Source organism: Malus domestica, chromosome 02, assembly GCF_042453785.1.
Source record: "Malus domestica chromosome 02, GDT2T_hap1".
Taxonomy (NCBI): domain Eukaryota; kingdom Viridiplantae; phylum Streptophyta; class Magnoliopsida; order Rosales; family Rosaceae; genus Malus; species Malus domestica.
The window spans coordinates 9,926,654-9,979,299 of NC_091662.1; the positions used below are offsets into that span (position 1 = coordinate 9,926,654).

Consider the following 52,646-nt stretch of genomic DNA (forward strand, 5'->3'; position numbering starts at 1 on the left):
ATGTCACACATTCGTATATGCTTTATCTAAAAATATTTCCAACTTTTGTGTGTTTGATGCTGCATGCTATTGACTAGACAAGATCAAGTGCAATTAGTAGCTTTTCTCTCTTTTTCATCTTTTCTTTGGTGGAATTGCTTTTCGTTTCCACTAATCAGCCTGAGTGGATGCAAGATAACACCTTTCTCTATAGCTCAGATTGCAAAGTCGTCTTCATGAAAGTTTTTCCTTATCTTGTGAACTACAACATATCCAAATTTGAGATCCATCGGAGTAGTACAACTTCAGAAATTCAAGTATGATGAGTAACTGTTCATCAATGTTCTGTTAATCCGTCAGACTTGTTGTGAGCTTCGAAACTCCATTTTCTCTTGTTCAGATCAACATACTTTCTTCATCGAAGTTGTTCCTTAACTTGTGAATTACAACATATCCAAATTTGAGGTCCCTCGGAGCAGTATAACTCCAGAAATCCAGGTATGATGAGTGACTGTTTATCATTTGTCTGTCAACCCGTCAGATTTGTTGTGAGCTTTGAAACTCTATTTTCTCTTGCTCAGATCAGCATGCTTTCTTCATTGAAGTTGTTCCTCAGCTTGTGAACTACAACATATCCAAATTTGAGATCCCTCGGAGCAGTATAACTCCAGAAATCCAGGTATGATGAATGACTGGTTATTATTTTTCTGTCAACCCGTCAGATTTGTTGTGAGCTTCGAAACTCCATTTTCTCTTGTTCAGATCGGTATGCTTTCTTCATTGAAGTTGTTCCTCATCGACTCTTTCATAACATATCAAAAATTCAGGATGAACTAACGGTTAAATATTTCCAGAGCTTCGAAACATCACAACAGCTTCGAAATCTGCAAGAAGCCGACTATCATGTTTGGAGCTTCAACACTGTAATTTCCGTCGCTCAAACAGAAATGGTTCCTTCTTGAAAGTTGTTCATATGCTCAAGAACTATAGGGTGTCTAAAATTCAGCTCCATTGGAGAAGAGCAGAGGTTGCAGAAATTTGATAGATGAAAGGAGGCGGAAGAGGGAGAGAGAGAAAAAGTCTCTTGGGTTGGATTTCTATTTTGGGGCAGATTCCAATTTTTGTAGCACCTTCATTATTGATGAATTGCTTGTACTTTTGTCCATTATGAAACTTGGGACTTTGGCTTGTTGTTGGATCTATTATAATATGTTTGGGAACATATATAAGTGAATAAATAAGAAGGAAAATTTTGGGCCCTTGTGGGTGTAAAACAAAAAATGTTTATGTTTACCCAAGTGTTTTTGTACAAGTTCAAGGGCATCTTGGGTTTTGTGAACAAAATTTGTTTATTTGGAGCAAGGTTTTGTGTTGAAGCTTTGTAGGTGAAGCTTTGGTGTTGAAGCTTTCTAGGTGAAGCTTTGATGGTGAAGCTTTGTAGATGAAGCTTTGTAGATGAAGCTTTCTAGGTGAAGCTTTGATGGTGAAGCTTTGATGGTGAAAGTATGTAGAGGGAGCTTTCTAGGTGAAGCTTTTTTAGGTGAAGCTTTGTAGGTGAAGCTTTTTTAAGTGAAGCTTTTCGGGTGAAGTTTTTTTTTGGGTGAAGCTTTGTGGGTGAAGCTTTTTAGGTGAAGCTTTGTGGGTGAAGCTTTGGAGGTGAAGCTTTTCGGGTGAAGCTTTTTGGGTGAAGCTTTTTAGGTGAAGCTTTGTGGGTGAAGCTTTGGAGGTGAAGCTTTTCGGGTGAAGCTTTTTGGATGAAGCTGTTTTTTTTTTTTTTTTTTTTTTTTTTTTTTTTTTTTGGCGCTTGACACGGTCTTCATTTGCTTGTTTTGTAGTGACTGTGGAAGACGGATTGCTTTCTGATTGAGAAGGGTTCCGGCATCGCTTGCTATGAATGTAAAAGAGTGAGGGCTGAGTTGGCTAAATTACCTCTTTATTGAATTCATTGCCAAATGGCCTTCATTACATAGGATGCCGAACGGCTATAGCTCAACACTTGTACATCGTGAGTCTATTTGTAGTAATACTTCAAGTGATCAGCGTTCCATGGATGGCCAAGGGTCTTGCCATCGGAGCTTCTAAGTGTGTAAGAGCCAGGGCGACTGATGCCAATGACTTCATACGGTCCATCCCAGTTTGGACTAAGTGTGCCTTCACTCGGGACTCTGTCGCAGAGTAATCTTTTCTTTAAGACCCAGTATCCTATTTTGAAAGAACGAGGCTTGACCCTAGAGTCATAATAGTTGGAGATGCGCTGCTTGTAGGCGACATTCCTCAAGTGAGCTTGGTTTCTGTGTTCCTCGACTAAATCCAAGTTGAGGGTGAGTTGTTTGTCATTTTCACTTTGAATGTAGTTCTGGACTCGGAATGTTGCTTGCTCGAGCTCAACAGGGACAACCGCCTCTGTGCCAAAGGCAAGTGAGAATGGAGTTTCTCCTGTTGAAGTCCGATATAAAGTGCGATATGACCAAAGAACTTGGGGTACAAATTCTGGCCAACAGCCTTTAGCTTTGTCCAAGCTGGTTTTCAAAGTGCGCTTGATTATTTTGTTGATGGCCTCAACTTGTCCATTAGACTGGGGATGAGCTGGAGAGGCAAAGCATAAGTTGATGTTGAACTTAGAACAGAACAACCTGAACTTCTTGTTGTCGAACTGTCGCCCATTGTCAGTGACTATCACATTGGGAATGCCGAATCTACAAAGGATGTTCTTCCACACGAAGTCTTCTATCTTTGCCTCAGTAATGGTTGCCAAGGGTTCTACTTCGGCCCACTTTGTGAAGTAGTCCACTGCAACGACTGCGTAACAGACTTTGCCCTTCCCTGCCGGCATTGGGCCGATCAAATCAAGTCCCCACTGGGCGAAGGGCCAAGGGCTGATCATAGGAGTAAGAGGCTCTGGAGGGGAATGAGGAATAGCCGCATATCGTTGACATTTGTCACATGAGCGGGATACTTTGATGGCATCCTGGTGGAGTGTTGGCCAGTAATATCCTTGGCGAAAAGTCTTGTGTGCTAGGGACCGAGATCCAGCATGATCTCCACAGACTCCCTCATGTATTTCCCGAAGGACGATTTCCGCCTCGGCAGGCGTAAGACACCTTAAGTATGGCAGGCTAAAACCTCGCTTATAGAGTTGATCATTGATGATCAGGTAGCGGGTAGACTTGTATCGAATTTGCTTAGCCTGGACTTTATCATTTGGGAGGGTGCCATGAGCAAGGAAATTATAGATCGGGGTGATCCAACTATCCCCCTGTTGTAAGTTGCATACTTCTGCGGCCATGGTGCTTGGTGTTGCCAACAGTTCGACATGAATTTTTCTTCCAATCTTGTCTTCCACAGCCGAGGCGAGGCGAGCCAGGGCGTCTGCATGACTGTTTGCCGCTCGAGGAACTTGGGTGATCTGGTAGTGGAAGTGCTTGAGCAAAAGTTGTGTTTGCGCAAGATATGCTGCCATGGAGCTGTCCTTAGCATCAAAGTTGTTGGTAACCTGGTTGACCACCAATTGGGAGTCACTGAAAATATCAATTTGTTTAACCCCGAGGTGTTTGGCCAAACGTAATCCTGCTAGAAGGGCTTCATACTCGGCCTCATTATTTGATGCCTTAAATTTGAAACGAAGAGCATACTCCATTGCTACTTTGTCGGGTGTAGTCAAGACTAGTCCCGCTCCACAGCCCCGTTGGTTGGATGAGCCATCAACATACAGACTCCATGCTGGGGTTGTTGGTTCTATCTTCTGAGCTTCCGGGGGTAATGAAGCCACTGCTTCAGGTGTAGAAGCAATGTCAACCGGATATGTGAAGTCGGCAATGAAGTCTGCCACTGCTTGGCCCTTCTCAGCTGGCTTTGGTTGGTAGGAGATGTCAAACTCACCCAACGCTATTGCCCATTTGATCATTCGCCCTGAAGTGTCAGGACTTTGGAGTATCTGTCGAAGAGGATAATTGGTAAGCACGATGATGGAGTGCGCTTGGAAGTAAGGGCGGAGTTTTCGAGCAGACATGACCAATGCCAGAGCCAATTTCTCAATGTTAGAGTACCGTGTCTCCGCATCTTGTAAGGCTTTGCTAGCGTAGTAGACAGGTCGCTCAATATTCCCATCCTTTCGAATGAGAACGGAACTTACGGCTGAAGCTGATACTGATAGGTAGATAATGAGAATGTCTCCTACCTCGGGCTTTGAGAGTAGAGGGGCTTTACTCATATACTCCTTGAGGTTTTTGAATGCCTCGGCACATTCATCAGTCCATGTAATGTACTTCCTACTTCCCTTAAGTGCTTTAAAAAAGGGAGCACATTTGTCTGTGGCCTTAGAAATGAACCTGGTTAAGGCTGCCACCTTGCCAGTAAGGCTCTGGATGTCCTTTGAAGTTACCGGTTCCTTCATGTCGAGGATTGCTTTGATATTCTCGGGATTAGCTTCAATGCCTCGTTGGCTAATCATGAAACCTAAGAATTTGCCATAGCCTACGCCGAAGGCACATTTGTTGGGGTTTAACCTCATTCGATACCTCTTCAAAATAGTGAAAGTTTCAGATAGGTTGGTGATGTGTTGGTCAGCATGTTTGCTCTTGACTAACATATCATCAACGTAAACTTCCATGCTCTTCCCAATCTGCTCGGCGAACATTGAGTTGACTAGTCTCTGATAAGTCGCTCCTGCATTCTTTAGGCCGAAAGGCATGACTTTATAGCAGTATAGTCCTATGTCGGTAGTGAAGGCTGTGTGTTCTTGATCCGAAGGGTTCATGAGGATTTGGTTGTATCCTGAGTAAGCATCCATGAAGCTCAGGAGTTCACACCCGGCCGTAGAGTCTATAAGTCTGTCAATAAGAGGAAGAGGGAAGCTATCTTTCGGACACCCTTTGTTTAGGTCGGTGTAGTCAACACACATTCTCCACAAGACCTTTTGAAGCAAAAGACTTTCTTTGGTCGGATTTTTCTTAACAAGGACCACATTTGCTACCCATGTCGGGTAATTGACTTCGCGGACAAAGCCTATGCCTTTGAGTTTTTCAACTTCTGCTTTCATTGCCTCGTATCGTTCAGCGTCATAAGATCTTCGCTTCTGTCTCACCGGCTTGATCTTGGGGTCAATACTCAAACGATGACAGATGACATCGGGAGAGATGCCTGGCATGTCCTCGTATGACCAGGCGAAGACTTCAGTGTTCTCTTTCAAAAAAGATATCAATGCTAACCGAAGGGGTGGTGACAATGTGGTGCCAATCTTCACCATGCGATCTGGATAATCTCTTGAGATAGGTACCTTCTCCAACTCTTCAGCAGGTTGGGCTTGCTGGGTGAAAGAGTCATCTCGAGGATCATCGGGTTGATTGTTGCTATCAGGAAGATCCAAGTTCGCTTCATCTAGGCTGGTCTTTGTGACTTGGTCATGTACATACAGGGTTTCCTTGGGTCCGGGCAAGTGTTGTTGCTTAACTGAAGTGTTGTAACATGATCGTGCACTAAGCTGATCTCCTCTGATGTAGCCGTTGCCATGGGGGGTTGGAAATTTCATCAACAGCATATGTGTGGATACCATAGCCTTGAGATCATTGATGCCTGTGCGCCCAAAGATGACATTGTATGCCGTTGGGCAGTCAACCACTAGGAAGTTAGTGGTAATGGTAGCCGTGTAAGGGCCTGTACCAATAGTAAAGGGTAAATGTATGCTCCCTAAGGGTTGCACGATATCACCGGAGAAGCTTATCAGAGGAGAAATCGAGCGATCGAGCAAGTGTTCAGCTACACTGAGTGCCCTGAAAGCTTCGGCAAACATGATATTGACCGAAGCCCCTGTGTCTACGAGGATTTGTCGAACATCAAAGTTGGCTATGTGAGCCTCCACGATCAATGGGTCATTATGAGGGTAGATGATGCCTCTTTCTTCCTCAGGGTAGAAACATATCGGATCCCAGTTAGGTTTTTGATACTTCCCTCCCCTGATGTCTTCCACGTGAAACACTTGGTGACCAGGCCTCAGACTTCGTTCACTGTTTTTCATGGCCCTATTGGAAGATTCAGATATGGGTGTGCCGCCGCTTATGGAATATATGACATTCACCTGGCGTTGGTTACGGTTATCCCTTTGAGGGTGAAGAAGGAATTGATCAATTTTTCCTTCTCGTGCCAAAGCTTCAATACGATCACGGAGGATGATACATTTCTCGCTATCATGGCCGTTATGCTCATGGTAGCAACAAAACATGCCCGCGTTATTCGGGGGCGTGTAATCTGGGTGCCTCGGCTTTGGCTTTGGTATCAGGTGAGCTATGCTGGGGTAAATGGCCGCGCATGTGGCATTCAAGGGCGTGTATGTCTCATACCTTGGGGTAGGGGGTATCTTGACGCGGGTTTGACCCACTGCATTGACTGCCTGGGGGCGAGCGTTATTGTGGCGATACCCTTGGTTATCGGGATAGTGTCCCTTACTCTTTTTACTGAAAGGAGAGTGGTGAGGATGGAAATCCTTCCTCTTGCCTTGAAATTGATATGTCTGTTGATTCGGTGAAGCATTATGCAAGGCATGGGGAGGTGCCACTGCTGTTTTGAAAGTCGAGGTCTTCTCATTTAGGTGAGTCTGGCTTCCACCTCCCACTTGTTGATAAATGATGGTTGTAGGGGGTTTCTCCTGATATGTCTTTGCCTCGGCGGAGGCATGGTTATAAGCCTGCGCCATCACCTCAGAGTAAGTCTTCCAAGTATTGGCATTGATCATGTATTTAAAGAAACAATCACGTAGGCCTGCCGTGAAGGCTTTGAGGGCAGTCTTGTCGTCTGCCTCGGCACACCGGGAGTATTCATGGCTGAAGCGGCCAGCATACATACGTAATGACTCGTCTGGCTTCTGGCGGATAGTGTGCAAGTCATCTGCAGAGTGCAAGCGATCGGTTTGGAAAATGTGTTGGGAAACAAATAGTTTCCGCAATTCCTCAAATGAGTCTACCGTCTCAGGTGTAAGACGACAATACCAATTTAGAGCTCCACCAGAGAGGGTGGAGGGGAAGAGAAGACATCGCTCTTCGTCGGTGTGCATCCGGTATGCCATGGTGGACTCAAAGAGGTTAAGGTGCTCAATCGGGTCATCTTTTCCAGTATAAAGTTGCAAGCCAAGCTTTTGCTTTGTCTTTGCTTGAAGGGGGGTGTTGAGGATCCTCCTTGTAAGAGGGCCAGGCCTGGGTTGGTTCCAGTCAGGTATTTCAGCCTGACGTTCAGCCTTCAACTTGTTTACTTCCTCAAGAAGTTGTAGGACAAGGGGGTCCTGAGCGGAGTTATGTGCCACTGGAGCTTTCTTTCGTAAATCTCCATCTCCTCTTGGAATTAGGAAGGTTTGATCAAGGGCATGTGATTTTTCCCTGGACTCGTTGTACTGGCTTCCAGGGTATGTCTGTCGGAACACCTCTGAGTCCCCTGTACCCTCATGTCTCTCTAGGACTTGTTGCCCCTTCCCCAAATTGGTGGCCGGCTCGGGCCGTGGCAGGGGACCGAGTCTTTCAGAAATCCTTGGGTCATTGATCTTTGAGCTTATATGGATGGAATTCTCTCGACGTTGCTTCAGGAAATCCCGACAATCGTGAAAGACGGCTTTCGATCCTTCTGCCCCTTCAGCAAAGAGGTGTCTCCCTCCACTTCTTATGGTTCGGGTCGAAGCAACTGGGTTAAGAGAAGCCTCATGTTGATTATCAAGTCGAGGGGTAATCTGTTCCCTATCAGGGATATCTATGTCGAATGCATGTGACCCTCCATGTTGGAGGGCACCCAGTTGATGGTTTACTTCCACGGGGGCAACAAGCTCGCGTGTCTGAGCTTGCCTAGCTTCGTGGAGTGTCTCGAAGAGCTTCTCATATTGCTCCTGGAGGACCTCATTCCTCATTGCTATCTTGTTGTTCTGAGCTTCCAACTCATCGACTTTAGCTTGAAGAAGAACTCGTTTTCCTTCCTTCTTTCGTTGCTTCGCACTATGTGCAAGGGGGGTGTCATTCTGTGTGCTGTGGCTTCCTTCGCTTCCCATGTTGGAGAGGGATGCCTGGTCAAAAGAAAGTGTACGAATGATAAAAACCAGCTTGACACAGCTGAAGAGAGTAGGAATAAGTGTCGTTCCCACAGACGGCGCCAAATGTTGATGCACAAAATCAGCGAAGACTTTGGTACAACAGAAAGTGTCAGGTTTTGTGACCTTCGCTTGGTTGCTTCGGTCACTAGTGAGGATAAGTACGTAAATGAATAGAGACAGAGAAGCAAACACAGGATGTACGTGGTTCACCCAGATTGGCTACGTCCACGGAGTAGAGGAGTTCTTATTAGTAGTGAAGGGCTTACACAAGTACAAAGGATCAAGCTCTCAATTTAGTGAGTTCTTGTGAATGATTTAACACAAATGGCATTAGCCAATATTGTGGGGGAATGACCCCTATTTATAGAAAAACTTGTAGCTTTGTCACATTGACATGTGTCATGTTATGATTGGTTCTTGATGTCGACACGTGCTGCGCTCTGATTAGCTTCTAATCTTGACACGTGTCGAGTAGTGATTGGCCTCCTGGTCGGAGGGGAACTCTTCTGGGTCCTTGACAGTATAGCGTTGGCCGGTGCTCGGTAGTTTCGGGATTGGTCAAGTATGGTACAAACAATACCTGCCACAAAGTTCACAAGTGGACGGAAAGGGTGCCTAAAGCTTCCCAACATTGATTCGCCGCCTACAGCGGTCAAATGGGGTTAAGTCTGGTCGGGATTTGCTCATGGGATGACGGGCTACAAGATCCAAGTGGTGGCATTGGCTATTGCTTTGCCAATTCATCAGAAAAATGAAAATGGTGGCTGAAGCATTGTTGGTTTACGTCGAATTTTGTGACCTTGCACCGCCATATATTGTGGTTAATGGGGTTGGTTCTTGGGTGGGTGAGAGCTTTAATTTGGTGGTGGTGGCGTTGAAAAATTCCACCGGAGTTGGCTGGAATCGGCATCGGAAAGTCATAGGTTGCAGTGGGTCACTTAGGTTGGGTTTCTGGGCTTTTGGGCACAATTTTCGAAAATGGAAACCTCCAAGAATCTGGGTATTCATTTGCGGAAGCCTACTACTTATGTAATAACCCGTCCCGAATAATTTTACGGATTTTTATCAGAAGGGTATTTTGGTAATTTCATTGGGATTGGGCTAGATATTTTGAATGTGTTGCTTTTGGTATTAATTGGTGAGCCACGCGGGCCCACCATTTGGCTTTTGTCCCCCGGCCTAAGCACTTCATCCTCTCTCTTCCCTCCTCCCCATGATAACTCTTGGACCATTATCTTTCCTCCTCTCACCTCTCTTCCTCAACTTACTCTCACTTCTATCCCTTCTTCCTTGGCAAGCACCGAGATGGTGCCATAGGAAGACCACCACAACCTCGGCGAAACCCTTAACTCACGGCCACTTCCAACATGGGTGAGCTTCAAAAACACTCTAAACCTTTCCCACTTGTCCTCATATTTCATTTCTGATCATATTTGTGTGTTTTGGACGTCCAAACTATGAAGAACCACCTCGGAAAGCTTTTCCCAAATTTCGGAGAGAACCCGTAGGTTTCAGACCATTTTTTGGCCAACTTTGGCCACCACACGTCTTGAAATTGGTACGAATTTCTTCCTTGATCCTTGGGCTTCATTTTGGTATATCGCATGACCTAGTTTGGTTATGTTTTGGGGTTGAATGAAGCTTTGAAAGCTCTGGCCTTCTTCTTCTTCGAAATAGCCAACCTGACCAGAAAACGGGTCAAACCAAATCCAACAACACTAGACTGGCCCACCGAAATCCAAAAAGAGTTACATATGCCTTCGGGCGATACTGATACCACTACTAAGCAAACTATTACATATTATGCTATTGAGTTTTCATAAACTTTTGGGGTTAGTACGTTGATGAATAACTGTTAGTACTACTTATATATCAACTTGGTCCACTCATGTTTTGTTTTGCGCCCTCTCATGACTTAAGAATCGAGGCGTACAATCCCGGCGTCAAGGCACTTCCGCATTGGCACCTTCGAGTCATCTCGATGTTGGAGCCATCCCTTTGTTCATTCAATTTAATATTATTCCTTTTTTAGTGCCTCAAATTAGTTGTATACTCTGAACACGTTCCATACTTGCATATTCATTATAATTAAATTTACAAGTTTTATTTATGTCGGTTAATTATTTTTAGTTCTCATGCATCCTAATATGGCTTCGTCATCTTCGGGTGTCGGCCATCACGTGCCTACCCTGGTGTTTGGAGAATATCAGGGTTGAGTGTGTCAATTTATGATAAGGTCTAAATAACCAACATATCCTTCACTTTAAACGTTTCTAACTTCTTCGCTTTAACTCGGAATTAAGATCCATTTACTCCTACGAGCTTGTGGGTTCAAGCTCTATCTAAACAACTCACGAGTTGACCTAAAATGTCGAATAAAATTGAAAATAACTAAAGTACCCCACTTCACTTTTCTCAAAACTGGAAAATTAACGAATTAACTTTAATTAAATCTTCAAAATACGTTTAAAAAGAAATAAAATACTAATTTTGGGGACGAGATATCACATGAAATCTCAACCTTTGATTTGCACAGATCGTGCTTAGCTTTGACAAGTGTCCCTTGTCCTTGACTGGCCATAAACATGCAACTTCCTTTTTAAAACCCTAATTGTCTTTCATTTGCTCCTTGGCTAGAATATTTACATTTCATAAAAGAGTGTCTTTAGCTTAGAGTTACCTCTTGTGTTCTTGTTAGAAGCCCTAGCTGCAAAACTAGTTTCATACATTAATTCCCAAATCATTGTATAAGAGGGTTGCATCCTACCTCCTGCATCACAAATGTTCGCAAAAAACGAAAATCTTTAGAAGAAGACCAATTGTTTCCTCAATTAGTCAATCCATGATAATCATTGAAGAGCTATGTGCCCCAAACAAAACCCAATCAACCAAATTGATACATTTCTACGAACCACAAAAATCGAATCCAAAAGAATGAACATTGCCCACAAAAATTCAAATCAAACCTGACAAACACACATTGAATCAAAATCAAATCTATTTTTCAATGTATCTGAAGCACAGAGCAGAACACTGCATGTTATTATATAATTAGAAACACTTGAAAAGAAAAAAATACTTTTAATTGCATAACAACATGTAATATTCCGCTCCATATTCCAAACACACTAAAAAATCTTTCCTTAATTTCGTATATAAAGCAACGTTGCATTCAAAATTTTGAATCTGTAACATGATGACCCTCATCATTCTGTCAATTACTTTTCAACCCAACAAATTACCAAAATTTTAATTATACACAAACTTTAGTGAAGTTTACAGTTTACTCCTCATTTACCCTCATATACAAATCGATCAAAATGGATTATAATCGGAAAAGAAACAAAATTAACCCAAGTCAGAGAAGTATTTATCTATGGATCCGATTATAAATTTGTAATAATAAAAACTAAACCCTAAGAACATTTTTTTAAGAACAAATGATGTTATCTATACTAAAAGAGAAGCCTCACAATGGCTAGCAATGATGTGGTTCAAACTTATCTTTGGCGAGAATCGAATTTAAAACCTTTCACTTATAAGTGAAAAGAAATATCACTAGATCGTAGTACTAAATGGCAAACCCTAAAAATATTAAGACCTCAATAACTAATGATCAGATGATATTTTACAACACATATTTTATTTAGCGTTGTAAGTATGATTAAAAGTTTATAACCGTTCTTTTTCATATTTATTTCAACTACTGCCGACTTAGTAAAATGACTCTTCTGTACTGAACATACGACCACAAAGCTTTTAGATTTTTTTTTGGACTGAGAGAGAGAGAGAGAGTGCCTTGTTTGGGAGCGCGAAATTCTTCCGCCGGAAAAACGCGGAATCATATATATAGCAGCAGTCTTTTCCTCAACGTAGAGTTAATGGTATCTCTCTCTCTCTCTTTCTCTCTCTCTCTCTCTGTATATATATATATATTTTTAATCTTACTTCCTCTTGTTTTAACAGTTGCAATTTGTTTTTTTGGGTGGAATTATGATTTTTTTTTCTTCATTTTTAATGGAAATTGTGTCGGAGAAACTAATTAAATTAGTGCACAAACCAATTATTATTTGTGTATAATTAAAACTGGTGATTATTCACCTTGTTTGTGACTGATAGAATTTGAATTCGGATTGTTATCCCATTTGGGTGTGCATTTTGATGTATGAAATTGTAGTGAAAGTTATGAGTTCAATTCAAGTGAACTTGTAAGAAGAAATGGTTGGTAGCCTTATACCAGTACTCTACTACACTGTATAGTACTTTGATGGTTGTATCGCGACGTAGGAATACCGGAATCTCTGCAACTGAGTGTTGTTAATCAGTTCCTGAAAAGCTCCGTTTTTCGTCATCAAGATGTTGGCTCATTAAATTAAGTAGCATCTTGGGGCTCCAATGTCAGTCAGCTTTCATGTAAGGAGTTATTTCATGAAGATGAAAACATTTCTTGCATTCTTGTCTGTGCAAAGTTGACACAAATTTAGGGTAATATTCTTTGAGATGGGTCCGAACGAATGTTGATGTGATTTATTTCAATTCGGTTGGACTTGATATGTGATTTCTTTGAATTCGTTGCTGCTCTCTAGTCTGTAAGTGACTGTTGGACATCGTATTTTGAGGCGTTTTGGACATTCAGAACATATATTGCTCGTTGTAGATGGCGAGCGAGGGTACTTTGGCTTGTAATGTTCTACGCGTATAAGTTTGTTTCTTTGTAACCGGTCTCTTTTGTGGGTTTAGATGGCGAACTGCTCTGCTCGGTCAAGGGGGAAAACGCCGCAGCATCAGGAACACCAGATGAGGGCTAAATGGACAATGCATCTTACTAAGATACTGGTGAACTTAATGGTGGATCAGGTACACAAAGGGAATAGACAAAATGGTCCTTTGGGAAGGAAAGCATGGAAGTATGTATGCGATGAATTTCATAAGAGAACGGGTCTGAAATGGGACAAGGAGCAACTGAAGAACCGATGCGCTGTTCTGAGGAGGATGTATGTTACAGTCAAGTCGCTTCTTGATCGAAATGACTTCAGTTGGGATGAATCCACCGGGGATATTGCAGCCAGCAATGCAGTGTGGGCTGAATACGTCAGGGTATGTTCGTTTAATATCTGTTGCTTGTAAACTACATTTCGAAACCTACCTGATGCGGACGAATCTTCTTTGAGCAGGAACATCCTGATGCTGAGACTCTAAAAACCGGTGGCTGCCCAATTTACAAAGAGCTATGCACTATGTTTTCAGAACCGCCAACGAACGGGAAACATGGCCATCCAGCTGAACACGAGGGTGGGGATCCAAATTCACGTCCATCGGAGCCCTTGTCCTTGAACCAAGAAGAGTCCTCATCAGATTCTGAGGAAGGAGATGATGCTGTCAATGGTCAGGAAACAATTCAACCTACCACGCCTAGCACTACCGCCATCCGCAAAAGAGGACGCAAGAGCATTGATGATGCTATTGCGGGTGCTTTATTGGAGATGGCGGCTGCATCAAGGCTGAGGACGGCTGCTGCACAGCAACGTGATGCTAGATATACCATAGCCACTTGTATCGAGGAATTGGATAAAATGCAAGGTGTCGATGAACACGTCTATTTCGCTGCTCTCGATCTGTTCAACAAACCAGTTGCAAGGGAGATGTTCTTGTCTCTCAAGGGCGAAAAACGCTTGATTTGGTTGCGTAACAAGTGTTCAGCAGCTCCTGCTCCCTAGATTGATAACTTCATGTAATTTTGACGTTATCTAATCTGTATTATGTGACTCTTGGCTTGTGTACATCCAATTCCGGCATCCTGGTTTTACCCTATTTTGTCGAAGTTCCGTTTTGTCCGAACTCCGAACCTGAAATCTTCGTGGTTCATAACAGTTGACATAAAAATTCAAACTACAAACAGGTAAACAGACCAAAAACACACCTTCATTAAGAATAATTAAGTTAAACTATAAACAGTCACCCTGAAAGAAGGAAAAGGAAACTATCAAGCCAAACAAGCGAAAAGTTAAAACATTCCGAACGCCTTACCCGCAACAAAACAGAACAAAGATGTGAAAAGTTGAAAACTAACTAGAATCCTCGCTCTATTGCATTCCGAGTACTCAATCTCTTCCGTATCCATTCTTTTCCTAAACTGCGTAAACTGTCAAGTTTATCTTCGAAACGGGGATCCTGTCACTGCTAGGATGTGCATCTATCTATACATGAAAACTGATCTTAATGAAAGCATGCGCAATATACAGAAAAAACTGATTACCGTGTTTCCAATCTTCCTGAATTTGAACTTTTTCCCTCAAGGTAGTAACATCTTAACATCAAGCTCCTGATTAGCACTTTTCGCTTGGTTGTATAGTTGCTCGAAAGCCTGCATACACACACTTGAAAACCCAACCATCGCCTCAAAAACATGTGGAAACCCCATCTGCAAGTTACTTATTGTCACGGTCCTTGTCACATTCACTAACTTTTCATGCTTGCTTTTCTCCTCCTCCGCTTTTGCTCTCAGGACCTCTATTTTTACTCGCTTCTCAGCAACTGGGTTCTTTTTAGTATTGCCGGAGGAATCAGGCATCGAGTATGGCCCATACTTGGACTCGAGCGATCTAAGCACAGTTGCTTTCTTCTCAAGCTCTTTAAATGTAGATTCTGACTTCCGTTTTTGCTTGTATTCTTCTGCTTGTTGGACTACAATAGCATGAACTACAGTTAAAAAGCTTTTGATTCCTTCAGATGCTACTTTGTCTGGAATCCGGTCAATCGCATGATGCCATTCTTCGCAAAGCGTGTAAATTCTTGATTCTTGACTTGTCTTTGCTATTGGATGTCTCCGAAACTGAAAAAGGCTAAGACGGAGCCATCCTGTGAGAGACTGGATATAGTCACGCTGAGCCTTGACCAGGCTGCAAAATGATAAATGCCATTGCTGGACTTGAAGCTCGAGCTCGAGTGCTGCTTGCCGGTGAATCTCAGATGTGGGTTCGGTAGATGGTATGGTGTTGAGGTATTTGAGCTGCTGAACAATATGCTTTTGGACCTGGTGGCACTCATACATGCTTCTCCACATGCACATCAATCTGTAAAGCAAATATATTCCATCAACAGTAAAAATTGCTTCTTTTGGGAAGTGTTGTATGATCGTATGAGGACAAGAACCGTAATGTCTGCAACAATAGCTACTCAACAAAAGTTTACACGGATCTTTAAAAATCAGTAAATCTTTTGAAAGAAAAGCAAACAAGGGACACAAAAACAACAAATAAAAAGCAGTCAAAAGAAAATAGCCATATATTCAATATCTTTTCGCTATTCATTCAAAAAAGATATTTAATGAAAAAAGAAGTAACAGAAAAGAAAATATTCGACAAAAACAGAAAGAAAAGAAAATAAGATACAGTATTTTTTTTATATTTTGGTTCTAACTTCTAAGTAAGATAGGAATGAAAAGAAATTGCACGGTACCAATTCGAAGAGTGAAAGACTAACCCTTTGACAAGCTCAAAGAGTTGAGGGTAGAGCTCAGTCTCACGAAGGTTGATGATTTCAGCAGACGTTGTCTCAATGGTCTGTGAAGAAACCATCATTTGCGACTCCAACTTTTCCACCTCTTTCTTCATCTTCTCCGTCTTCACATAGTCTCCCCTCTTCATCTCTAGCTTCTTCAGTGCTGCCACCCTCTTCTCATGCTCTACCTTTAGTGTCTCTGCATCCTAAAACCACACCAGAAAAACATATGCAAACCGTATTATAAAACTCATGGATGTGCACAAATTCATCGAATAACTTCAAATTCCAAAACATTCGTACGTTATGCTTGGGCCCAAAGAAAGACTTCCATTCAACGGTGATGACTTTGTGGCGGTATCACATGTCAGTGCATAATCTCATTGAAAAACATTAAAACCCCCAAAGTTCAAAAGTTATTTTTGGGATATGATGCTAGAGATACCAATTTTTGGATACCAACTGATGTGACAATTTCTTAATTTTGTGAATAGATAAGGTCCACCGACAGCGTACACATAAAACTAATGAAACACCGCTACATACATTGGTATCCAAAGTTGTTTTAATAAGTTGGCGTTACTCTGGGACACTAAAGTAAGAAGGTTAAAATGTTTTGATGGACAAAAGCTCAACCAGGAGCCCACAAAATACATGGTAACCAAAAGTTTACCTTGACCTCCTGGTATAATTTTTTTTCCCAAGCGTAAAGCCTCTCCACAGTAGAACAATGGCTACTATTCGCCACACCTTCATCTCCAACCCCACTACCTACTTGATTAAGCACCATCTCATCACAACCCATTTTTCCAAATCCTCCAAACTTTTGACTTGAACTTCCCCATGTCCACAGTGACGGACTCAGATTACACCCATGATCATAAACTTTACCTGCCAAAAAAATCCATCTATCACATCAAAACACACAACGAGTAAAGGGAACTGTTCCTGACGCTCCAAAAAGTCGCCCTTCACTTGTTGTTAATGAACACAATTTGGAGAAATTGCACTTCGAGCGGTGCATGATGACTATTTTGTAGTGATGGTTTCAAATTACACTCGTAATTATAAACACAACGAAAAAATTAAGAAATTGTTATTAACACTCCAAAAGGTCGTCGTCCGGTCATTATTTATACAAACATGATGGAGCAAAATGCATTTCGAGTAGTGCACGATGACTATTTTCGAGTGCAAAAACAGTTCTCAAAAGTAAATGTTCTCTTTCCTCTCATTTTTTCCCCTCAATTCCTCATCAATTAAGCAAACAAACATGGTTAAAAAAAGTAAAAATATCAAAACTTTATTCGCTGAACAACAGTAAAAATCAAAACTTTTACCTCCTTTGGTCTGAGAAGAAGAGAATCTGGGAACTTCCAAGAGCAAAGAGAGCATTCCGCCGGCATCAGCAGCCTTGAGAAAATACTCATCCAGCTCTTTTATAATCTCAACCAGATCCTTAGCATTTCTCGACACCACCATCGCCAGCTCACTTGTCGTCGTCCCGCTCTCTTTCGAAAATCCGCTCACCACCGACGGCGGTTCCGCCGTGCTCGCCGCAGTGACGGTGACCACCGCCTCCGAAGCGGTAGTCGTAGCTTCCCACTCTTCTTCCGTCACTGGCCTTGAAGAGGAAGCCACAAATGGGTCCCAGAAATCCCACGTGGACGAAGGTGGCGGTGGCGGCGGAGGTGCGCGAGCTGTTGAGGGTGTGGTGGAAGTCGTCCACGAATCGGAGCTTGAGCTGAGTGGAGGTGGTGGCGGTGGCGGTTGTGGGGTTGGCGGGGTTTGCTGCGGCGGCGGCTGTGACTGGTAGTTGTTGTGGTGGTGGTGATTGTAGTTGTGGTGGTGGTTGTAGTTGTTGAGGTGGTGGTGGTGATGATGAAGGGTAGTTTCAGCATTCGAAAACTGAAGCAGAGCAGAGCCCGTGCTACGGAGGGAGCGGAGGTACATGGTGTGAGCAGCCGACCAAGCTTGCCGTGCTTTCACCAGCTGCTTCATGTACCGCTTTCTCGATTTGCATCTCGACACCATTTCTTCCCGTTCTACCCTCGAATAGCAGCATCCCATTTTTGGTGATCAGCTCGATTTGCTGCTAAAGAAAAAGCACAGAAAAAAAGAACAAAAATTCAGAAGAAGAAGAGGGGCTTTTGGGAACAGAAATAACATGGGTTCTTTTGGCTGCTTATGAAGCTTGCTACGTCTCCATCAATGGAGGCTGTAAAAACTCAAAAATGCTTCTTTCCCCCGCACATTTTGAACTTACCTCAAAAAATTACAGTGTTTTAGCAGCTACAAATTGACTTCTTCTTGTCGGGTCTTCTGGGTTGGAAAAATAACATTGACAAACTTCGATTTGAATTTTGATCTCAACTCTGGAGCATTTGATCTCTCTGTGCGTGCGTCTCTCTCTCTCTCTCTTCTCTGTGTGTATTGTTTCTCTCTCTAGAGAGGAGAGATGGTGGAGTTTGGGAGTTATCTTGATGTGGTGGAGGAACAAAGGACGGACACTGAGGCTTTGGGCAGAGAGCCAGTGCGTGCATTGTTTATATTTGAATTTAGTGACAAAATTGCCCTCACCATATGTCTGGATTTACACTGGTTTGTCATTGTCAATCTCTGGAACTCAAACAGTCAGCATCCAAAGGTTTGAGTTTATGGGTATTGTACTTTACAAAAGCTTATTTTGTTGGAAAACTAACAAAAATGTTTTAAAACTTTGAATTTTAAAAAAAATGATAAAATAAATGATAAATTGAATAGTATCAAGATTAATTTTTAAATGTAAAAATATAATTTTTCGTTAAAATGAACAGTATCGGGAACTTTTCGTTGAAATTTATTATTTTATTTACCTTTTGTTACTTTTACCAGTGTTGGGGTTGCGATGGTAACAATAATACTCACCGATACTTCTCGTGGCAAAATAAATTCAAAGGTTGTGAATTATTTCTCATTTACAAAAATAATTTCTGCATATTCATGTCTCATCTGCCGTAAAGAATTTTTGGATTCTAGACCAAACAAATGAGGTGGTCTGGATGACGGAAATATGACTTTCTTCTGTGTTGACCGACTAGTCTACTCATGTCTCATCTACTGTGCTTCGTTTCGATTTTTAAAAGGATAGAACTCCGCTGTTGAGAAAATCAGCAGCACTCTCTACTGAGAGAATCAGCAGCACTTCTTGCTGATCACCAATCACGATTGAATATTTGTTCAAGCTGTGATTAAAAAATCAATAACTTGAACACATGCCCAACCGTAATTGGTTATCAGCAAAAGATGCTGCTGATTCGTCGACAGCCAAGTCCCATTCTTTTTTAAATTATTGGGCCATATTAATGAGATTTTCTACCCATTTCAAGGGTGTGAATCATGTGTTGTCCTTTGGAGATTTACACATAAACATAAAGTTGAATTCCTTTTTCTTTTCTTTCTAATTTTGGGAAGAGATCCTTTCCGGAGCTCTTCCACAAAGTCCACGAAATCTAGTGATTTGGGGTCACTGAATTTTGATCTAACGACTAAAAGTTGGAGGACCCTTTAAAAGTTATAATAACTTTAGCCGTTATATTAAATTTCAAAAGCCCGGATCATTGAGTTTGGTGGACTTGGTAGGAGAGATCCGGAGAGGATCTCTTCCCTCTATTTTTGGTCACTAGATTTTGAGAGCACGCTGACAGATTTGGGCACGAGGCCCTGAATTTCAACATTTGAATTCTTTTGCATATTTGATGATTTGAGTCATCAACAAGGACAAGGATTGTCTGCCCTCCACTTCCGGTGCTCTTCCCGTGCCCTCCTGTTTATGTGGTCACGGTTAAGCCACGTCAACATTTTATATTACTATTCATTGTTGTCTTATTATATCTATAAAAAAATAATATAAAATGTTGACGTGGTTTAACCGTGACCACACAAAACAGGTGGACACGAAGAGGGCACCGGAAGTGGAGGACAGACAATCCTTGTTGCATCAACAATGTGGTGTGTAAACTGTTGTATTTTCATGATTTATATGAACAAAATGGTATACACGTCATGTAATCTAAAGTTTTTCTTCTCTCTTTAATTGAGAAATTTTTGTGCAGATAGCTAGATCTCGTGACTCGTGATCTAGCTATCCGCACAAAAATTTCACTCACTCACAAAACACTTCACATAATATTTTAATCTCACTCACTCACTCTCCGTTTTGATCTCTTGTGCTTGGTGACTTTATATGAATGTCTAAGCTGAAGAAGTTATTTTTTTTATTTCACTCATAATATATCTTATCACATGATGAGTGACAGAGAGACAATAACAACCTCTTTGACGAGAAATTTTTAATTATGACGAAAACATAAATGATATACTACGTGTTTTAATATGAGTGGTGAAAAATTTTATTTTTTAAGTTATTAATTTTTTAGCATATATTACCCACTATTAACACGTGATATACCATCTTATGTATTGATCATATTGAAAAATCTCTAATCTTTGACGGCTCAGTCAAACTAATCAAATCATGCAGTCATATTGTGCGATTTTTCCTTAATGCAACCGGGTTTGAATACAGAACTTTTTCTCACCGTCTGATTTGATCAAGCGACTGACATTGAGTGATTTGGTGGCGCGCTGTTTTGATGCAAACGAGGAAGTTCTATGTACAAAAATGGCGTCGGTTCTGTTAATAGTAATACTCAACCACATTGAAACATGTGTCCAAGTATGACCTTTTCAGGAGGCAGATTCTCTGCTCTCTCATTTCTCGTGTTGTGTGATCATAATTAAGCCACGTCAACATATTATATATATATATATATATATATATATATTTATTTATTTATAAAGATAATAAGATAAAAATAAATAATAATATAAAATGTTGATGTGGCTTAACCGTGACTACACAGAAGGAAGGACGGCACGGAAAGTGGGTGGGCAGAGAATCTGCCTCTGCTGGCTCATAACCTGTAGATCCGTTGCTGCCCACCGTGACTGTTGTGCCACCCAGATGCCATGGAATCGCTGGAAGAGATCCCCTGAATTCGGTGACGTTCACGTATGACGACCCTCTCGCCCTCGTCCGCCCCATCGGAGCTCACAAACCGTGGTCGAGTCGTAATTCATGAGAAGTCGCAGTATCGAACTTTGACGGTGACTGAGAAGTCGAGGGTGGGTTGGAAGGACGCATTGACTCGGACATGGTTGAGTTTGAGTCGGGCGAGTTGGAGGGTGGGGTCGGAGAGGAAGAGGAAGGCGAATTGATGAATCGTAAAATAAGAGAAAATAACAAATCAAATAGATTAATAGTTTTTAACCGATCAAAAGTAAATAAATTAGTAGTAATCAAGGGGACAACAATATTCTTGCCAAAATAAAGAACTACACTTAAATTATTATTCCAATGGCATATGATTTAAACAACGGTTTTGTTTGATACGGAGATCAGATGGGTATCGAACTTTGGAGTTGAGTTTTGGATTCTATCTCTTTGTTTCTTTTTGGGAACACAGAACTGACTGCCACATAGAGAGAGTTAGGTTAGATTAATAGAAAATATAAATAACATTTTAATAAGTGTGCATGAACAATAATGCATTGATCAAACTACATTTTCGCTTCTTAAAATTAATTTCGATTGCTTGTTTGAAGTGATAAGCAATATACTATCGTATGAGTGGAGACGTTATATTCGAGCATAATCAAAACATATCTTCTCAAGACTTTTTGAAGGTTTTCTAAGGATTTTTTTGATGTAATGCATAAAAGGTATATCCGAACAGCACTCAATAAGATACATTGAGAGCACTCGTCGATAATTATTGACATGTGCACAAATAATTTGGTTGATTACAACAAACTCACCAAGTGTTTGATGAAATTCCGCAGCGAAAAAACTAAAAATAATTTGCTCTCTTCTCGTATTGTTCTTATTAAAAAACTTAAATCTTTAATACGATATCCTCATTGTTTAAATTCTGAATCTTTCACCATATATATATATAGTAAACTCTGATAAATTATTAACATCACGTGACAATATTATTATTGCATCGTAAATTTCTTGCATGTGTGGAGCATTGCAGTGAACAAAAACTCAGGTTAATATAATGTTTTTTTTATTATTACTTTATAGACCTAGTGCTTTCCAAAGCTGAATTCTCTGGTTCGCTCAGATGCAATGCAATTCTGCATCTTCGTGATCCTCCTGTACCAGAAAGTAATTAAGCAAGGAGATCAGAGCTTAAACCTGTTGCCACGTTTGGGTTTTTGTTTGGTACCGATTAGTACACTGTAGATTCCATATGCAGCAATTTTTTTGAAACATATGCAGACCAACGGCATAAAAAATTGTACGAACTCACTTGGAACGAAGTAGTACTAGGTCTTTGGTTTCCGTTAGCAAGGTATAAAATATAGATGATATCGAAAATATCGGTAGTCCAAAAATACGGAAATTTCGATGGAAATATCGGGATATTATCGATATCGATAAAAATTGAATAAAAACTATGGAAATTGTAAGAAAAACTTAGAAATTTTTATTGAAACTTTGCAGGATGTTTATTTAGTCAATTATCTATTAGTTTATCACAAAAAATTGGAAGGAAGTGTATTGCATGATGAATTTAACTGATTTAAGTTGATTATATAGCGAGCTAGCAAACATTGTGAGTGTAAAAAATATGTAGTAATTAATGAAAGAAGTTTAAACACACCATAATCATTTATATATAATGAATTAGTACAATATTTTACACTTTATACATTGCATGGTAAGATACATGAGTGATTTAGTACTACATAGAGTTCGTATCAAGGTCTAAAATATTGATGATATCGGAAATATCGGTAGTCCAAAAATATGGAAATTTCGAATGAAATATCAGGATAATATCGATATTTTAGACCTTATCCATGAGTACTCCATACGTTTACCCATACAAGCACAATTGAGAAAAGAGAATTTTAACGAAAATTTTCGGTATTGTTCACTTTAACGAAAAATCGTATTTTTACACTAAAAAATTAATTATGGTACTATTCACTTTACTCTTTATTTTGTCCTTATCGTTAAAACTCAAGGTTTTAAAACCATTTTCATTAGTTTTCTTTTGAGAAAATCTCAAGTACGTGTATATTAAGAAGGATAGTGACGAATTTACGAATTTTTCTTTTTGGAGCACGATGATGAAGTTTTAAGATTTATTTTATAAACGACGAAGGCCCAAGCTAACCAATTTAAATGCTTTTTGCTCAGTAAGATAAGATAAAATTGTATTGTCACACAAAATTCGGTAGGGCACTGAGTTTGTTATTCTGCATCTACAATCTCTCTCACAAATACCGTGAGCCTCTCACATTTTAGTTAATCCAGCCTCATTTGTGGAATTGTGGCAATTTTTTATTGAATGACCCTGGAAGTTAATTTAGTTTGCTTTCGTTTGATCGACGTATTGACTAGTGTTTATGTTGTACTTGAATCTTTATCAGTGAGCTACTGAAAGGGGAATCAGAGGGGCTGTTGAAACTTCCCGCAGACAAGGCTTTACTGGACGATCTCGAGTTCCGCCGCGATGTTGAACTTTATGCAAGGTATTCATCTGTATGGAAAATTGGTAAATTCTGGGAACTTTAATATCTTCGATGAAATGTTGAACAACGAAATAAAGCTTTATCTTTCTGCTCATGCAGAATGAGGATGCATTTTTCAAAGACTACGCAGCGTCGCACAACAAACTATCAGAGCTAGGCTTTACTCCATCTTCCAGTGTGAAGGCAGCTGTGAAGACCAATACTATATTGGCACAAGTGTAGGGGGAGTTGCTGCTACTGCCGCTGTGGTGACCCTGAGTTACTTATACTACCAAGTTCATAAAAATATTTGATTCAGCGAACATATTCGTACTTGTTGTAAGCGGGACTTGAACTTTGCTGTAATAAGTTGTAAAATTCTCGACTTAAGCTTATAAATGACATGTTTCCGATATTCATGATCACGTTTCTTGATTTTTCGTAGCTTGACGAAGAAATATGAACAGCATGAGAAAGAAGGTGCAAGATGCTTCCTTGCCCTCTCAAAACAGCAAACTAATTCTTTTCTTGTTTACTTGGGAAACACTCTTGTTATCATTTCCCCTTTATTCTGATTCTTCTTCTAAGCCCCTATATACATACACGGCAGCAAAATCTTTGTCATTTAGAATTGCAAATTCAGTATTCCTTTTACGTTTCTACGCTCTCATGGCCGCGCCAATTGTAAACAAAGAGTACCTCCAGGAAATCGAGAAGGCTCGCAGAGACCTTCGTGCTCTTATCTACAGCAAGAACTGCGCTCCTATTATGCTTCGTGTAGCGTAAATGTTTTTCCTTGATTCTTCCTTAACATGTTTCCCCCATTAAATTTCCTTTGCTTGCTCGAGAAAGTTAGCTATTTCAGTGTACCGAACTTCTGATACGCTTATAACCGTTGTATTTTAATAGGTGGCATGATGCTGGAACATACGACGCTAGAACAAGGAATGGAATACCTGGAGGGCCTAATGGCTCTATCAGGAACAAGGTAGAGTTAAACCACAGTGCAAATAAGGGATTGGAAACTGCAGTTCAGATATGTGGTAAGCTTTCGATTTCATACGCTTTAATCTCTCAATTAAACTCTCTAATATGTTTGCTTTTGACTTGCAGAAGAAGTGAAGGCCAAACACCCTAAAATCACATATGCTGACCTCTACCAGGTTTTCACTTTCAAATGTTTTTATTGGTTTAAGGGTCTATTAGGAAGTGCTTTTAATGGCTAAAAGTGCTCTCAGACCAACAGAAGTGATGCAATTTGATAAAACCCTCAATGTGACTAACTTTGAAGGCTTGTCTTCCAGCTTGCAGGGGTTGTTGCTGTAGAGATCACCGGAGGTCCTTCCATTAACTTTGTTCCGGGTAGAAAGGTATGTGTGTCGGAAAAGTTTCGTATCACCTACCTAACTTGTTCTTGTTTAATACCTATCTTTACCTCTCAATCAGGACTCTAACCAATCTCCACCTGAAGGCCGCCTTCCAGATGCCAAACTTGGTATGTCATCAACCGTGTTCATCTGAGTTTTGTATCGTGAAATGGTTTCGAAATCTGCAATTGTTCGATTTTGTTAATAGGTGCATCGCATTTAAGAGAAGTTTTCTACCGCATGGGCCTGTCCGACAAAGACATTGTGGTATTATCGGGAGGCCATACATTGGTAAGTTTCTCTCCATCCGTAGTAAAAGTAGAAAATGTTCTTCATTTCACTCAACAGAGCGTTAAAATTTAGAATTCATCTTTTTCTGTTGTTGGTTGTGTAGGGAAAGGCAAATAAGAGATCTGGCTTTGAAGGCCCCTGGACAAAGGAGCCTTGGAAATTCGACAACTCATACTTCGTGTAAGACATTTGTGAAAAGGTTTATCTCCTTTTGTATGAAGTAATCAATGGATATCTCATTCGAATAAAACCATACGTGGGAATGTAAATTCTGTGATCAGGGAACTACTGGAAGGGCAAACGGAGGGACTCTTGCAACTTCCGACGGACAAGGCGTTGGTGGAGGATCCTGTTTTCCGTCGCTATGTTGAGCTATATGCTAAGGTAGAAAAGATGAAGCTGTTTCAAAAATGTAAACAGTTTGACACAGTTATGATGGGAAATTCATACAATATATAGTTGATTAGTTTACCATTGTTCATGTATATGTGCAGGACAATGATGCATTCTTCAGGGATTATGCAGTATCACACAAGAAACTATCAGAACTAGGCTTCACTCAACCTTCTTTGGCTCCGAAAGTCCTAGTTACTCTTACGATTGCTGCAATAATCGCTGCATTGGTGTACGATAAATGCAAAAGTTTCGTCCAAGACATGAAGACTCTCGTTTAGGGCAGTAACGTACCTATCCGTCGTTTGTATATATACCCGTCTCTCTGTCTTTCTCATTACGTGATTATTTAAAGTGAAAACTAAATAACACGGAACCTGAAGACTTGGTCACCACAGCATGTATTATATGTTCAACACTTTATTATAATCTAGATTGGTTTTATTGGTCAAAACTTCGAACTTGCTCATAGATATTTCCATAATTTCCCTCAAACGGTTATCTTTTGATGGCTACCCCGCAACCAGAGAGGCCAACCGCGCTGGTCTCAGCAAAGGTCCCGGGAGTTCTGGCCGTCATGAAAAACAGCAAAGGGAAGAAGCATGAGAACTTAAAACAAAAATTAAAGAGGTTTTCTTATTCTGTTGAAAGACTTGGCATGAATACATAGAATCATCAGCTTCTGTAGAGTGGATTAAACTGACAAATTACAACTTCAACTACAATGCCAGAAGATAATTAAAGGGGAGAACAAGTTCATCTCCAGCCGAAAAACACTATTTAACTCCTCAAATTAAACGAATTAAGGTAATATTTAACTCCTCGAATTAAACGAATTAAGGTAATTAAGGTAAGCAATTATAGTTAGTTTAGGCCCTTGGACTTAGAGACAGTGTAATATCCTGAAAAACCCTGAGCCTCTTCTCAACCTTCTTCGGAAACATCCCGGAACTGTTGCTGATTCCAATTGCGTTCCCAGCCTCATTTGTCGGGTCAATGACCGCGGCGATGATGGCCTCTTCGAAGTCCTTGTTGTCGGGCAACAACCCTGTCAACTCATTCCCTGGTTCTTCAAGAGAGAGCCTTCTTCTGGTCTTGTTCTCTGGTACGCCCAAATCCACAGCAGGTTTCGTGATCTCAATCGCCTCGGTCACTCTCATTGAATTAGCAGCATTCCCAGACCTTGTCCTCTTAAGGGTCTCAGCAAATTGAGAGGCGGTTGGGGGAGCCGGAATGAACTTTGCGAAGTAAGGCTTTGCAGCCACATTCAATGAGTTTGGTTGAGGGACTTGATTAATACTTTTAGTCTGAGGAAATCCTATCTTCCGGTTCGCGAAAATGTTTGAAGAATTGACATTCTCATCAGCAAACTCATCGGGCTGAGATTTCACAGACTCGGCTGTTGCCGGCAGGCTTGTATGGTGGTGGTCTCTGCAAGGCTGAGGCTGCCAAATCGACGAAGAACCCAGGAAGGCATCGAAAAGTCTGCTCTGCTCGACGCGGTCTCCACCCTTGTTCATCATCTCAGACTCGAGATCCTTGAGCATCTGCTGAGCCCTCTCATAGGCCTTGAGATGGGAATCCGTCCCTCTTGGACCATCCGCAACTGCCGGCTTAACGCGGCGGAGATTCTCCTTAGCCTCGGAGATTCTTCCTTGCTTCATTAGGCAGATTCCGAGGTTGCACATCTTGTTGTTATCCGGCGCAATTGTGAGTGCTCGGCGATAAGCATCTTCTGCTTCAATGTAGTTGTTCTGCTGCATCAAAGCCCACCCCAAGTTCCCCTGAGACACACATAAAATTAATTAGTACTAATTTTCGGTGATTTCGGAGTTGAATTAAACAAATATTTGGTTTTGGTTTTGGATTGCAGTCTCACCAGTAATCTAGTGGCTTCTTGTTCCACAGAGACCTGAAATTTCTTCCCCTGAGATCTGGCGGTTTTCGTGCGCTTTCCGTTGAAAGCCATCCCTTGCTGAATCAAGTACAACTTGTGCCTCAAAAGTGCTATTTGGTCATCCAATCTCCCACATCTCTATAGAAATTAAAAGTCACCCAAAATTATCAGTAAATTGTAAACATTCAACTTTATGAAATTCTTTTTGGGGTTTTCAAAAAGTACCTTGTAAAGATCCAAAAGGATGTTGTCAAGGGACTCCTGGGCTTGATCCGAACACCGGTGTCTCAACGACTTGATGGCTTCGATAGCTTCTTCCGCCCGGTTCTGTTGCTTCATCACAATCGCCATGTCCTTCAAAGCACTATCCACTCTGTCCCCAGAATTAATGGCTGCCCAAAACAGCGGGATTGCTTTCTCCGGATCCTTCTCCACCAGCTATTCAAATTTTGAAACCCATCATTAAAAAAATGAAATACAAAAAAAAAAAAAAAAAAAAACCATAAATCAAAACCAGAAAAATTCAAGTTTTGAAAACAAATATTTGAAAAGGACCCAGAAGATTTATCTACCTGAACATTCTTGGCTCTGACATAAGGACTGTCGCCTACCGGGACTTTGTGAGTCACGTGAAACAACTCCGTCCCGACAGAGCGAGTCCTCGAAACTCCGAGAGGCTTGGCCGGAGAGGAAGGAGCAGACTTGGTGGGTCTGAAACCAGGCGGAGCATTCCACATATCCTGCAACATCTTTGAAGATTATGAATGATTTGATCTCACAATGGAAGCGAAATCTAAAGATGAAGAAGAAGATATGTGGAAGGCTTTGGATTGAAGAGAAAGAAAGTCTCTGAGGAGAGAAGAAGATTGGAGGCGAGGGAGAGGGAGAGAGAGAGAGAGAGGGAAGGGAAGGGAAGGGAAGAGGATGAAGGAATCTGTGTGACTTGTGGGGGTAATATGAGTAAAATATATGGATTCGAATTTTTGACCGTTGGGGGTTACCGTTCTACAACTAGCCGTTGGGGTGTGTGTTTGTATAATGTTGCGGAAAATGATCCTATGCGCGTATCCGCACCGCTGTAATGTATGGTCATACATTCATACATGATTGGTCTGATTCTTTGAGGGTATATATAAGATTGCGAAAAATCATAAAGAAATAAAATTTGAAAAAGACATGATTGGAACTGTTTATATTATAACTCACTGTGTAAAAATTATTTTTGTAAATATATATATAGATATATATGTGAGATTATTTAGTCATTGAATAATATAAAAATAAATGGTCAATATGGATAAAAGTATTGCTTATTGTCTATCTATTTTAATAGTTGACTAACTAAACAACTTTAGTTTTAACTAATTTTTTTTTTCTTTCAAAAATGATCTTTGTAGAGTGGTTATTAGAACAAAGAACTCCCATGTTTTGCTTCAAACATTTTTCTTAAGGGACAAGGATCCTCTCAAGATCCTTTGTCTGGGGATCCTGGCAAGATCCCTCGTGATCATGACCGTTCATCGTATATCGTGAAGTCATTTTTCATTAAGTACTATTTATATTTAATTTTAAATTAAATAATTTATGACCGCAGGACGTACGATAAACAATCACTGGATTCCCTGGATCCCCAGGAAAAGGATTAGGCGAGGATCCTTTACCTTTCTTCAGGAATTTAGGTTAAAAATTCTCATTTCCTTCAAAAGGAATCTGATATAATGTTGCCCCAATCCGCCCCGGAAAAATATTTTACCTAGTTATAAGCCCAAATCAATCTCCACCAGACGGCCATAGGCCCACTGGGCCCAGTTTCTCAGAAAGAGAGAAAAAAGTTTCACCCAAGCCCAACATTATGATCAGCACACCCAGCTCTAACAAAATTCTGAAATTTTCAATTATATTGCATCCTAAAAAAGAAAAAAGGGAAAGTACAAGGATAGATGAACTTCTGCATCACATTACAAATGTCCCACAAACGAGATCACTACATACAACCGGATACGAGAAGGCGGTAGCCATGGCAGCCAAAGGCCTTGACCATCAAGCAACTGACGGCCACCACTTTGGACTACAGCAACCGGTCCCGAAAACTGTCTGTTTTGTCAAGTCTAGCCGTACCCGAGCTTGATGATTCGCCCATTGCATCTGGGGAAGCTGCTCTCTGGGATGCATCTTTCTTCAGAGAAGTTGGTATACCTGAAATTTCCTGAAGAATAAGAGGAGAGTATCGGTTAACATAATCTATACGCGGGGCAAGAATCCGACAGGGCAGGTCTATCCTCTCTTGAGATAACCTTTGGTCGCCATCACTTCAAATGGAGCAATAGACCTCATTTTATATGCGTTCCTCATTACATCGTTGTCAAAGCAATATAGAAATAAATGGCACTATTGCAAATGAGTAACGTAAAACAATCAATTCCAGATTACCTTCATCAGATGCAACCTCAGGTCACAAGGTCGAACTTGATTTCCAATGCATGCCATCACAAATTTTGAATAGTTATACAAAACATCAGCAGCGGCTTGCTTTTTCTGGTCAATCTATATAAACAAAGGCCAATGCAAAGCGAATTAGAGTCGTTTCGGCAGTTAAAAAGTATCTCATCAAACTTCCAACACCAAAAACCAGTTGATTTAAAACATAAACGAAAGTAACAAATTCAAACTATAAAAACCTCTTTCCGCCAGCAGTACACAAACTAATCAAGACATTCGAACTTGAAATGGTACCAATGGTTCCGTCACCAAATTTAAGCATATCAGTCAACAAAAGCAATGACAAGTGAAATCTACTATATTATCAATAGAACAGACTATATGTTCGTGGAGTTTCCAAACTCGATCATAAAAGCCGGACCTAATCTAAACAGCTTCTGGCTGTCAATTCACCTTAGCCCTCTAGTTCCTTAGCTAATCGTGAGGAAAGTGAAGATGGAGTACTATCGTGCCCCATTGGAACAAGGGGCACATACAAGGGGCACATCGAAAACACTAGACCAACAAAGACCGGAATTATGGAACAATGTCATTCCCCATTAGACCAATAAATTGTTACCCAAAACAGTTCAGACATGCATATTCTTACTGCATTTTACAGAACTAACATATCGCGGCCATCTCAAGGCGAATGTTGAATTATTGATGGTGCCCGGAACGAGGCTCAAATAACTGGAGGGGCGGGGCTAGTAAGCTGGTAAACGTTTTCTCCCCATTGCAGGCGGAAGCTACGGCGATTCGAGCAGGATTAGCTTGGAGGGTGGAAAGGGGTCTACAAAATTTCATCCTTGAGAATGATTCACTCCAGATCACTTGGGTTCCTGAATTTGACGACTGTTGGGCCTAATTTCCGATCAAACCCAACTTTTATGAATTGGGGCGTTTGAGAGTTTGATTTGGGTTGGTTTATATGTAAAATTCTCACACAAATTCGAAGCTCTAGAGGGTAGGGTTGAAATTAATGAATTCCCAAATAAACGAAAGTAGGATTTTTAAGTTGGAATTAGGTGATGATTCGAGGGTTAGTTGAAAGAGAGAAGAGATTAAGGTCGTGATAATAATATCAGAATTAAAACTGAAATCAATTTCTTCCAAATAAAAGCAAAAAATGAAATTAAGTTGGGAGTACGGACAGACAAGAGTACCTCGTAATCTTCTTTCATGGCGGAAGCTCTGGGTCTCCGTGGGGTTTCCAATCTCGGGGAAGAGAGAAGGATCTAGAAAGTAGCAAGAAACCCGCCACGAGAGGCAGTAATAGAGATTCATAAATCAATACTTTATATAATATAATTAGGAAAATGATAACAAATTGGCCTATTAGCTCAGCTGGTTAGAGCGTCGTGCTAATAACGCGAAGGTCGCAGGTTCGAGACCTGCATGGGCCATTTTAATAAGTCTTTTTCTATTTTTATTTTTTTTTGGCCAACCTAAACGATAACTTTTTAAGCGAGACTGATGGTAGTATCAAATCTGGATTTAGTTTCAAATTTACAAGTGATGGTAAGAAGGTTGTCAAGAAACGTTATTGTAGAGAGAGTTATCAAGAATGTCGTTATGGAACCAGACGGCATGCCACACTCAATATGCCAATGTGTCTGGTTTGTTTGTAATGACAGTCTTGATAACTCTCATGGTAATGGAGGGGTGGCAAGCTCTCTAGTCCTTCATCTTGATGCATCAGTGTGCTACATTTCCAATTTCGTTACAATTGGAAACGAGAGTTTTAACGGTAGACACTGGAGAGCCTGCCCGACAGGCCATTCTTGGCCGGAACAGCTAAAATAAACGCTAATGTTTACTTCTTATAGATGCCGTAAGCAATCGCAAAGTTAAAAGACAACAATTCGAGCAGTTTCGATTAAAACTTGAATAAGCAAATCTCAATCCATTTGAAGTTATAAGCTGTAATAACTAGCAATTTCGAAGCTCATGAGCATACAGAATGCAGGAGGTAGAGATCAGTTTCAGCCAAATCAAGTGCAAAGTACAACTCCAAAAGAACAGCAAGGTGGAGTTCATCGTAAATTAAAGTTGCCAAAGGAAAATACGTAAGATCATGTTTCCCTGGGAGGTCCCTTCTTTGCGGCCTCGGCAGCTGCTTTCTCTGCTTCTATGTCAGCAACAATGGCATCAATTTCAGCTTCTTCAAGTTGCTTCAGACCGTGATCCTTCGTCATCACAGCAACTTCTATGTTTTTCCCTCCACTCTCAACAACCTACAAAATGAGATTTTAGACAATTTGAACATTTATACTTCTCGGGAACAAAATATGTAACATATAGCATACAATAGTACAAATGACATGCTCTCTTCCCTAGTCTCAAGGTAAATAGTGATAGTCATGCAAAAAATTTAGACTCTAATGCCTTAATGGCGCACTAGATTTTCTCTGGTTATTTGGACCCGCAGGCAATTTGAGCAGAAGATGTGGCACGGTTTTAGTTCATCATAACTTACAATTTCACATGCTAAGCCACTGTGTCATTTCTAGTGCTGGCAATAGGCCAGTAGTGGCAGTTCTAAAATGATCAAGCTTTAAGGTCTAGAAAAAAAACTTAACTTGTCATTCACCTTGTCAGAGCCAAGTATAAATCCGCTCCTTTTCAAAACGAATGCATTATATGAACAAAGACACTGAACAAGCATCTAAAATTGCTATGCATTTTGATTTGCATATCCTATTCACCATTATGTCACATTTCAAACATTGTGTAGCCTCAGATGGACAAAATTTATTGCCTTCCCATTATTATCATTTAGAAACTTTCCCAACTAACATATAGTTTGAAACACAGAACAAAATGATGGGTCCTAAATTAATTCGTTAAATCGAATCTGGGTTTGGGACATCAAGAATGTTCTGAGATCAGTCACAGAGAACAGAAAACTATGTGCAACAAATAAAGGAAGCCCAAACAACTTACCTCAAGCAAAGCCCGGATTGCAAGCTTTACAGTTTCTTGCCCAGAAGTTTCTTTATAGTTCTTCTCCAGAAACTCCCTTATCGAATTGGAGTTTCTTCCAGTTGCATTGGCTTTCCATGCTGAAAAAGTCCCAGAAGGATCTGTCTGATATAGTGATGGTGAATCTGTGTATGGATCAAATCCGACAATCAAAGTTGAAAGACCAAATGGTCTCACACCACCACTTTGTGTGTACTTTTGCTGAAGACCAGCAATGTATCGGGTTATGTACTCGACAGTCACTGGATCCTCAACAGTAAGCCTGTGGCTTTGACATTCAATCCGTGCCTTGTTTATCAACACACGAGCATCTGCTTTGAGCCCAGCACAGGCTAAAGCAATGTGATTGTCCAGGTTCACAATCTTCCTCACTGATCTGCACAGCAGAAGAAAGAATATGGTTATAAAGACAGTCCACAGCACAATCTCTTTTTCTTTTCCCTAACAACTACTCATAATGTTCAAAGGAAATTGATTTATGACATATATTGCATCCAAAACGAGCAACTAATGTGTGGTTTGTGCTCCAGTCGAAGGGTAGGTCTGCAAGGGGCATCATACAAATAGCAATCCCGCCAAACACCAAAAGGGCATATCCTTTGATGACCGAAAGGTGCATCATAGATCGATACAACCCTATCAACACCAATGTACATATAGGTCACGCATACCCTATATAGTTTTTTGATAACTTCTTCAGCAACTATCTTAATTCAATCCCAGTAGAGAATGCAAAGCACCAAATCAGATATTTGTATCAGAAATCTACAGGGCTTAGTTAATGCAGTCTACTGAAAGAGTCTCCGACAATTTAATAACTTTTCGGATTCGATTAGGACTTCCAAGCATGATTATTTTAAACAAATGGGCTGTCGAATACTTCAGAAATAAGTGAAAAGTATATTTTTTTCACTGATTAGACTAGAAATTCCACCTTAAAATTGACATCTTATTCGTCTTAAAATTGCAACGACCCAATTGAAATCTTGCCCATTACTTTCAACTGCAATTTAAGCCACCATTCAAACCAATTACAGCGATTAAAACCCAAAAAAATTTAGAAATCGATGCGATTCAAAAACCCTAACCATAAACCCAACTTCAATTTTCCTCAGTTAGATCAAAGCAAAGAAAACAAAATATGTACGTGTGATCTCGATACCTGGAGTCTTGGAGCTTAGCGGCGGACTTCTTCTCGACGCCGAGAACGATGGTGTCGGTGCCGCGGACGCCGACGGCGGCGTTACCCTTACGGACCGCCTCGAGCGCGTACTCGACCTGGAAGAGATGACCGTCAGGAGAGAAAACCGTAATGGCTCTGTCGTACCTCGCCATCTTTCTACTGCCTCGTCTTCTTCTTCTTTCTTCTGATCTGGGGTTTTCGGGGGAGCTGGTGCTTTTTGGCCTGGGAGCTCTCTTTCGCAGTGACAATTATATTTTGCTGTTCTCGACTTAGGCCACAAGTCACTTGTTAATTTTCTCTTCGCACTATGGGGGCAAAATGGTCATTTAAGCTTCTTGGTTTTTATGTAATTTACGAGAATTGTTATTGTCACAGCAAAATCTTCATTGTGCACTCCAAACTTCTATATTTAGAAGAAAAATACATTAATAAGCCGTGCACAATAAGAATTTTAAAATGTCAAGTTTGTAATTTTTTTTTTTTAAATTTTGGTTAAACAAACGTTTATTCACAAATCATGATGAATTTGTAACTCAAACTCATTTGATTAATACTAGATATTGTGTTTAATTCTCCCATTCTCTCGGCTCTAACTGAGCAACCAAGTCTTTTAATATGTTCTCTCCAGTCTACAAAAAAACGTCTTCGGGTCGTTTGATAACCCTTTTAATTTTTTGCTTTCATTTAAAAATAAATTTAAAAACTTGTTTAGTAGGTTGTATTTTTCACTTTTTTGAAAATTGAACACCGTAATTTAAAAGCTACATGTGTGAGTTTTCAAAACTTAGCCGATTTCGAAATCCGTTTTCATTTATTTGAAAATGAAAATATTTAAAAAAAAAATGAAAACAAACACTGAAAACTTAGTAACAAATTTGCTTGGCCAAATTTGTGTGAACTTTGATTTGGCCTAATTAGCCTGCAAAATACTTTTTAGTGTAATTTAGCAAAAGAAGACCAAGCAAAACACAAGAAGCTATAGGGGCATACGTGACATTTTAGTCTACATAATTAAGAGGAAAATTGGATTATACATCTCTAATTTAAAGGTTATAGGTTGTATTTTCCAAGTATTATTCCCTAATTACACATCAAAAAGGCTTCCTAAGCAAACTTTGTTAAATTTGCTTACATTTTTGCCTGATAAGTTGGAAAGTTAATTAGGTTGTTGTTCTAGTGAGTGAAAGGATGGTAGACACCATCAACTTGTAGTCAATTGGCTTTGTCAGATAAGCATCCATCCCCACCTCCAAGCACTTTGCTTCATCTGATGACATTGCATGAGCTGTTAGGGCAACGATCGGAATGTGCGAATCGGTCCCCTCCTCCGATCTCCTGATTGCCTTCGTTGCTTCATAACCGTCCATCTTCGGCATCTGATTCACATAAACACGCGCAAGTTCATCAACTTCACGAGTCATGACACGATGCGATGCATGTTTAAGAAACAAATTGTTACATTTACAATGCAGCCAGATTTGCATAGGATTTGTATAGGGTTTAGGGGTTCTTTAGTACTAATAAGTAGTAGGGTTTAATTCTTCCATCATGAATAATGTAATGCCGACGAGATTTTAAGAGCTTAAGCAAATAGATATGAAGTGTTTTTTGAGTTCTGATTCTTACCTGACAGTCCATTAGAATCAAGTCGAATGGACGGAAACCCCATGTTTGATTATCCAAGTTCGTATCTCCATCTTTCGAGTGAAATTCCTTTCTACAATCTTCTGATTTGTTCACACAGTTGAGAGCATCTACTGCCTGCAGTCCATCAGCCACAGCAATCACAGTAGCCCCCATTTTTTCGAGCATTATAGTTGCAACTCTCTGCAGTACCGGTGTATCTTCTGCGAGTAGAATGCGCACGCCTTCGAGAGATTTCTGTTGATTTGTAGTTCTACTTTTATATGAACAACCATTCTCTTTAGGACTGCTGGTGATCGAACGATGTTCTTGAACTTCCGAGTTTTCACATTGTGATTTTGTTGCATGGGATGCTTGATTGTTGCTCATTGCTTTATGTTCCGTATCTTCTGTGTCTTCTTTCCTTGAATTATTGTCTTTCGAGCATACGCTTGTGAGTTCAACTAAGCAGCTGTTAACCGCCTGGTACTGCGGGGAACTAGGTTTCATGATCCCGTCTCTTTGCTTTTCTTCGACATGAGATGTGTTTTCAGAATTAGAGTCGTTCTTTTCAGATATATCAGAATCATCAGAGCTACTGGGAACATAAAAATGAGTAGAATCGATCTCAAGGCATTCGTGCAAGTCACCTTCTTTTGTGCTGTTTGTCAAACTGGTTGCGGATCTCCTCTGCGTGTCAAGATCTCTCTCTGTCATGACAGTTTCCAAAATATGAACCATTTTCGCCTTGTACATCGGTTTATTAACCATCAAAACATACCCTTTTCTTCGGAGCTCCATCTTGACAGCGTTGGATGTATCATGATTCAGCATCCATGCAAAGTTTGCTTTCCCGGAGTATTTATCAAGGAAGTTAAGCTGCTCCTTCCATATATCTGTGCTCAGGTCAAGCAGCCCTATATCGACAACCATGACGAAAGCTGGGTTCCTCATGTCACGTGTATTTCGTATTTCACCTCTCAAAGATTCACTCAGCGAATACTGTTTTTCGAAACTGTTTTTATGAGATGAATTCCTGTTATGAAAGAGTTCTCGAAGAATTTGTGTCAGTTCATTCCACTCAGATGTTGCCAGAGTGAACACTCCTTTTTTTCGCAACCACTGGGACATAATCAACCTCCCCATGCTGCCGTGTAGTGCAAGCAGCACCTGCATTCACATTCAATCGTTAGTAGTATTTAGTAGATAAGTACAAGAAACCCATATAGCGTCTCAGTTTCTAGTTTCGGATAACCTGAAAATCGAAAAGAAAGTTAACTTACCACTACATTTTTCTTTGCAAAATCTACTTGACAATGTTGCTCCGTGCCATCTGCAGGCGTATTGAGAACCAAGTAAAATTGCATTAAGGTACCCTGCCCGTCCTTCTTTACAACCTTGATTTCTCCACCCATCTTGTTAACCTGTCATCACCACTATACAATTATTTGAAGCATAAAAGCAATCATGGAGAAGATGCAGAATAACATAACATTGTTGCAGATCAGGGTGAAAACTGATTAGAATTGGCGAAGTTTCAAGCGTGCAGCTGATTGTTCAAGGGTCATAACTTACACGAAACTCAGATAATCTTCGTGTTTAGGTGTCGTGGAATGTGATTTACTTTGACATGCATGACTACTCTACATAAGAAATTGTTAACTCACCAATGTTCGTACAATGCAAAGTCCAAGTCCAGTTCCCCCATGCCTGAAAAAAAGATAACAGAGATAAGCATGCTGGAAAAAACCACAGGACAGTGGAAGTTGCTTGAATTACTTACGTTCGAGTTGTTGAGGGATCAGCTTGCTCAAAGCTTTCAAAAACAGACTCCCATTTACTCGGATCGATTCCTGCAAAATATAGTAAAAAGATAAAACGACACAGTTATCTTGGGAAAAACGTTTTCCGAGTGAGTTTTTGCGCGTGTGCTTGAAATAAGGTTCTCCGTTGCATACCGCAACCAGTGTCATCAACTTCGAACCAAAGAATCATTTTGTTGTCGTCCTTGTTGGAAGCCTTTTTTACATGGTTGCTTTGCTTCAGCTTTGCCTTATGAGACGGCCACAAATTTTTCTGATCAAGAAGGATTCTCCTGGTGTCACCAGAAATGTTGAAGTTCTCGCATGATCCTCTAAGTATAACGTGACCCGCTGCAAACATTTGTCACAATTCGTCATACAAAACACAACAAAGGTTGTATAAAACAGAGCTTAGCGAAATCGTTATGGTATGGAAGTTTTACTTACATGTAGTGAACTTGATAGAGTTGCTGATTAGATTAGCAAATATTTGAACAACTCTTGCAGAGTCCCCTCGAACTAATTTCGGAATATCATCTGAAGAAAAAAAGATCGATCAAATAAATTTTCATGAAATAAATAGAATGACTTCTAAATGAAATACTAATAATTTCTGTTTAAGTAATACCAGAGAGATCTAAAACAGTCTCCACATTGTGGTTAATGCACTGCACGGAGAACATGTCGAAGAGCCCCTCGAGTTCTCTTCCCAGATCAAACTCGGCTTCTTCCAACACCATTTTTCCAGATTCAACCTGCAAAACATATTCCAACATAACCGATCGTTAGTTTCTTTTTCGGATAAACGGTGCAATGTCTCCATGTCTAACCTTGCTGAGATCCAATATGTTGTTGAGAAGCCGAAGTAGAGCTGTCGAGCATTTTCTGATCTGAGTAACTGTGGAGTATTGTTCATTTGTAAGGCAATCATCACTGATCATAATGTCCAGCAGCCCAATCACCGCCGCCATTGGTGTCCTCAGTTCATGACTGCAATGCAACAAAGTTACATACGGTTGGATTAGATCACAAGACGTGTTTTAAACTAATCTACGAGCAAAACCTGTATCTTCACAAGTATCTTCACTAAGAGATTAAGTATACATGATAATGGTCATAACAACTAAGTGTCGAAAATGCTTTCGAGCCTGGTAGCGTAGGTTTGTAACTAAAGAGGGCATTAAAGAGATTAGCTATATATCAAACTCTCGGAAATGCTGAATTTTTCTACCTCATATTGGCTAGAAATTGGCTTTTGTAGTTACTAGAGGCCTCAGCCCTTCTTCTTGCATCAAGGTGACTTATCAGTTCTGCCCTCAGCTTCATCTCCTTTGAAACTCCATTCGTGAGTATGAAAATGCAAACACATCCAATCACCAGAATGCAAAAGGATGCAGATATCAGTATCACCAACGTTTTGAACGCTCTTTCGTCTACCTTCCCCATTATATATTTTCGCGGAATGATGATAACCCCTACCTGCACAAACCGTAGCTTGATTTAGTTTCCTTCTTAAATGGTTTAGAGAAAGCCTATTCTTCACAGTCGGAAGCTTGACAAAATAAAATACGACACTCCTAATTAAACCGATGCCTTTTATGATGAAACATCACACTTACTGCGCTAGCACGCGGTTAAGTACAAGTTGAGAACAATACTGATGTTAGAGAAAGCCTACCAGAGGAAGTCTCTTTAAATTTAGAAAAAACGAGTCGATGTAATACTGCTGGTTTCCAAGCCTGGCATTCTCAACATGAACCTCGTGACTAGGAGGAAACTTGTTACCATAGGCTCGCTGCAACCATTCTGCTCCTGAGTGTATTATGCGATCCTCAGAATCGACAGCCATCATGAGCTTAGGCCCTCTCGTCGAATTCCTCAAAAGTGGAGCATTTGTTGACGTAGCAAGCAAGTAACCTTCTTGAGAAGTTAAGTAAATATGTCCACTGTGAAACTCAACAAGCTCTTTCATCAGTTGCCCTACACTGTACAGAGCTGTAGTAACACCCACAACCGCCACTACTCTTTTATTTGAAGGGTCGGAAACTGCCAGTGCAGCCGAAAGAAGTGGTGAATCCGAATACTTGCTCACCCCCACGTGCCAAGTGGCCACACCATCCGGTACTTGTGAAAGCCCTGCAATGTTGATCAGATCATCCGGTTGAATTTGGGTTGCTTTCCCTGTCTTCTCCCCTGTGACGGGATCAAGTGGCTCGCGGTACCATTTTGCAGAAATGTTGCCGTGTATGGAGTGATCACTCCACGCCTGATGTGTTGACAGTGCATTAGCATCATACGCACCACTTGCGCTGATCGAATAGTTTGCGAGATCAGAGTAGATGTAGTATGTATTGTTGCTCCTGTGATCTCTGTGGAATGCCTGGACAAAACCATTTCTGTAGTTTATAGTGATTGCATTGAGAGCCTTACGGCTCGCGAACATTGCCCACGTCACAGCCCTCATTGATTCATATAGCTGCTAAGAGGTCAAAAATGCATCAAATCAAGAACATAGGTCAAACAGTCTCAAATCAAATTAACAAGAACATGAAAAAGGCGTAACAATTCATCAACCTCCACTTGTTCTGCTTGACTGGTAGGGTTGCTGTTCCGTTTGATCACATACTCCGAGAGCTTAACCTGCGCTGCTGTTATTTCTGCCGTGGAATTTAAGATGTTCCACATCCTTAACACAGGACGTTGCAGAAGTTCATAGCGAAGCCCGTATGCTAAGTTGCTCAGCGATTTTGCAGTGTAGATCCTTGTGAAATGCCATGTCAGTATGGTTAGTAGCCCTATTAAAATTGCTAGCATAACCTGCACACAAAAAAACCATCAATATAACAAGGCTATGTGTAATCAGTGTGCTAAGTTTCTCCGTCCTGCAGATCATAGTTTGACACATATGCAAAATTAACTAGTCAAAAGCACAAATAGAACAATTATGAACACATTGAGCTGTACGTTGCCGGTAAGCAGGGTTTCTCAACAAGGCGAAAAATCGAGTGCCCTTTCAAGCTTAACATATTGATCATGTAGAACAAACTTTCAAATTTAGGAGATGCATGAACTTGTACTAACCATGATGGCGAGGCGGGCGACGAAGACGCTGTAGTAGGAGGAGAGGCAATGACCATTTCCATACTGGAACTGATCTCTTTCAACATCCCTATGAAAGATTCTTCTTCCCTGAGGAGTTGTAGTGTTGCTCCTTCTCCAAGGTGTGGCAAAACTTGAAATTTTATCAAACACTTTTCCTAGAGGAGTTGCCATTGGTGAACATTCATGAGAACTCTCACAAGGGACTTAAAACAAATCCTGCAACTTAGAGTGTGAGAGAGAGAGAGAGAGGTGTTGGAGAGGGTGGGATTATAAAATATACTGGTTTCCGAGTCACAGCACATTCTGCTTAATGCAATTGTGTTGTGAGTGGGAAGTGCTTGTGGGTGGTTTTTATTCCGGATGTGATATCCACACATCTCATTTTGCTTTTCACACATCTTTTTAATTTTCGGCCATCAGATCGGATGAATTAAAGAAGATTAAAGGACAAAAATTATCAAGAGGTGTGTGAGAAGTAAAATAGGGTGTGTGGCACACCACTTTATTCCTTCTATCAATCCAAAGCATCAATGCCACATCTGTCTAAAATCTGCTTTTTTTTCAATATTGCTTTTGCCCAAACTCTGACTGCTGGCTCTCTGGTGGTGCTTTTTGGATTTAAGGCAACCCAACCGGTTGTTCAAGGCAGAAGCCGACATTGGAGTGAACATATTTTTGGTGCTTCCTCCATTACAGCTATTTGAGAATTACATGATGTGGGTTAGCCAGGGCCCACCAGGATCATGCTACTAAAGAAACCTTATCAACTGGATATAATGTATGTTTTGTTTTGTCTTTTTTTTATACGAGCGATAAAGGAGAAAGAAAAATCGAACGTAAAATTTCGGTTGCAGGGTGAGTAAAAGTAGATCAATGCAAGTGGATCATAATTTTACATTATATTTAGATGAGGGAAATAAACTTGAAATTTGAATAAAAATCAGAATATATAAATTGACATACACCAATTCTTTGTTTGGTTTCATAAACATAGAAATTTATAATTTCTGCGTGGAAGAAAAAACTTGGAATTTGGAACCACAAATTCCCAAGTTTAAATTCTATGTAAATAAGTGTCATTTCCCAATTTCTATGATTGAGAGTTTAAAAATAACAAATTATGTATTCAATTTCTTTGTTCTTTTAGGTTAACAAAATAAGAAAATTTACAAATTCTAGAAAATAAAATCCCGTCATTTTAAAATTCTTTAGTAATCTTAAATTTCTTCATCAAAACATAGTGTTAAACTCATGCTACATCCATCAACTGGATTTAGTAGATTCAATTTTAATACTTTGGATGTTTACCAATGAAATTCACCAAATGGAAGATAATCTGAGTGAGTAAAAGGTTTAGCACCAAATTAAAGATGCTTTTGTTTAGATATTGTCGATAAGAGAATGAAGAATCGAACATAGGACATCGGTTGCAGATTTGATCACTTGATGTCTTTTTATCTATAATTTAACATCTGAGATCAGGGGCCGAGGGAAGAAGAGAATAGGATAGGCCTAGGCCTATCCTCACATTTTTTTTGCAAGTCTTCCCCTATAAACATCTTTCATTATTCTTCTTTACTACCCTTCTCCTATTAGTCAATAATACAAAACACATTATAAACCATCTCCTATTTAAAACTCCAACTCCCATATTTGATTCCATCCCAACACTAATTTAACATTTATTTATTGGATATAAAATCAATAACCTTTAACATTTTGATAAAACAAAAAACCTCTAAACATTAAACCCGTTCACTTTTAATTAAAACGAAAAACTTCTCTAGTCTTTCTTTCACAGTGCAACCCAGGAGCAAGAGTCCAAGACTAAAAAGCTATTATTCTTCTCATTTCTTGAAATTTCATATCTATTTTCATATATAATTCAAATTAATTCAACAAAAACAATACTATTTGTAAAATCTATCTTAATTTCTATAACCTTTTTATTGTTTCTCGTCTATCTTACATCTTACTTAAGTGTTAGAGTTTGGACCTTTTGATTAATTCTTCTTATTAAATTTAATAGTATAGATAAGAGGTTATCATGCTACGGTTTTAAAATATGAAAATTCGTGAGAGACAATTATGATTATTGAAAATATAAAATATTATAGATGCATGTTTTATAATGGTGTTTTGATTAGTAGTTTTGTAACTGTTATTTGTCATATTTTTTTTGCATTTGTGAAAGGTCCCTCCTCGCATGAAATTTTGGCTCCCCACTGTCTAAGATTCGTAAAATTTGAACTCAAAACCTCTTTCAACAGACTAAAAAGATGACGTTAGCGATGAGGATTCAATTTTTATACTTTGGATGTCTCTGCAACCAAGTGTCGAGATAATCTGAGTGAGTGAGGGTTAAAAACTGAGGACAATTTTACTGGACATGTAAGATCTTAGAAATTTCCTCCTAGAATTGCATAGTGGGATTCTCCCAACGATCTTTTAGTTTTGTCAACTGTCATCATGTTTCTTATTTAGTTGGTAGGTTGAAATGATTCGGAATAAAGCTTTGTAAATGTAACCTAGCTGGGGTCAAAGTCCTTAATTAAAGTTGTTTATACCATATTTAGGGCCTCCGTATTTAGATCTTGTACAAATACTCAGGGGACTTAAATGTAATTATGTGATAAAGGAATGGGCAAATATGTAATAAGTGAGGAGCCCTTATTCTATAAAAAGACTCCTCACCCTCACAATTAGAGGATGTCATTTCTTAAGCCTTCTCACCCCTCTCACATCCCCTCTCATATTTAGAGGTTCTCTCCCTCACCTCTCAGATAAATACAATATCAGTGTGGACGTAGCCTAAACCTTGGGGTGAACCACGATACATCTTGTGTTATTTACTTTCATGCAGATTCACGGTAGGATTTACGTTGTTCTAAGACCTCCGATTTTGTGCATCAACATTTGGCGCCGTTTATGGGAATCAGTACAAAAAGCTGTGTCGGTTCTCTCTCATTTTTTCACCTCTGCTGTGAATCTGCAAAATCACAAAAACCCAAAAACAGAAAAGATCCAAATCTCAAACACTCATCATAAGCTCACAGGGAAGATAAAGGTCATTGCTTTTTGGGTTTTGGGTTCGTATTTAGGAAACCCAGGGAATTAAACCTCTCTCTCTCTCTCTCTCTCTCATGAAGAACATCCCTTACTTGTCATCCATGTTTCTACACATGATCCTCAGGCTACTTGCCGCCTGTCTACACTCCTGGCGATCTGATCACCATTGCATGTGGGCCTATGATCGCCATTGCATGTGGGCATATCGGCCCCCAAATTCTTAACGATCGATCTTGGACTGGAGATAGGCACTCAATATATTCTCCATCAGAAGAACACCAAGTTGGTAACACATCCATCACCAAAGACGCCCCTTTGTCGTCTTCCTCCTCCGCCAGTCGAGTTCCTCACCTCGCAACTTTTCCTCTTCCACAAAAAACCCACCAACTCACTGAGTCCAACTCGTATTCGTCTTCCTCCTCCGGTGAAGAACCAGAAGAAGAAGAGCAGCATTTACAACAAGAAGAAGGAGAGGAAAATGGTTTGATTTATGGGCTGAGAGAGACCCCAAAGAGGAGTTTCTGGCTTGCAGATCTTGAGTTTTCTTTTGTCGATGCTGGGTTGGTGATTCAAGACAGGGAAAGTGAGACCGAGTCAAGAAACCCAACTCGAAGACGATCCAAGCGGAACCAGTCTTTGATACATCTCTGATTTGCATATATGAAGCAGGTGCAGCATATATCCTCTCCCTCCGTCCGAGTCTGACCCATCCAACGGGTCAACCCGACTCAAATACCGGATCTACACCACATCTCTGATCTGCATATATGAAGCAAGTGCAGCATATATCCTCTCCCTCCGTCCGAGTCTGACCCATCTAACGGGTTAACCCGACTCAAATACCGGATCTACACCACATATCTGATATGCATATATGAAGCAGGTGCAGCATATATCCTCTCAATCCGTCCGAGTCTGACCTATCCAACGGGTCAACCCGACTCAAATACCGGATCTACGCCACCCTTCTTCTGTCTGCACTTTTGCTCCTGCTCTGTGTACCAATGTTAGTGCTGAAATTCATGCATAACCCTCATTCTAGCGCCAAGTATCATTAAGCACTGCTACAGCAACATCTAACATGTGCATACACATTACAGCTTGCTCAGTACAGTGTGGTGTAATACATGATAGGTGCGGCAAACATGTGGCATGCGCGTTTGGATGAGCACAATGGCAATGATAAATGCATCAACAGTTAACACAGGCACGCTTAGTAGGCAGCACATGCATACTGTCACGGTAATTGAATAGTGTGCGATAAGCAATGTGTGTTGGGTTACATGGCATTAACGCTATCAAGGTGATTGTTTTGTTTATTAGTATGTAAACATTTGATACAGTGAAGGCGCATCTGCAGGCATTCAATGATACTATAGTAGAAGAAGTGGAGGAAGGGGCTCACGGCAACTGTAATCATTCTGCAACCTGAGCACATACAACACTGTGCTTATTTATGTGTTGCTGACTCATGCTGTTCCACACTCTATGCTCTGCAACCGACTATAGTTGCCAATCCAGCACAAACTCCTGCTCAGAGCTCCTCAACTCCCAGATTCTCCGATCCAGTTCACGTCGCCAAGCTTCACACATCTTAAACATCGTAGCTTTCGGATCATACAATCAATCCCAAGTTGCTTTTCAGATGGACCCATATCATTGAGCTGAGGTTCAATGTCGTGCTGGACAGAGAAAGCTGATGAAAGAAGATAAGATTTTTTTTTATCTGACGAATTAATGTGTCGACCACCAACTCAAAAAGAAAGAGACACCATCATAAAAAAACAGGCAAAGGCAATCATCCATTAGCAGTGGCATGGACACCACCAACGGGTCATCCACGAACTCCAACCATGCATTCACCTTTTATATATATTATCTCCACTACAATTATCTGCTGCAACTATGCAAAGCTTGCATGTGCCCATATCCGAACAACATGCAATTATATGGCGTACATGCAGGCAGGTGGGACTTTTGCGTTTTTCAACTCCAAAGTTTACGTTTTTCGAGGTTATCGAGATTTTTAATCATTCACTTGCTGTCAAGCTTGGTGTCCATTTCTTTTTGTGGGGCGGTGCCATTCAGTTTTTCGGCACAAAGCGCCATCACAGCAAGTGGCTGAGTGATACTGAGAACTATGCAATCAAGGGATATTTTGCAATGTCTGAGTTGGGCCATGGCAGTAACGTATGTTGAACGTCAGCTTGATCTACGCACAAGCAGAGCAACCACACACCACGATAAAACAGGATACAAAGAAATGAGCATCTTTGTGCTTCTCAGCTGTTGGATCTATAACCAAGCTGACCAGCTTCACCATTCTTGCTTTCCTGCTTCAAGAAACATCTTCTTTATAGGGTGGTAGCCATGTGAAATCACTTTCTGAAGGCCAGATGATATGTCTACTTAAGCAAAGAAACACAGTTGGAAACAGAAACAAAAGCAAAGCAGAAAAGAAAGGAGAAAGCAAAAGAGAAAGCAAAAGCAAGGAATAAACACCCTACCATAATGATGTGATTTGCTTTTCTTGTTTTTGTATAATGTGATTTATTTTTCTTATCTTTCGAAGACATCTGTATAAACTCCATCAGAGGGTAATAAAAAAAAACGGCAAAGCCCAAAATAAATGGGCTGGAATGTTGTGTGGAGAGCAAAGGCCCATATGCCTAAAAGAGCCAGACCTTCTATTATCACAAACCAAGTGACCAAAAGTACGTCCAGTACTCTAAAATTATTCGGCAACCTGCCGCTATTAGCACCAACCAGGTGATCAAAAGTACGCCCAGTACTCCAAAATTATTCGGCAACCTGCCGCTATTACCACCAACCAAGTGATCAAAAGTACGCCCAGTACTCCAAAATTATTCGACAACCCGCCACTATTACCACCAACCAGATGATGAAATGTACAACCCGTACTCTAATATCATTTGGCAACTAGCCATTCATGCCACCAACCAGGTGATGAAATGTACAACCCGTACTCTCCTTCATGCCACCAATCAGGTGATCAAAAGTACGCCCAGTACTCCAAATTATACATGAGCATTACTTATGTCATTCATACATAAACATTCATGAGCATCACTCATGACAATCATACATAAACATTCATGACCATCATTCATGTCAACATTCATGAGCATCACTCATGTTAACATTCATGAGCATCATTCATGACAAAATCCATGAGCATCACTCATGTCAATCAGCTTCAAAAGCTTCATTTACAGAGCTCTAGCTTCAAAAGCTTTATTTACAGAGCTCTAGCTTCAAAAGCTTCATTTACAAAAGCTTCAGCTTCAAAAGCTTCATTTACAGAGCTCTAGCTTCAAAGCTTCACTTGCAAAGCTTCACCTACAAAGCTTCAGTGCAGGGTATACAAATACCGCCTCCGAACAACCGCCACTTCGGCCCATACATGGATTCAATTTGAAGTCTCCAGCCAACAGACTCTATTGATCGAAGACTTGGGGGACTACATTATGTACCATATATTGGGCCTTAACTGGCTCTCATGAAAAATACTTGGGGGACTTAGCCCATTATTTATGTATTAATGAGCGAGCCCTTATTCTATAAAAGGGACTCCCTCACTTTCATTAGAGAGCACCCATTATTCATGTACTGAGGAGTGATCCCTTATTTTATAAAAGGGACTCCCTCACCTTCATTAAAGAGCAACGCCGCCAGTTGAGCAACCGCCTCGCCGCGAGCATCACTCCTAGCCATCACTTATGTATTGAGGAGTGAGCCCTAATTCTATAAAAGGGACTCCCTCACCTTCATTAGAGAGCAACGCCGCCAGTTGAGCAACTGCCTCGCCGCGAGCATCACTCCTAACCCATCACTTATGTATTGAGGAACGAGTCCTTATTCTATAAAAGGGACTCCCTCACCACCATTAGAGAGCATCGTAGCCTACTGAGCAACCGCCTCGCCGCGAGCATCAACTCTAGCCCATCATTTATGTATTGAGGAGCGATCCCTTATTCTATAAAAGGGACTCCTTTACCTTCAATGCCACAAGCCGAGCCAACCAAGGCAACATAAGCCACAAGCTGAGCAGCCTCGCAACATGTGATAGTTGAGCATCATTTCGGATTGGACACCTCCTCATATCGAGTATCAGTCCTAGACGACATCTAGTTACTTCGGCCCACGCATGGACTAAATTTCAAGTCTCCAGCCAAAATACTCTCTTGACTGAAGACTTGGGGGACTATTGTTTATACCATATTTAGGGCCTCCGTATTTAGATCTCGTACAAATACTCAGGGGACTTAAATGTAATTATGTGATAAAGGAAGGGGCAAATATGTAATAAGTGATGAGCCCTTATTCTATAAAAGGACTCCTCACCCTCACAATTAGAGGAGACCATTTCTTAAGCCTTCTCACCCCTTTCACATCCCCTCTCATATTCAGAGGTTCTCTTCCTCACCTCTCAGATAAATACAATATCAGTGTGGACGTAGCCCAAACCTTGAGGTGAACCACGATACATCTTGTGTTATTTACTTTCATGCAGATTCACGGTCGGATTTACGTTGTTCCAAGACCTCCGGTTTTGTGCATCAACAAAAGTTACTTAAGGGAAAATAGTGTCCTACAATACCGTCATTTAACCCTATCTTCGAACTCTTGGTTTTAAACTTTTGGGTAAAGTACAAAAAACTACCTCAACTATTGGTGTCACGACACTTTCATACCTCATCTTTTAAAATTGACAATGTCATACCGCATCTTACGAATTTGTGACAATATCATACCTCCGTCAGTTTTTCTGTTAATTTCTCTGTTAAATGTTGACGTGGCCCGACACGTGTCCCACCCACTAATCCAATTGGATTAAAAAAAATAAAATATATTTTTAATAATAATAATAAAAATATATATATATATATATATATTAAATCTCTCTCACTCTCTCCTCTCTCTCTTTCCCCCTTTGTCGCCACTCTCTCTTCTCTGCAACCCAAAACCCCTTCCCACCCGTCCTTCACCACCCTCCCCCCTTTCTCGCCTCTCTCTCTCCCCCTTTTCTCACCACTCTCTCTTCTTTGCAACCCAAAACCCCTTCCCACCCGTCCTCCACCACCCTCTCTCTCCTCTCTCTCTCTCTCCCCCTTTCTCGCCACTCCCTCACTCTGCCAACCTAGTTTGTCCCCCCCAACCCTACGCGCACTCATCTCTCCTCCTTCATCTTCATCTTCTTCCCCTTTTCCCTCTACCTGCAACCTATAAAAAAAAAAATCGAACCCAGTTTCGGCCCAAGAAGAAGAAGAAGAAGAACCATCTCTATCTCCTCCCCATCTTCATCTTTGTCCCCTTTTCCCTCTACTTGCAACCCAGAAACAAAAACAAAAAATAAAAAACAAAAAGAAAAAAAAATTTCATACCCAGTTTCGGCCTAAGAAGAAGAAGAAGAAGGAGAGAGGGAAGAATAACGAGAAAAAAAAAGTGACAAATCCAGTTTCGGCCCAGGAGAAGAAGAAGAAGATGAAGAAGAAGAAGGAGGAGAGAGAAGAACAAAAAAAATTGAAAACGAAAAAAAAAGAAGTGACAAATCCAGTTTGGCTTTTTATATTAACATCCCACAAAATGTTGAATGCACCCCACATTAAAATTTAATATTAATGACTTATTTACTCTACTATGCAATGACAATTTTGACCTTATTAAATTTAAAAAATAATAATAAAATTAACTTTTAACATATTATTTATCTCATTCAACTATCAAAACCCTTCACATCCTCCATTGTTGAATAAAACTCTAAGTAATGAAACTACAAACATGTTGATTAAGAAAAATTATTTTTGACGAATAGAACACGAAATTGGTGTTTCGAAAGCTTTGAAATTATTATTATTGTTATTGAAAAACATTCAAATGAACCTAAACATTTTTTCAAATCATTCAATTTGAAATCATTCGGCAAACTAAAGTTTAAATGGTTTGAAATCATTCGGAAAAATTAAAAATGACTGTTATAAGATTTGAGAAATGTGGGGTGTATAAAAAATGTGGGGTGTGTATAGAAAATGTAAGGTGTATATTAAGAATGTGGGGTGTGAGGGTATTATGGGGAAGGAAGTGGGGTGTATTAAGATAATTTTTAATTGAAAAAGTAAATGTGAGGTGTATTAAGTATGTATGGTATATTCAACAATTTGTGGGGTGCTAATATAATAAGCCATCCAGTTTTGGCCCAGGAGAAGAAGAAGAAGATGAAGAAGAAGATGGAGAGAGAAGAACAAAAAAAATTGAAATTGGTGCGGGAGAAGGAAAGGATGCCGCACCCCTGGGAATTTTTGTTTTTGTTTTTTTATTCTTAATTTTTAATATTTAATTATTAAAAATATATTTAATTATTTTTTAATCCAGCTGGATTAGTGAGTGGGACACGTGTCGGCCCACGATAGCATTGAACAGAGAAATTAACAGAAAAACTGACGGAGGTATGACATTGTCACAAATTCGTAAGATGCAGTATGACATTGTCAATTTTAAAAGATGAGGTATGAAAGTATCGTGACACCAATAGTTGAGGTAGTTTTTTGTACTTTACCCAAAACTTTTCCATCTTTCAATATCTTGTCAAGTTCTCTAAAAGAGTGTTTCAAATATAAATCATTCAACCCTGCATCTAAAGTATCAATTCTCCTAATTCGACCTCCAATTCTCTTTTGATGGTAAATGAAACCTCACATCCAATGATAATCCAATGGTAATTAGACTCTAATCACCATTTAGATTACTAGGTGACATTAAAATGTTGTAAGTTGCAACCCAACTTGTAGGGAGATTAAAACAAGAGGTATTTTCTGATTTGTTCGCTGAATTTGTAAGCTAGTGCCAATTTTCTTCCTAAATTTTTACTCTGTCAATTACCCCATAAACTTGTGTAATTAGTCAAATTTCCCTACCATTAGATTTTGAAGTTTTCATAAAAAAAAATTGTTGTGCTGTGAGAATAAACAACTATTTTTTTTTTCTTTCCAAAACTGTTTTTGATGTGTTGTGAGAATAAACAGCTGTGAAAAAAAAAAAACAAATGGGTGTTTGGTAAACTATAATGCTAAAAACGCTTTTAAGAAGAAAAAAAAAATACTGAGTAGAATTGTCGATATGAAAGTTTCATTAATTGATGCTATTCACCCATCTCCTATTACAAAAAAAAGGTGCTTTTGAGAAACATGGATAGATTTGTTTCTAAATTTTGTTGTTTTACACTCATAACACCTTCTTTTTTTTCATTTACTAAATATATTTTAGCCCCAATTATTATTTTTTTCCTGAAAAACTGCTTTTAAAAAAAAAATTAAACCAGACTGTCATAAGCTTTTCGGGGCGAGTGGGGGTAGCTGCTGCTGATAACATTTCTTTTACGATAAGATGAAGGTGTCGAAGGCGGCAATAATAATTAATTGGATGTACGGACTAACGCAAAATAGATAAATGGGCGTGCACATATAATTTGACTTTGATAATTCATCATCTAGAACGTGGGATTTGTGATCCAACTCACCATTCACTAGTTATCACTTATCATGTATGTTGGGAGTATTTTTTTATGTAAACTACACGCTCTACTGCTAATCACATTATACGTTTTAAAAGCACTCGATTCCTTACGTACGAGGAATATTTTCTCTTTACAAACAAATATCAATTTCATATACATGCATAAACTTTTCATTTAGTTGTTTTTATGTATGTATGTATGTTTCTGGTTTAGGTTCAAGATTCTCTTATAAATCACTTTTGTACGTATTATTTTTTTAAAAGGGGACTAATTAGTGACTTTGTCACAACAATCTACTCTTTTGGAAGCTGAAAGGCCTCACAAAGACATTTCAGCCTACTCCGAACCACCAACGTGTGATTTACTAGTGCTAGAATTCAAATCTAGAACGTACCTTGTGAAATACAGGCTTGAAATCTATCACCAACCAATAAGTCACCCCATAGTGATTCGTAGTATCATTTTTTGATTTCTAGGCAAAAAATAATTAACTATAAGAAATCAAGTAGGGTTTATGTGCTTTTATTCTTGGATGACCTAATAAAAGGTTAGGAAATGATATTATTATGGATGGTGGCACATCCTCTTTCTCTAGAGATGTTGACTAAATATTTGATTAAGTACTTGGGATATTTTTTATGTACTCGATTTATAATTTACATGTTAAATGGCTTCCAGCACGAAGTCCATTTGATATGTGGATTAACGGATCCGAGTTAAAAAAAATATGCAGGTTAAAAGGTGAAAAGACTCGGGTCAACTTAAGCACCAGCATTAGATAAATGCTAAGAATTTGTCTCAAAGTAAGTCTCTTTGTGAATTCTCTGCCACTTTACAATTCTTCGTTAATTTTCGTACTAATATTATAAAATATTGTGTAAAAATATGAAGTGGTAGAGAGTCTATAAGGAGTCGTACTATTAAGAGATGCTCCTTAGCATTTCTCCTAGCATTATCAAGGACACTAGTCTTCATGCACGTGCTTATGTGCGTGCAAAAGACATTTTTTGAATCACGACGTGCTACGCGCAACTACACATTTTTTTGAATCACATTATTATTAATCCATTGTGACGCTAAGCCCAACCCCTCCGGGCCTCCCCCCTTAGTGTAGTTAATATCGTTTGTTAAAAAAAAATCATTTGACAACTAATTGAATCACATTATAATGCGCGTGCGAAAGACCTTTTTTTATAACTAGCATTACGCCTCTTAAGATGTTTTGAATGTGTTTAAAAATAGAAAAAATAATATTTAATAAACAAATGATTAAATCACACTATTGATAGCCCATTGTGAGGTACTAATTATAAAAAAAAATAAAAAAACTGCACAAAAAAAAACTATAAAAAACACTGTTTATATATGAAAATACCCCTATATAATTTGATGCATTATTTTGGGCTGTTTTTGATTTTTTTTATTTGGAGTGCATTTTTATCCCATTTATTTTTGGTGAAGTGCATGATCCCAAATGAGGCTGCTGGCCTTTTATAGTAGTATATAGATAATTACATGCTTTTCCTAGTTAAACGACAGCATTTTGCTTTGAAATCTCATTGAGATCTACTCCGATCATAAAGTATCACACCCAAATTATCTAAAGTCGCATATATGGGGGACAACCTATATGTTTGCGGTACAATGTACTAGCATTATGTATGAGCACTATACTAAATCATTGAGTATGAATAGGACATGACACATAAGTTTCTCAGCGTTCTTCTCAACAAGCTTGTCATGCAAATCACAAACTTATTTATTTAATAATTAATTAAGGGGGCTGAAATGTCTCAACAAGCTCGTCATGCA

At 39.8% G+C, this 52,646-nt stretch overlaps 7 protein-coding genes, 1 long non-coding RNA gene and 1 other non-coding gene across 12 annotated transcripts; 4 read left to right on the top strand and 5 right to left on the bottom strand.

Annotated features, from left to right (window-relative positions):
- The first annotated feature begins 313 nt into the window (after window positions 1–313).
- On the top strand, window positions 314–767 carry LOC139190394 (uncharacterized). The gene is made up of 3 exons (XR_011574618.1): window positions 314–477; window positions 561–658; window positions 742–767. It is a non-coding gene; the product is annotated as an uncharacterized lncRNA (long non-coding RNA).
- A 10,998-nt stretch (window positions 768–11,765) lies between these two features.
- On the top strand, window positions 11,766–13,852 carry LOC139192674 (L10-interacting MYB domain-containing protein-like). Of its 2 annotated transcripts, none has more exons than XM_070815033.1 (3): window positions 11,766–11,925; window positions 12,782–13,138; window positions 13,216–13,852. In XM_070815033.1, exons 1-3 carry the CDS (start codon window positions 11,923–11,925, stop codon window positions 13,756–13,758), a joined length of 903 nt encoding a protein of 300 aa, XP_070671134.1. In that variant the 5' UTR covers window positions 11,766–11,922; the 3' UTR covers window positions 13,759–13,852. The 2 variants fall into 2 exon arrangements, with proteins under 2 accessions (XP_070671134.1, XP_070671132.1); XM_070815031.1 differs by lacking the exon at window positions 11,766–11,925 and adding an exon at window positions 11,927–12,454.
- Window positions 13,853–13,941: 89 nt separating this feature from the next.
- Window positions 13,942–18,065, bottom strand: LOC139187718 (protein ALTERED PHOSPHATE STARVATION RESPONSE 1-like). 2 transcript variants are annotated; one of them, XM_070815025.1, is made up of 5 exons: window positions 17,808–18,065; window positions 16,882–17,633; window positions 16,215–16,432; window positions 15,524–15,747; window positions 13,942–15,114 (listed from the first exon to the last, which is right to left on the bottom strand). In XM_070815025.1, exons 2-5 carry the CDS (start codon window positions 17,609–17,611, stop codon window positions 14,334–14,336), a joined length of 1,953 nt encoding a protein of 650 aa, XP_070671126.1. In that variant the 5' UTR covers window positions 17,612–17,633; window positions 17,808–18,065; the 3' UTR covers window positions 13,942–14,333. The 2 variants fall into 2 exon arrangements, with proteins under 2 accessions (XP_070671126.1, XP_070671129.1); XM_070815028.1 differs by having other exon boundaries at window positions 16,882–17,636; window positions 17,808–18,064.
- Window positions 18,066–23,554: 5,489 nt separating this feature from the next.
- Window positions 23,555–25,615, top strand: LOC103456150 (L-ascorbate peroxidase 3). The gene is made up of 9 exons (XM_008395802.4): window positions 23,555–23,892; window positions 24,020–24,153; window positions 24,224–24,273; window positions 24,415–24,480; window positions 24,557–24,605; window positions 24,686–24,768; window positions 24,872–24,948; window positions 25,050–25,152; window positions 25,263–25,615. Exons 1-9 carry the CDS (start codon window positions 23,570–23,572, stop codon window positions 25,440–25,442), a joined length of 1,065 nt encoding a protein of 354 aa, XP_008394024.3. The 5' UTR covers window positions 23,555–23,569; the 3' UTR covers window positions 25,443–25,615.
- A 156-nt stretch (window positions 25,616–25,771) lies between these two features.
- On the bottom strand, window positions 25,772–28,161 carry LOC103456142 (protein POLLENLESS 3-LIKE 2-like). Its single transcript, XM_008395790.4, has 4 exons — window positions 27,631–28,161; window positions 27,284–27,496; window positions 27,041–27,196; window positions 25,772–26,945 (listed from the first exon to the last, which is right to left on the bottom strand). Exons 1-4 carry the CDS (start codon window positions 27,805–27,807, stop codon window positions 26,031–26,033), a joined length of 1,461 nt encoding a protein of 486 aa, XP_008394012.2. The 5' UTR covers window positions 27,808–28,161; the 3' UTR covers window positions 25,772–26,030.
- A 769-nt stretch (window positions 28,162–28,930) lies between these two features.
- Window positions 28,931–30,838, bottom strand: LOC103456135 (uncharacterized). Its single transcript, XM_008395781.4, has 3 exons — window positions 30,703–30,838; window positions 29,489–29,602; window positions 28,931–29,264 (listed from the first exon to the last, which is right to left on the bottom strand). Exons 1-3 carry the CDS (start codon window positions 30,718–30,720, stop codon window positions 29,127–29,129), a joined length of 270 nt encoding a protein of 89 aa, XP_008394003.1. The 5' UTR covers window positions 30,721–30,838; the 3' UTR covers window positions 28,931–29,126.
- A 30-nt stretch (window positions 30,839–30,868) lies between these two features.
- On the top strand, window positions 30,869–30,942 carry TRNAI-AAU (transfer RNA isoleucine (anticodon AAU)). Its single transcript has one exon. It is a non-coding gene; the product is annotated as a tRNA-Ile (tRNA).
- A 444-nt stretch (window positions 30,943–31,386) lies between these two features.
- Window positions 31,387–34,277, bottom strand: LOC103456126 (proteasome subunit alpha type-7). The gene is made up of 3 exons (XM_008395768.4): window positions 33,684–34,277; window positions 32,483–32,897; window positions 31,387–31,773 (listed from the first exon to the last, which is right to left on the bottom strand). Exons 1-3 carry the CDS (start codon window positions 33,854–33,856, stop codon window positions 31,612–31,614), a joined length of 750 nt encoding a protein of 249 aa, XP_008393990.1. The 5' UTR covers window positions 33,857–34,277; the 3' UTR covers window positions 31,387–31,611.
- A 406-nt stretch (window positions 34,278–34,683) lies between these two features.
- LOC103456117 (histidine kinase 1-like) lies at window positions 34,684–40,556 on the bottom strand. Of its 2 annotated transcripts, none has more exons than XM_008395758.4 (13): window positions 40,211–40,556; window positions 39,704–39,946; window positions 38,808–39,605; window positions 38,361–38,608; window positions 37,960–38,119; window positions 37,758–37,884; window positions 37,577–37,666; window positions 37,286–37,480; window positions 37,111–37,180; window positions 36,995–37,037; window positions 36,611–36,751; window positions 35,331–36,497; window positions 34,684–35,080 (listed from the first exon to the last, which is right to left on the bottom strand). In XM_008395758.4, exons 1-13 carry the CDS (start codon window positions 40,400–40,402, stop codon window positions 34,865–34,867), a joined length of 3,690 nt encoding a protein of 1,229 aa, XP_008393980.2. In that variant the 5' UTR covers window positions 40,403–40,556; the 3' UTR covers window positions 34,684–34,864. The 2 variants fall into 2 exon arrangements, with proteins under 2 accessions (XP_008393980.2, XP_028946280.1); XM_029090447.2 differs by having other exon boundaries at window positions 38,808–39,608; window positions 40,211–40,538.
- Between the last annotated feature and the right edge of the window lie 12,090 nt (window positions 40,557–52,646).

Bases quoted from the DNA above. Each gene is read 5' to 3' on its own strand.
- LOC139192674 (XM_070815031.1), top strand. The intron at 13,139-13,215 runs GTATGTTCGTTT...TTCTTTGAGCAG, and splicing joins TGTGGGCTGAATACGTCAGG to GAACATCCTGATGCTGAGAC.
- LOC139187718 (XM_070815025.1), bottom strand. From the start codon at position 17,611: ATGGGATGCTGCTATTCGAGGGTAGAACGGGAAGAAATGGTGTCGAGA. The intron at 16,433-16,881 runs GTAAAAGTTTTG...TTTTTTTGGCAG, and splicing joins TTCTTCTCAGACCAAAGGAG to GTAAAGTTTATGATCATGGG. The intron at 15,115-15,523 runs GTTAGTCTTTCA...TTTGCTTTACAG, and splicing joins CTCTTTGAGCTTGTCAAAGG to ATTGATGTGCATGTGGAGAA.
- LOC103456150 (XM_008395802.4), top strand. From the start codon at position 23,570: ATGAACAGCATGAGAAAGAAGGTGCAAGATGCTTCCTTGCCCTCTCAA. The intron at 24,154-24,223 runs GTAAGCTTTCGA...TTTGACTTGCAG, and splicing joins AACTGCAGTTCAGATATGTG to AAGAAGTGAAGGCCAAACAC. The intron at 24,274-24,414 runs GTTTTCACTTTC...CTTGTCTTCCAG, and splicing joins CATATGCTGACCTCTACCAG to CTTGCAGGGGTTGTTGCTGT.
- LOC103456142 (XM_008395790.4), bottom strand. From the start codon at position 27,807: ATGTTGCAGGATATGTGGAATGCTCCGCCTGGTTTCAGACCCACCAAG. The intron at 27,197-27,283 runs GTACTTTTTGAA...TAATTTCTATAG, and splicing joins TCCTTTTGGATCTTTACAAG to AGATGTGGGAGATTGGATGA. The intron at 26,946-27,040 runs GTGAGACTGCAA...TGTGTGTCTCAG, and splicing joins AAGAAGCCACTAGATTACTG to GGGAACTTGGGGTGGGCTTT.
- LOC103456135 (XM_008395781.4), bottom strand. The intron at 29,265-29,488 runs GTAATCTGGAAT...CTTATTCTTCAG, and splicing joins TGAGGTTGCATCTGATGAAG to GAAATTTCAGGTATACCAAC.
- LOC103456126 (XM_008395768.4), bottom strand. From the start codon at position 33,856: ATGGCGAGGTACGACAGAGCCATTACGGTTTTCTCTCCTGACGGTCAT. The intron at 32,898-33,683 runs GTATCGAGATCA...TCTGCTGTGCAG, and splicing joins GCTAAGCTCCAAGACTCCAG to ATCAGTGAGGAAGATTGTGA. The intron at 31,774-32,482 runs GTAAGTTGTTTG...CTCATTTTGTAG, and splicing joins CAATCCGGGCTTTGCTTGAG to GTTGTTGAGAGTGGAGGGAA.
- LOC103456117 (XM_029090447.2), bottom strand. From the start codon at position 40,402: ATGGCAACTCCTCTAGGAAAAGTGTTTGATAAAATTTCAAGTTTTGCC. The intron at 37,667-37,757 runs GTATTACTTAAA...TTTTTTCTTCAG, and splicing joins GACTGTTTTAGATCTCTCTG to ATGATATTCCGAAATTAGTT. The intron at 36,752-36,994 runs GTGAGTTAACAA...TGGTGATGACAG, and splicing joins TTTGCATTGTACGAACATTG to GTTAACAAGATGGGTGGAGA.